The sequence below is a fragment of the Ipomoea triloba genome, chromosome 10 (assembly GCF_003576645.1).
Source record: "Ipomoea triloba cultivar NCNSP0323 chromosome 10, ASM357664v1".
In the NCBI taxonomy this organism is placed as follows: domain Eukaryota; kingdom Viridiplantae; phylum Streptophyta; class Magnoliopsida; order Solanales; family Convolvulaceae; genus Ipomoea; species Ipomoea triloba.
Window position 1 is genome coordinate 12409098 of NC_044925.1, and position 72089 is coordinate 12481186.

General features: G+C 37.9%; 1 protein-coding gene and 1 non-coding gene across 3 annotated transcripts; both read right to left on the reverse strand.

The window, feature by feature from the left end:
* Positions 1-17023: 17023 nt before the first annotated feature.
* On the reverse strand, positions 17024-17096 carry TRNAK-CUU. Its single transcript has one exon. It is a non-coding gene; the product is annotated as a tRNA-Lys (tRNA).
* An 11153-nt stretch (positions 17097-28249) lies between these two features.
* Positions 28250-33831, reverse strand: LOC116031719 (protein NLP9-like). 2 transcript variants are annotated; one of them, XM_031273999.1, is made up of 6 exons: positions 33276-33831; positions 31996-33137; positions 31502-31546; positions 30617-31384; positions 30230-30350; positions 28250-29879 (listed from the first exon to the last, which is right to left on the reverse strand). In XM_031273999.1, exons 2-6 carry the CDS (start codon positions 32881-32883, stop codon positions 28765-28767), a joined length of 2937 nt encoding a protein of 978 aa, XP_031129859.1. In that variant the 5' UTR covers positions 32884-33137; positions 33276-33831; the 3' UTR covers positions 28250-28764. The 2 variants fall into 2 exon arrangements, with proteins under 2 accessions (XP_031129859.1, XP_031129858.1); XM_031273998.1 differs by having other exon boundaries at positions 33271-33831.
* Positions 33832-72089: the final 38258 nt, after the last annotated feature.

Below are 72089 nucleotides of genomic sequence, written 5' to 3' on the forward strand. Positions count from 1 at the left end.
CAATTAACTAGAACAATTATATAAAATAAAACAATTGAAAGCATAGGAGAATATCAATTACTCAAATGAAAATGAATTCAACATTAAGAACAAATTCAATCTCACAGTACAGAATGATCCAGGGTTCATGTAATCTTTTGACCAAGTTTAGATAATTAGCCTCGCAGGGCCATGAACCAGAAAATTTTAACAAAAAAATAAAAATTTGTAAACTGGAGAAACTATCAAATTATGCACAGCTAGTCTGATTCCTCAACAACAAGAACTCACTACTATTTATACACTATTAATCCTAACAAAAACTCTTAAATTGAGGAAAATAACTGATCTGAAAATTAATTTGAACGTCTCAAAATTAGACCCAAATGGTGAAATTATTCCTTGGCGTCCATTCTCATGCTGACTGACGAAATCCTCTCCTGCTGTTGGTTGACCGGCTGCCGTTGATGAAGCTACGGAGTCTTCCTGTTTTTCGTACGTGAGCTGCGCAGGTAGAACAAATTAACCATTTTAAATTTCTTTTGTTTAGTTAGCAAGTCTAGGTTATATATTTTGGGCTTAAACAAATGAAGAATTGGGCTTATTAAACAACACTAGGATGACAACTAAAATGCAACACTTATTTGGGCCTAAAACTAAAACTAAAATCTAAACCTTAATCATGCCCAATAATTATTATAAAATATTTATTCTAACTAATCAACTCTTGAATTCTAAAATTATTAAAATGAAATAAAATGACAAATAATAAATATAAATATACTATAAAAACCTACTTAAATTAAAGCATAAAACTATGTTTATCACAAGGATACATTAGATCATGCGGGCATTATCACTTCAATACTTTGAACCTCCTCCATGCCTCACCCAAGCTCTCGAGCCCTCCTTGCTTGAACTCTTGAATTTGCCTTCTTATTTTCATCGTCTTGGTGAGGGGAAAGAATTCGTTCATGAACTCTTTATGAAGTTGTTGCCACGAGCAGAAGTGATGATCATCTTGGCTATCTAACCAACGAGAAGCTTCCCTAATGACGGAAAATGGGAAGAGCTTAAGCTTTATTACTTCGTCGCTCACTCCTTCTTGACGGAACATGCCGCAAGCTCTAATGAACCTTGTAATGTGCACATGCGGGTCCTCCGATGGTAGTCTGGCGAACGGACTATTTTGCATCAAAGTTAGAACGGAAGGATGCACGTGGAAGTTTACATTCTCAAGCGGTGAAACGTAGATTGAGTTGTGCATGTTGAATTCGGGGGTCATATAATCAACAATTGACCTCTTTGGATCATGGGGCATCTCGTAATACTCCTCAACTTGTACTGGCTCTGGATGTCCCGCATGATCAACATGTGGTTCTTCTAAAGTAGGCTCCAATGGAATTGGTCCTCCGGGTGGATTGCTTGGAATAGGTGGTGGTGGTGGTGTTTGTGTAGGGACTCCTCTCCCTTGTGAACCCCTAGTTGCACTTGTGTAAGCCATGTTCTCGGCTTGTTTATCTCCGGGATATATGGAAGTAAACCGTGGTTACCTTTTGCCCTTGTTTGCATTCACCTTCAAAGTAGCACAAGAAAGCAACAAACACTCCTCTTTTGACTAAAAGTAGTCAAGAGAGGGTAAGTAACAAGAAAATGAACCAACAAAAAAAAATGAAAACTCTCAATTCACAAAAGCATTCAATAGAATAAAAGTTAAGTAATGACAACCTATTGCCTACCTGGCAATGACAACTAAAAAAATGTAATCTGAAAAATGATCCAACTTCCTAAAATTTCTAACTAAACCTTTTAAATAGCCTTCCCAAAATTGCCCCTTCATTTAATCATTCTGAATTCCCCGTCCACGCGGGCTCCACGCGTGGAGGCCCGGCGTGGATCAGCACTGGAAACGATTCACGCCGGCTCCACGCGTGGAGTGGTCTTCTAGCCCGTCCCGGGACTCCTTCGCTCCGTGTGCTCATTACATCCTCATGTCTCGCCCTATGGTTCCCGGGATCTGTAAAAACACTTGAAAACACTAAAGAAATAGTTTTGCACTAGACGTACGCATCAGAGCATAAAATGCCATAAGTTATTCACAAAAGGATGCTAAACGCTATTAAATAACCCCAACTTAGACCCTAATTTCTAGTTATCTTGGGTGCTTATCAATTAGCTCATTATTAGCCAATCATTACTCATAATCATAAAACCTAGTCTCTATTAAATCCCAAATTCATTATTAATTTAATACTCACAAAATTAATATTCAAATCACCGTTAGGGGTGTCAAATTGGGCCAAAGCCCGCGGGTTGGTCCACACCCGCCCGGCGATGGGGCGGGTTAGGGCCGTAAGAAATTAGGCCCGCAAAATAGCGGGTCTGGCCCGCGTGGGTAAACCCGCACGGGTTGTGGGCCGGCACGCGGGCCAGGTCCTAATAATTAAAAAAATAGATATATATATATATATATATATATATATATAAAGATTAATGAGTTTTGAGTGTTTAGACCCAACAGCGCCATAGCGAACGGACAGCAACCCTAAGTCCCTAAGTCCGCACTTCGCAAGTTCGCATTCCACAATCCGCAGGACACCGCCACGCCGGGCACCGCAACTCTCGACTCTCACCCGCAGCCGCAGGCCGCAATTGCTGCAAGTCCCGCAACTCCTCACTCTGCCAGCCTGCCGCACCACGTCCGACAGTCCAACAACGGCCAGCACCGACGATCTTCTCTGATCCGGCGAACTCCTCTGCTCTGGCGGTCTCCTCTGCTCCGACCTGACACTGGCCACCACCACCCAGCGTGTGCCACCACCCACCGTCACACGCTCTACAGCTCTACTCCAGCAGTCAAGCGGTCCAAGTAATTTGAAATTTGTTCATAATTTTTTTATGGATTAATTCCAGACTTCTAGTAACAAGTGTAGTATTTTTTTGGCTTCAATCTACATGTATTGTTGGAAATTCAAAATTAAAATTTATTTGATAGATGAAATTATATTCCAGATTTCCAGTTTCTTCATGTACTATATACAAAAATATATATTAAGTTTAAAGTTTAAACTTAATATATTTTGTTATTTTAATGGTAGGGCGATCGGGAGGTGGATACGTTGACTGTGAAGTTGATATGCGGCCAAATGAAAGGGACAGAGCAGTTTCACCCGAACCTACAGAAGTAACATAACAAACTGAAAATTTAGAAACACAAGAAAGAGGTACGAAAAGACGCCTTACTTCAGATATGTGGAATCATTTTGATATAATTCAAATTGATGGTAAAGATAGAGCTAAATGCAAGTATTGTCATAAGGATTATGTTATGGGGTCACACAGATATGGAACATCAACTCTATCCCGTCATTTAGCTTCTTGCAAAGTAAAGCCTAAATATAATGATGTGAGTTCTATGTTAATTGATCATGAAGGAAAGTTGCGTGCTAAAAGAATTGATCATAATGTGGTCCGTGAGATAATAAGCATGAGCATCATTGAACATGATTTGCCATATTCTTTGGTTGAATATAAGAGAATTAGAGAGTTGCACAAGTAAAAAATTCATTCTCTCTCTAGTCTGTCTAGGGTTTCACTTCTCCTACTACGATTTTCCTAGGGTTTTTTGTCTTCTGTGCTTCTTCAATCCTTTGTGTTCGGTCTTTCTCGCTTATTATCAGTGTTTCTGTCTTTGTACGTCGACTTTCTGCGTGGCGTTTTCTCCGACCGATGGTGGTGTTGGGCGGCTCACCACACGATGGGCCGATTTGGCGTTGGACGATGAAGACGAGGGTTTCGAGCCTGTAGGGGAGGGTGTCGGTGTGATTCAAGTTGGCGGGGAGGAGACCTGGGTGGTGGTAGGCCAGTTCCTTACAGTCAAGTTGGTTAAGGTGGAGTTTATGCGGCAAGTCATGGCCTCTGTATGGCAGCCCGTCAAGGGCGTCCAGGTAACGGAGCTTCAACCAAACTTGTTTTTGTTCGTGTTCTACCACAAATCCGATATGGAACGTGTGCTGGAAGATGGGCCGTGGTCCTTTGAGAACAACACTCTCGTCTGTAGGCAGGTCTGCGATGGTGTGCTCCCAGGTGATGTGGTTCTCGATTCCGTTGACTTGTGGGTGCAGGTTCATGATCTCCCGTTGGGTTATACCTCCGACTTGGTGCTGGAACAGGTTGGGAAGTTTATTGGTTCCTTCGTTCGCTATGATGATAGATTTGCTGGTGTGCCATGGCGTACCTTCTATCGCATTCGGGTGACTATTCCGGTTGCCCGACCGCTGCGGCGTGGAATGAAACTAATTAAAAGAGAAAAAACGACCTCATGGGTTTCTTTCAAATATGAACGCCTCCATACATACTGTTTCTTTTGCGAACTCTTGGGGCATTCTTATAAGTTTTGTGTTAAGGCTAGAGATTCGCTATTATCGGTCGAGTAGTATGCCTTCGGGGCAGAGTTGAGGGCGGGAGGCAGTACGGGACCAAGGGCGGTCGGTGAGCACTAGTTAATCCCGCCGGAAGGGCCACAACGCGGTGCGGAGTCGGCTGTTGCTGCGGTGCCTGTGTCGGGCGAGTCGGGTGTGGCTCCGGTCACGGCTGACCGTGTGCGTGATGCCGGGATTGTGGCAGTATCCAAGAGACGCCGTGAGGGGTCAGGTGGTGGTGGAGGCCGACGTAATGGTGGCAGTGGCGATGATGTGCTGATGTCTGATGTTCCAAAAAACTTATCCGTGGCGGGTTCTGGTCCCTAGACCCGCCCGTCATCATGAGTACTATAAGTTGGAACTGTCGTGCCTTGGGCAATCCACGTACAGTTCGAGAGATTGTGGACCTTGTGTCCTGTAAGAAGCCTGAGTTCCTTTATGTGATGGAAACCAAGGTGGGCCAGGTACACGCAGAGCGTCTCCGGGTCAAGCTTGGTTTCGAGGGACTCTTTTATGTTGATTCTGTTGGTTTGAGCGGAGGTTTGGCTCTATTTTGGAGGAAGAATTATACTGCCAGACTGTTAAGTTATTCGTGAAATCATATCGATGTGGAGGTTAGTCAAGTGAGTTCTGCATGTTGGCGGATGACGTGTTTTTATGGGTTTCCGGAACGGGGGAGGAGAATACACTCATGGGGTCTCCTAAGGACTTTAGCTGAGAGGTCCACCTTCCCGTGGGTGGTATTAGGCGATTTCAATGATCTTCTGTACCAGTCCGAGAAGAGGGGTGGAAATCCATATCCGGAGGCTCTTCTCCAGGAGTTTGGGGAGGCAGTGGATAGTTGTGGTTTGGCCCAGCTACCTATGAGGGGCTACCAGTTCACTTGGGAGAGAAGCAAGGGGACTGGAGGTTGGATAGAGGAAAGATTGGACAAAGTTATGGCAACCACAGGCTGGTGCAATTTACTCGATAAAGCTTATGTGAAGAATGTCTTGACACGCACGTCAGATCATTCAGCTATTTTCTTGTGTGTCAAACCGCCTGTGCGTCCTATTAGTAGGGCTTCTAGGGGGTTCAAGGGTGCAGGGGGGTGGTGGAGGAGGCATGGAAGGATGGGAAACCAGAAGGGCTCTTAAACTGTTTACATCTTTGTGGGGAGAGGTTGAAGAGGTGGGGCGGAGATCATTTTCATAAATTCGGTGAACGCATCAAACTGCTGCGCAGAAAATAGTTGTCATTGCGTAGTCAAAGGGATCCAGCCTCCCTGGAAGAATTCCAGCTTTTGGAGGAGCAGTTGGTGCGGTTAGAGGCCTAAGAGGATGCTTTTTGGAAGCAGCGAGCCAAATAGCATTGGTTAAGGGGAGCGGATGCGAACACTCGGTTTTTCCACAGGTATGCCTCTGCCCGTAAAAAGAAGAACTCTTTGTCTACACTTACGAATGTTTCTAGGGGATGGGTGGAGGGCGAGGCTATGAGGCCTGTGGTATTGTCTTATTTTCATAATATCTTCCAGTCGGGTGGTTCCACCCCAATGGAATCATTTTTTTGTTCTTTCTCTCCACGGGTTTCCTAGAGCGATAATGAGCTATTACTTCGCCCCTTTACATATGATGAGATTAAAGCAGCCCTATTTTCTATGTTCCCTAATAAAGCCCCAGGGCCCGATGGGATGAATCCTGGGTTCTATCAGCATTATTGGGATGTGGTAGGTGAAGATTTGTCGGCCTTTGTGATAAATTGTCTAAGTAATTGTTCTTTCCCTGATGGTCTAAATGACACAAATGTGGTGTTGATTCCTAAGAAGAATATTCCTGAGTCTTTGTCAGACCTGATGCTTATTGCACTGTGTAATGTTGTTTATAAGGTTATGGCAAAGGTCTTGGCAAATAGGATGAAGCATTTCCTTGATGGATTAATCTCTGAGTCTCAGAGTGCTTTTATCCCAAATAGGCTCATTACTGATAATATTCTAGTAGCAGCAGAGGTGGGCCATTTTCTAAACAGGAAGCAGTGTGGTTTGGTAGGGTGGGGAGCTCTGAAACTAGACATGGCGAAAGCATATGATCGTATGGAGTGGCCTTATCTACGAAATATGATGCTGGCATTGGGTTTTGATGAGAGATGGGTTGAGCTAATTATGCTCTGTGTTACCACTGTATCCTATACTTTCTTGGTTAATGGTGTAAGCAGTGGGCAGGTTGTGCCGACCCGTGGTCTGCGCCAAGGGGATCCCCTCTCCCCCTATTTGTTCATTATATGTGCCGAGGGGCTATCTTTGCTGCTTCAGAAAGCTCAGGCTGAGGGTTCCATTCATGGTTGTAGGGTGGCTAGGGGTGCTCCACCCATTTCACACCTATTTTTTGTAGATGATAGCCTCCTGTTTTTTAAGGCGAATGTTCATGAAGCCGGGGCGATAAGCCGGGGCGACATGTATGAAGGTATGTCTGGTCAGGCTGTAAACTATCACAAGTCCAGTATTTGTTTCAGTAGGAACACTCCTGAAAGCGAAAGAGTTGAGGTGGCTGGGGTTCTGGGCGTTGATCAGGCTGCAAATTTTGGTAAGTATTTGGGCTTGCCAAGCTTTGATGGGGAGAAATAAGAGACTAGCCTTTACTTATATCAAAGACAAGATCAGGCAAAGAATTCTCTCATGGAATAAAAGATTACTGTCACAGGTTGGTAAGGAAATCCTGTTGAAGAGTGTTGCCCAAGCAATGCCAACCTTTTCTACGGGTGTTTTTTTGCTTACTGAGTCAGTTTGTATATCAATTGAGAGAACTATGAATAAATATTGGTGGGGTACAGGTAGTGAGAGGGGAATCCATTGGAAAGCTTGGGATCGTTTGTGTGTGCCTAAGAAGTTTGGGGGTTTGGGCTTCAAAGATCTCCGAGCTTTCAATCTAGCAATGTTGGGAAAGCAAAACAAGGTATTACCCGAAAACCTCCTTCATGGATCCTGCGTTAGGAAATTGCCTGAGTTACTGCTGGAGGAGTATTATGGCTGCACATGATCTAGTATGTGGTGGAGTTAGGCGGAGAATTGGTAATGGCAAGACATCTCTAATTTGGGGCCACCCCTGGCTCCCTGATGATTCTGACCCTATGATTCATTCGCATATGCCTACTCAATTGCATGGTTCCCTTGTTTCAGGTTTAATTGATGACGAAACAAAAACATGGGATCACTCTATTCTGTCAGATATCTTCTTGCCTTATGACGTGAATCGTATTTTGAGAGTTCCAATCACCCCGGACTATGAGGACTCATGGTTTTGGTATGGTGACCCGAGAAGCTGCTATTCTGTTAAGAGTGGCTATAGATCCATTGTTGGGGATTATGCCAATTCCTCAAATAACTTTGATAGATGGATTCCCTTATGGAAAATAAAGGTCCCCCCTAAGTGGAAAACTTTTATGTGAAAAGCCCTTTCTAATATTCTTCCAGTGACAACAAATTTGCTTTTGAAGAGGGTAGAGGTTGAACCCGCATGCCCAATGTGTGGGATAGTTTATGAGGATATAATGCATGCTCTCGTTTCGTGTGAATTTACTCAACTCGTTTGGCATGAACCACACTTAATTCTCACTAGTACTATGGGCAACTCTTTTCCTATGTGGTTCACAAATCTTATGACCTCCTTGACTGAAGACCACATTTCCTATGCAGTGGGGGTGCTCTATTTCGTATGGAGGACGAGAAACAATGCCGTTTGGGACGGCTATCTTCCGTCTCCGAAGAGAGTGGCAGCAGCGGCACTTGCGGCGTGGAAAGCAGTCACACAAGGCCACCAGTCGACGATTGGGCACTCTATGCTAGACGATGGTGCGGCGTTGCACGGTGTCACTGCCCAACCGCCCGAAGCTGCTCCACTGACGTGCTTCTTCGATGCAAGCTACGATCCGGTCACATTGCGGGCTGCGTTCGGGGCTGTGTTGTTGGAGTCGGATGGAGGTTACGTGGTTGCATGTGCTGGTCCGCTCATCGACTGCTTTTCACCACTAATGGCGGAGACCGTGGCGTGCAAGGAGGTCCTATCTTGGCTCGAGGGTAGGGGCGGGGTTTCGGTTCAGCTCAAAACGGATTGTTCACAACTTTGCAACGGTTTAGGCATAATGCAATCTTCTTTTTACTCGTTTGTTGGCTTATTTATTTATGCATGAAGGAGGGCTATTGCCACTTTTTTATATTGCCATATTAGTTTAGTCCCTAGATCGGCAAACGTTATTGCTCATACTCTTGCTACTGCGGCCGCTTATCAGGCTAGCATTCTGTATTGGGACTATGTCCCTCCAGACTCTATTTCTTCGTTTTTACAGTAATCTATATTGCATGGTTTGTTTAAAAAAAAAAAAAAGAGTTGCACAAGTATTTGAATTCTGATTACAAATTCATAAGTAGAATTACAGCAGCAGTAGATGTTTATAAGTTTTATGAGAAGGAAAAGGAGAAATTGAATAATATCTTGAAAAGAATTCCTAGTAGAATTTGCTTGACTTCTGATCTTTGGACAACACGCACAGTTGAAGGATATATTTGTTTAACTGCTCATTATATTGATAATAATTGGAAGTTAAACAGTAAGATATTATCCTTTTGTGCTATGCCTCCTCCACACACTGGTATTCAGTTAGCTAAGAAGCTTTTAGAATGTTTGAAAGATTGGGGAATAGAGAAAAAAACTGTTTTCTCTTACTTTGGATAATGTTTCTGTTAACGATAGTATGCAAAATATCTTAAAAGGACAACTTTGTTTGCAAAATGATTTGTTGTGTAATGGAGAATTTTTTTCATGTGAGATAATCTGCACATATATTGAATCTTATTGTTCAAGATGGGTTGAAAGTGATGGGTGATGCTTTGAATAAGATTCGGGAGAGTGTGAATATGTTAAAGGGTCGGAGGGGAGGATGAAAGTTTTTGAAGAATGTGTTGAAATAGTTGGTCTTCAACTTAAAGTTGGTTTGTCAACGAATGTGCCTACTAGATGGAATTCAACTTATAAGATGCTTGATAGTGCTATTAAGTACCGACGTGCTTTTAGTAGTCTTCACTTGCTTGACACAAATTATAAGCATTGTCCTTCAAATGAGGAGTGGGCTGGAGGTGAAAAGATATGTGAATTTTTTATGCCTTTTAATGAAATTACGAAATTGATTTCGGGTTCAACTTATCATACTTCCAACTTATACTTCATGCAAATTTGGAAAATTGAGCTTTTGTTGAAAAGAAATTTGAATAATGAAGATGTGATTATTAGAAACATGGCTAGTAACATGAGAGTGAAGTTTGAAAAATATTGGGAACAATATAGTGTTATTTTTGCTATGGGAGCGGTGTTTGATCCAAGAATGAAATGTTAGTATTTGGAATTTTGCTTCAAAAAATTAGATTCAAATACTTACAAGCAAAAGTTGGATTATGTGAAAAACAAGTTGCATGTGCTCTTTGAAGCATATAAAAGCAAGTCTATGATTGTGGCCTCTAGTTCTTCAACTTTGACCACTTCATGTGAAAATGCAAAACTAGAAGAAACAAATGATGAAATGATTGATGTAAGTTGTTATGTTTGTGTCATTTTTGTTATTCTTTTATTATATATTGTTATAACATTTTTTTAATATTTTTATACTTGTAAATGATATAGAAGTTTGTTGAATATTGTAACCAAGATGATGTGGATAATGGAAAATCAGCATTAGATGTGTATTTGGATAAACCACAGAAGGACATGAAGTTGTTTACTGATATGGATATCTTGAACTTTTGGAAGGAAAATAAGCACCATTTCGGTGAGTTATCTTACATGGCATGCGATATATTAAGTATTCCTATCACTACTATGGCATCGGAATCAACTTTTAGTATAGGAGGTCTCGTGCTGAATAAATACCAAAATTGTATGCTTCCTTCAAATGTTCAAGCATTACTTTGTGCTCGCAATTGGATACGCGGCTATGAACCTCCGGGTAAATCGGATTTTACTTCAAAATTTTTAATTTTCTTATGATTCAATTATGATGGTTATTATGTTTTGATTATTTTAATTGATGTAAGTTTATTATGTATAGATGATGGTGATGGTGTTGAAGAAATTGTCCCAGTTCCAACTGAGTTTTCAGGGGTCACTTTCATTACTTAAGGCTTAGGCACTAATTTGAAGACGTCAAGAGTGGATTGAATTGAAGACAATATTGTTAATTTATTAGTAGTTGTTATGTTTGGATTTTGAGAGTTGAGACACTATATTACTATGTGGTTATGTCTTATGTGCAATGTATTTATGATGTTTGATGTGTTTATCATTGTGAATTTTTAGGACTGTGAATTGATGGATTTGTGGATTGATGGATTTTTATCATTGTGATATTTAGGGTGAATTTTTAGAATATTAAATGCTCTTATTTTTATTATTATATATATGAATGAATTTGATTTTAAAAAAAAAATTTAAATTTAGTCATAGGCCCGCGGGGCCCGCTAGTCCGCATGGGGCGGGCTTGGGCTAGGTGTTTCCCAGCCCGCAGGCTTTGTGCGCTGGCTCGCAAAAGCCCGCCATAAAAAAAGCCCGCGGTGGGGTAGGCCTAATGGGGCGGGGCGGCCCGCTTTGACACCCCTAATCACCATCATAAAACATTGCGATAAGGGTCAAATAGGCCCTCAAACTATACCCAAAACAGCAATTAGACCCTCAATCTATAAAACCTCCAATTGGACCCTTCAACTTGTTAAATTAGTGCAATTGGCCCATTTTACCTGTAATCTTCAGGTTAATGCTAACATAAGCAGCCATGTGGACTAAAAATTTTTTTTAAAAAAAAAAACTTACATATGGTGACATGTACTACAATTAAAATATATTTATTGTATATTAGTATTATATCTAAAGCTATAAAATAAAATAAATAAATAAAACCCTAAACTAATCCCTCACCCAAATTTCACTCCACCCATTCTGATTATACCCAGATTCTATTGCAACTTCATTTGAGACTCCATTTGCGACTTCAACACTACACCATTAACCACTCCTAAAGCTTTGTTAGTAGACACCATTGAAGAATCTAAAAGCTCTATTGGTACGGATCCTACGACTCCACAAAGCTTTGTTCGTAGACTCCATTGACGACGACGGGAGAAGAGGGTGATAGAAGTGGTGTTCACAAATCGCATTGGTTTAGATAATAGAGGTACACTTTCTAGTAGAAAATGCTTTGTGTAGTTTATAGTATTTATATATTAGATAAAATTAATTTGAAAATGATTTTTTTAGATTTAATCTTTGTCTGGCAGTGGTTTCTTTTTTCATAGCTTTATCAGTTTTGGATGACTTTTTGATATGGGTCCCCACCTTGTAGTCAATAATGTAGACATTTTTGGTTGTTGTGGTCCTCGAATGCATATAGTTGCTAGTATAATTTAACCAAACTTATTGTAAGTTGTTAGTAGCTTTGTCTTTTATGTTGGTAGTATAGCTTGTTTATTGTAGGGTATAGATTGTGTAAAAGGTGTATAGCTTTGCCTTTGCTTTAAACTTTACTGACTTCAGTGTGGGTTTCATTGTATTCTTAAATGTTTCTTTGTTGTTGTTTTTGTTGTAGAATGTATTTGGAAGCAAAATTAAGAATACATCAAGGGGAGCATTTTGTCTACTACCCGGTAATCAAATACATGAATGGAGAGGTGGAACAAATTACAATTGACCTTGATTTAATATCATATTTCCACCTGATGAAATATTTTACAGTTGAGAGGTATGGTAAATAGAACCTTTGTATTTTAAATTACCTCATGAGAGTATGAAGAAGTTACAATTGTTTAATAATGATGCTACTACACTTGTGTTGATTAACTTGGCTCGTAAATGGGGTAAAGTTGACATCTTTGTTGATTATGGGATTGATGATGCAGATTTATTAGTTTCAAATTTAGCTTTAGCAATAGCTGAAACAAGTGTTGAGCAGGCCCAATCAGAATATGAATTTGATGGGGGTGTGGCTACACAGCCAGAATGTAGTTCATATCCTACTCAGGTTGAACAAAATGATGATGATTTAGTATATGATCTTCAGTGTCATTCGGAGTGGCAACGTACAGAAACTGAGCTTGAGGAGCGCAAGCTTCGCATTGAGGATGCAAAGAGTGGAACTTTTGGCATTGTTCCTGGTGGTGGTGCTGCATTAGTTCATCTATCAACTCATGTTCTTGCAATTAAGGACAAGCTTGAAGATGCAGATGAGAAATTAGGTGCTGACATTATGTAGAAGGTAAAAATTGCTTGATTTTCATATTCTTTGTGCATTTATCTCTTTGTACTGTAATGTATATGATAAGAACATGGAATCTTCCCCCGTAAAAAGAAAGTCCTAATCTTTAATTTGTATATACATACTTTGCAGGCATTATTAGCACCTACCTACATTAGTTACTATTGTGGAGAAGCCAAAACCTAAGGCACATGCACCTGCAGAACGCGTCATCTTCATCAACAACTCAGCAAGAATATCATTTTCAATTTCCAACCGACATCAACATCTCACCATCATCAACTTCGCCAGTCACCAACAACCACACTGCCGGAGAAAAACCAGTCGCAGAGGAGTCCAAGGTCGTCGGTCACTGCCGCTGCTGCTTCACCGGAGGAAGCTTCATCGCTGCACTGGTACGCCGGAGGAGAAGGAAAGTTGTCAAGTTCACTGCCGACTTCTAGAACTTGCTATCAAGGCCGGCGAGAAAAGAGGTAGGTGTGAAGATAGATCACAGAGCTCTGTAGGGCACGCAGGCTCGCTGAGAGAGTGAGGCGGCGAGGTCTCTCAGGTTTTGAGATAGGATAGTGTCCTGGGTAGATGCAGCAAGAAATGAATGAATTGCATTGTTGGCTAAGATAACCAGGCCGCCGTCCGCCGCCATCCTAAGGGATTTAGTTTTTATATTTAAATTTGGGGGATTGAATTAAAAAGAAGGTCCAAATCAGCATATTACCCGTGCCACATCATCTTATAACTGGAAACCTGTAAAAAAATGGTGGATAAAAAAAAATTATTGGTAGGTGGCTTGAAATATATGTTATGAAAGACCATGGTGCGGCATGAAGAATCCGAGGTAGTTCAGGGTGCGGGATGACACTTTAGCCTTTTTTTTCATTTTTTTACTCCCTCCGTCCCATTTTATGTGTCTGTTTCAGTTAATGAGACTTGACTGAAGTTTTTTTTCAATTCAATTTTTCATAATATGAGTTTAATATTAATATACAAAATTTATATATTTAGAAACTACACTAAAAGTACTATTAAACACAAAATCAAATTTAAAAATAAGTAAAAAATACTAAAGAAAATAAATAAAGAAGAACGAGTTGATTTGATCTATGAATAGTAAGTAGAACAGATAAAATGGGACAGAGGGAGTAAATTTTTTTCTATAATGCTTAGGGTGCATCCAAGAGCGCCACGTTTAACGTCTTTAGTCTGACTCAAATGCAAAAGGAAACAACAATTGAAAAGCTAAAGAACATCAAACATAGTCTAATCTAAAACATGAACTAAAAAACTTAAAACTAGAAATTATCCAAATAATAAAATTGCAAGGAATGTAAATTGTCTAGGAATGTAAACATACGGAATTAAAACCAACGAAGCCAAAGAAAATAAATTAAAGGCGGAACCCCACGCATAGGGAACCTAGTGTTCAAATTTTCGGGACCCATAGAATCAACAATTTCAAACAAACAAAATTTTCTTCATTTTTCTTCTCTTCTTCTTCATTCCTTCTTGCCTTGGTGTTGTTGGGAGTCTTCAATGGTCACCACCTTGAGATGGAGGATGGAAGTGGTACATGATTTGGGCTTGTAGTTCATCAATCACCCGGCCTTGCCTATCAATGGCCTCGCCGTGCCTACCAAGCTCTTCCCCGTTCCTAGCAACTGTGTCTCCATGAGCTCTAAGTAGTACCATTTGTTCTTCATGAAATTGATATTGGAGAGCTCTCATACTCTCCCAATCATATTAGAAAAAATGCAGCTAGTTCTATAATACATTTGAGATACAACAAAAAATACAGAAAGAACAAGGGAACAAAACCGGATCATAGGCTATCTTCAGGCGTGTAATCACTTTCCTATAAGCTTTAAATCTCCCTCAGAAAAAGCAACAAGGTTCTAGATTTAATCTTATGGGATACAAGAAGATGACTGAAATTCTTATGTTGCTTTGTTTAAGAATTTCCTGTAGAACTGTAAGACTGTGAAATATCTTGGCGTACTGCAAGTTGATTGCTTGTCAATAGCCTTTTGCTTTCAGATGTCTCTCCAAAATATTTATATGAAATATTTTGACTGTTAGGAGATGTTTCATGGAAGTTACCGATAGTTCAAAACTCCAACTTCCACAAAGCATATCTTAACAGATATTTTAGTCCTGGAAAATATTACATGAACCATGTATAACATGTACATTTTTCATAAGTTATGTACCTTCGTAGGTCCATACTGCATGTGAAATTATTATAATATAATATATTATAATATATTTATATATAATATTTATTACTTCCATGCATGCCAAGTTCCCATGCAAAAAGAATAAAATAATATATAAATACTATATGCATGCATGAATTCCAAATTGTGAAGCAATGAATTTTAAGGACTCGGCCAACAAATTACACTTCAAATGCCGAATTCTTTAATTCAAAGCTTGGTCGAAGAGTTCATTGTGACCGAAGACATGCAACTTTAAAATTTGTAAAGCAACGAATTGTAAAGACTTGCAACAAATTGTAAAGCAATTAAACACAATGGCTGAAGACTTCAAAATCCATTTTAAGAACTCGGCCAACGAAACACTGAATTCGGCCACTCATGTACTCGGTTCCAACCTTTCACAAATTCATATTTTCCAATTAACTTTCTACCAAACTAAAATAATATTTATAATTCCACAACTCCAAATATTAATATTTATAACTCCACAACTCCAAATATTATTTAAGCTTTCATGGTAGTCCATCTGAAACATTAATCTCCATTATTACTATATAAATATCCAACAAATCATGGACATGTGGCACATGCGGTAGCACGGTGTATTGTGGCTCGGGTTGTGCTCCTTCCTCCTCATCATCTCCCTCATCATCTTCTTCTTGTCCTCCTTCACCTACCCTTTTGAGTTTGGTTTGCAAAAGACCGGCTATAGTGATGGGTGTCATAGAGGCAATCACTTTCTCCTTTCCCAATTTTCCTCCCAAACCAAGTTCATGACAAAGAGTGGTCACCAACGGGCCAATGAAAACATAAGGGACATTATCCTTGCTTTGAGTGGAGAGCCACTTCCTACATTGCACTCCCATGTTGATTGATTCCTCCTTCTCCATGCTCCAAAGGTGGAACAAGCCAATGTTGTAGGCTTTGTTCAAGTTGGACATCCTTCCCGTGAAGTTCACCGCAAGAGCATACCTCACCGCCTTGAGTGCATTGCTTTTTAAGGCCGTCGCATGAATGTTACTTAGGTTGTACTCGGCTAAACCACCGGTGAGCTTCTTCCAATAATCCGTCGCCTCCCGGTCCGAATAGAAATTGGACCAGTAGTTGTGGAATGCACGACTCTCCATCCCATCTTGTGTGTAAATCCTCCAGTGCCGCCCCAAGTCATTCACCGAGATGTCAAATTTCTTGTTGAATAAGGTGAAGAAAATGAAAGGCTTGTTGTCATGCTTCTCCTTCTTGATTTGCAAGGCAGCAAGGAACTCAAATGTCACCGGGAAATAGGTATCCCCTCTCCATGTAAAGGTCGTATGCTCCATTGTGGATGCATGACCATGTGCTCCACTTCAACCCTACAATTGAAGGAATCTAACAACGGGTAATCAAAGTATTTCCCTCCAAGCACTTGCAAGGACTTGAGCCTCTCAACTTTTGCCAATTGGGTGACATTCAACTTCAATGATCTCGTCCCAAAGAATGGTGTCTTCCGGCTCCTCCACATTTTGCATTTCCTCCTCGGCCAGGTCACGGCTAGAGCTTGCATGATCAAACTTTCTCTACTTTGCTATCTCCTTTGTTCTCACCATGATTCCTACAAAGTCTCAACAAAAGAATTGTTTCTATGATTACAAGGTTAGCAACAAACACACCACATTCTTCTTTTTCCTCTCTTCCTTTTCACTCTTTTTCATTCGAATTTTCCTCTTCTATTTTTTTTTTCTTTTCTAACATTGACAATGGGACAATTCATAAAAGATGGTGATTTATTTAATCATTATAAATAAATTAAAAGAGAGGCCAATGTTGAAATTACATAATTGTCCATCTATTTAACACCAATCTGACAGAATAACAAACGGATGACTACATTGAGCAAAAACGTAAACGTAAAAGTTTGGGACCACATTAGGTCAGCAAAGTCGGGCGAAATTGAGAAAAATCATTATAGTTGATGATCATTTTGGGTATTAACTCAATTTGTAATCATTGATTTATGATGATATATTGATATGAAATGGGCGATTACTTAAAATTAGCTTGCTGAACATCCAATATTCCCTTACTGTAGTTACGTTAAAGAAACAAATTTCTATTTTTATTAAGTCAAACCATCTTAACCAACAAATTAAACTTGCACAGCATATGCGCCCACCCTGGGGCTCTAACCCAAGACCACAAGGTTAAGAGCCTTGCGCTCTACCAACTGAGCTAGACGGGCAATTGACAATGGTAATCCATATTGTTTTTTAATTATTTCTGCTCAAACTCTCTCTACACCGTCCCCTTGTTTTCCGTGTTCGTACGAAGTATATACAATGGGTATTATCCTCAACCCACTTGTTTGGAGTGTGGTATGTATTATTTTCTCTCAGTCAAGTTTTAGACACATTCTATAATTGATATAATAACAATTGAAAATTATCTTTTAAATGATTTTGAACAATGATTTACATCGTTTAATACGAAATTAGTTAAAATTTAATAAGAATATTAAATTCTAAATGGTCATGAAAAAGTATTGAAGAAATAAAAGCATACATAATTTATTAACTATAGATACATAATATAATACGTTAACTACAGATACATAATATTTTAATTATTGTAATTGTAATAGGTACACAATTTATTAAGTGTAGGTACATAATAGGTTAATTACAGATACAGAATATGTTAATTATAGTAGATATATACTCGTAATATATTAATTGCAGGTACATTATCCAAATAGTGTAGTTCACAGTATAAGGTAGACCGTGGCCCGTAGACCATGGTATAACAATTCCAAGACTATGTATCTCAAACTGCCTAAGTTTTAAACATCAACATTATAGTTCTATTGGGTCAAATAGCTCTAATATATTTCAAAAAAAAAAAAAATAGCTCTAATAAAGGGGGTTTGGTAGGATGAAATTGAAATTTCATTCCTACCAAATTCTATTACATGGTTGGAGGGAATTGCAATTGCCTCGAACCATGGATTTGCAAGTTCTAGTCCCTCCCCCTGGGCGGTGGAATTGGAATTTAGAATTCCACAACAAATGACAATTTTGCTCTCCTCCTCATCATCATACAAGGACATTTTAGTTTTTATTCACTTTCTTCTTTTCAATTCTCAGTAATTTTATTTTACCAAATAATGAAATTTGAATTCATACTTTATTCTCACATTACTCTTTTCCCACAAAATTACAATTTAGTTCCCCTCTAATTCTATCATTCTAACCAAACGTACCATTAGACTATTCTCAACCCATCCCAGGAGCATATTGTTTTTGTGTCAATTATCACTTTCCCTATTCTTAATAATTTTAACACCAAATATCATTACCTTTACATTCACTCATCAACTCACTCATTTCATTACACACTACAAGTTTACTATATATATATATATACCGTTAGCCCTTAAGAGCATGACCACTCGTGATTTTTTTAGAGTTCTTTTTGTGAGGTCAACATTGATGTGGAAGAAAGAGAGGAGATGAGAGGAGAGGAAAAAATTAGGAGCTCCTGCAAGATGAAGCTTTGTGTGAGGTTTACTAGGAAAACACAAAATATAAACAAGGCTTTCTGGTTTGTGTTGTGCACGCCAGATGTGCCCAACCGGGCGCGTGCACTCCACACGTCCCTGGGCACGTAAACTTAGTGTTTTTTTTTTCTAATACTAATTTTTTTCCTTCTTTTTTTATTCTCCATTTTTTCATTCTTACTTGGTCTGAAAAACCTGCAAAATAACACCCACTATTGACCTTGCTCTAAGGTTGTAAACACCAGCAATCAGACTAATAATGAATCTACGGGCGATGTGTTGCATTATGCAATTTGTCAATATGAACGCAAGTTGGAATTATGTAAGAGACGCATGGATTTGTCCTGCTTTCAGGGAAATAATGGTTGTGATGATGTGACCCGGTTGAGAATTCTGACTTTGATTACTTCAATGCTAAAATAAAATTTTCAAGCATATATATACCAGTTGTTCAAACTCAATTTGTTTAGTAAATGAATCTAGCTTTAAAATATTTTTCCCACTTCTTTATTATAAATGTGGTATTAATGGATGGTGACCAACTTTTATCATAAACCAAGTTATACTCAATAAGTGATTTAGCTTAATTTGACAGGGTTATATATAGTTACAAATCTTAGCTTACATTTCATTACTAAGTTCAAAAATTCAAAAATGAAAACAAATCTAAACATATTTGAAGAAGCAGTCTTAGGGTGGTGGATGATTCGTCAAAAGATATTTGTATGTTAAAACGGAAAGTCAGTGACTCCCCGAGTGTCGGTCTCGAAGGAGGGACGTGGAGGTGTGTCAAGTGTTCGGGAGTTTACTTGATTGGGTCATGCATAGGACTCGAGTGTGGTGAAGGGTGGATTGTGAGTGAGAGTAGTTCATTTGGTTTGGTTTGAGTGCAAAAGAGTAGTAAAGTAAAAAGTGTGTTGTAAATAAGTAAAAAGGGATAGGGATTGGATAGTGTTCATGGATGTTGCATTGTGGAGGTACTAAGGTCATGGATCGGGATTGCTAGGATATTGTCTATTCAAAAGTGTGTTGTCTTAGTCATTTTCCACCTTTGTGTACTAAGGCTTCTTTGACTTAGGAGTGCCTTCAAGCATCCAAAGTTCTAAGAGGAATTTTATCAAACACTTGAGCTACACACTATCTTACTATTCTTAAGAAGTCCATAGGAACTATGATTGTGTCAAGCTTCAAATCCTAACTCTAATCAAAGACATGAAAGAGTCAAGAGCTCAATCTCTCATCTAGATTGGCCAAATCCAAACAAGATCTCATCAAAACAACAATCAAAAGACAAGAATAGATAATCCATCAACACAAACACATAGATCCAAGATATAGAGATAAGATCAACACACTAGCAACATTCAATCACACAATCCAAATCCATAGACTAAACTAGCTACTCATGATATGAAATTCAAGCAAAAGCTAATTTAATCCAAGAACAAGATAACTAAAATTATAGAAATGAAATAGAAATCACCTAGAGAGAAGAAGATCTTCAATCCAAGCTTGTTGTCTTGCTACAATAGATATTGATCTAATCTAAAAAAAAACTAAGAAAAATGGAGAAAGCTCTCCAAAGGAAAAACTAAGAAAGGGAAAACTAATTTTCTGGGAACCTCCTTGAAAAATCCATTAAAGGGGTTTAAATAGTCTCCGAAAAAGCAACCCTAGTCGAAATTCGCGCAGTGCAGTCTCCACGCCTCTCACACGCGTGTGAGTGTGCGTGGGAGGCTACTGGATTAATTCCACGCACGCTCACACGCGTGTGGCCATCCTAATGGGTCCTCCGGGGCTCTGATCTTGCCTGGTTCGCTCTTTAAGCTCAACTTTTGGTCCTTTTTGCTCCCGGGACTCCTGTTTCACCTCCTTTAGGCTAAAAGTAGCTTTTGTGCATCAGTTAGTGATTTTCAAGTATTTATGAGCATAAATCACCATGTAAGGATGCTATAGACGTGATAAAACACCCTAAAATGTACTTGATTTAAGGGTATCTCGGAGGCTTATCAATATTCTAGATAGAGAAGTGGAAATTAGAGAGAATTTTTTTTCTTCTTTTTTTGTCTCAATGCTCATTGTTATTTTTTTTTAGATGATCAACTTATTTAAGGTCACTAAAAATAATTTATTTTGTCGTTTTGTGCCGCCTTTTATGACCAAAGAGAGAAAGTATTTTAAGGTTTGAATAAAATTGACTACTCTAGAAGGAGTTTTTATGGCTTTTCCCCAACTTGAGAACACTACTACCTCACGTCACAAAACCCCATCTTCGATATGATGCAAATTTTGAACACTTTAATATTAGAATATAACATTGGTTTCTTTTGAAAAATTATATAGCGTCATGTCATAGGTACATTTTCAATACATCTTTAATCACATCAGTTGGATCACTATAGATAAAGTTGTCAAAATACAACTGGGACAAAATTGTGAAAATAAATATTTTTATTCATTTTAAATAAAATATTAAACTAATAAAATCTATGAGTTACACTTGTAGAGAAGATGGTCTGGCACATATGGTTGTTTGATGAGAGATGAAGGCACGGGGACAGAGCCTTGAGCGAGAAGAGCGAGGCCAGTCTCAACAATGTGACGATAGCGACGCTCAACTCTACCTTTCTGCTCATGCGTGTACACACAGGACTAACGATGCACAATCCCAAGAGCGGGAAAAGTGGCATGCAATTTTTGATATATATTCACCTCCCACTACAAGAAATTTCACATTTAGTGACAATAGAACTTGTCGCCAAAAGTATCGATTTTGGTCATTATTGAAATTAGTGACCAATTTTTTAAGTCGTCACCCGTCGTCACTATATCCCCCGTCACTATTGTAGTAGTGACGACTTTTGAGAAGTTGTCACAATTACTTAAGCCTTTTGTGACAATGCTTACGTACACTAAAAGTAGTATTTGAGTGATAACAATAGTGGTCACAATAAACGTACATTTTGTGACCAAATATGTTATTACAAAACATTGATCTAGTGACAACTAAAATCGTTCCAATTAATTATTTTATTGTGACAACACTTTAGTCACAATAGTTGTAGTTATTTGTGAGAAATGTTCTTGACGCAAAAAATGATTATCAGTGACCTAAAAAGTAGTAACAATTAATTACTTTGTTGTGACAACAATCATGGTAACAAATGTTGTATTTATTAGTGACAAAAGAAGTTAACCCTAAAACAATCATTAGTGTTAACTAAAGTCGTACAATAATTCAATTTCCTGTAATCATCATCTTCGTCACTGATATGTTTAAAAATAGTGGCAACATATTTGTCACTAAAATATTGAAAAGTAGTGGCGAAATTTGTGTCACTAAAATAAGTTGAAATAGTGTCACAATTGTCAATCTTAATGTTTTTACCATTTAGTTTCCTAATTTACTAAACAATTACTAAAGAAATAATACATAATAATAAGGAATATTTGACTATAGTTAATATTTGAAATTATTAGTTTTAATAGTGACAACTTATTCGTAACAAATACTTGTCACAATACCATACTATCTGTGACAACAAAAACGTTATCACAATTATCTAACACAATAGTGTCAAATTATTGTTTTGGTCACAAAAAAAGATATTATTTGTGCCTAAATTATGATGTGTCACAAAAAATTTGTCACAAAATGAACAAAATTTTGTGTCCATATTATATTTTGTCACAATTACATTCGTTCCCGCCATAATTATAATGCCGCCAAAATGCACATACATTTAGTGACAACGTATGTTACGACATTATTATTGTAGTAATAGTGACAATTTATTCGTAACAAATACTTACTTGTCACAATTACCATATTATCCATGACCAAAAAAATATTATCACAATTATCCCACACAATAGTGTCAAATTATTTTTTTGGTCAAAAAAAAGTATTATTTGTGACTAAATTATGAAGTGTCACAAACGTTTTGTCACTAAATGTCTCCATTCTTGTAGTGTCCTAGATTAGATTGAATAGGTTTAATAGAATAAGAAAATTGTCGCTCAGCGTAACCATTACCCGAAACTGATCAAAGACAGACTAAATATCAGACTTCAAATGCAAGGGATACAATCAATAATATCAAGTATGGTCATCAACAAATAAAACAAAATAACGAAAGCCACTATCAAAAATAACAGGCGCATGGCCCCAAATGTCTTTATAAACCAAGTCAAGTACATTTTTACTAGAAGTAGAAACCCTATTTAATGCAAAATGAGATGACTTACCCAACTGGCAAGCAGAACATAACGTGGAAGGGCCCACTTTTATTGAATTAACTAAACAACCATGTAAAACACTACGCAAGACATTATAATTTGGATGCCCAAAACGACGATGCCACACAGCAGAAGACGTATGAGCCGAAAGATAGGCAGCAGAACGACGAGACACAAGTAACGAATACAAGCCACCCAAGCTTGGACACCTAAGCAGAACCGCCTTAGAGACGCGATCCTTCGCAACAAAATAAGTAGGGTGGAATTCAAAATAAACATCATTATCCGTAGCAAATTTTTGAACAGATGAAAGGGAAGATGACAAACTAGGAACGTGCAATATATTAGACAATTTTAACATCCGAACAGATGAAGGAATCGAAGCAAGACCAATATGTGATATAGCCAAACCTATATCGTCGCTGACGCGCAACACATCACTGCCATGATAATCCTCGACTGCCGTCAGCAAGGAAAGCACTGGTGTCCGGAACCAGAAACCACGCCTACGAGACACTGTCTACAGCTGTAATGCCACCACCATTCACTGCCATGTTGGCCTATGGCGCGGGGGTGTCCGAATAACGCCAAAATCAAGAAACAGTCGTGTGCCCATGACTCTTGCAAATTTGGCACTTGGTGTACCTAGCGGTCTTCGGTTCGATTTTTTCGATTTCGGTTTCGATTTCAATTTTTCGGTTTAAAAAAAAAATTAAACTATTCGGTTTAACATTAGAGTTCAGTTTGGTTCCGGTTCGGATTTAATTTGGTTTGATTTACAACTCCCGAATTTCAGCATTTCCTATGCGATAAGGCGGCCGGAAGGCGTCGCAACTTAACGAGGTGCCGAAATAACTATGCATGAAACATCACATAACCCAAATCCAAAGTCTAATATCTAAATATTAAATACCAACATAACAAATTGACAATTGAAACATCCATTGGAATTTTCATTCCAGTTTACTAGAATAAACTAGACTGAATTTGGAAATTCATTTCAGTTTATTGGAATGAATTTCCAGTGGATATATATATATTTATATTTAATTAAAAAGTCGTTCAATTTTTTTGTTCGATTCGGATTATCCGAACCATTTTACCCAGCCCCAGGTGTACCACCACAACCACGCCACTGCCGGTCACCTCGCTGACCATGACTACGAGACTGCAGCCCATCACCGGAATAGCCGCGACCACCTCAACGAGCAACAAAAGCAGACTGCCTCACCAAAACAGTCACACCACCAGGAGGAAGAAGATCGTCGGCGTAGATGAACTGTTGGGCCGGTAGGTAATCCGCCAACTGCGTGATAGTGATCGGAGTGCCAGCGACCGCTAAGGAAGCCGCCATAGCCCTAAAATACGTAGAGGTTCTGTTTGTCTAGAGAGATAGATCGGCCGGCGAGTACGAGATCTTCCACAAGCAATTGAGCACGACCAAGGTACTTTGTTGGAGTGCTATCGCCCTGTCGGAGTGCTTGGAACTGTCCAAGGAGATTCAGGGTCCATGCCCTCGTCGATGATCCGGAGGCGGCTTCCATGTGAATTGTATTTTAGTAGAATATTATGCCAAACTATACAGAAGTATATAAGATACAAATAATAGAAGAATACTAATACTAGACGAGTTATATAACAAATGGAACTCCTAGAGTCCTAATAAGCTTATTTTGCAAAGCTAATTTAAGTAGTTTTTAAAAAATAAGCTAGTAGTTTCTTAACTTTTTTCTATCTTTATCCTTATTATTTTAAATAAATGACATCTTTTACCCCTCCCAATAAAAAACTTCTTTTGCCTTTTCTCTTCAATATGTTTGGTTGTAATTTCAATTTGACATTTGTGTGTTTGGACATTAATTTTTGTATGAACTAATTTAATTTTATGAACTATAAATATTTTGTTTTACTTTATATATTTTCAAATATATGTTCTTACCTTATATTTTATTAAAATATATTGATTTATTATTTTATATTTTAATATGTAAACAAACCTATTTAAATTTCAAACTATTTAAATTTTATGAAGATGCTCTTTTTATTCTTTTTACATTGATCAGCTTATCAAAAAACTAATTTTACCAAACACTTTTAAGCATAACAGTTAGCTTAACAGCTATTCATATTTCAATAACTAGCTTAGAGCTTTTCAGCTAGGTTTGCCAAACATAGCCTATTAATGTCAATAAAAGTTTATTAAACTCTCTCATTTTAAAAGTTTTTAAAAGTCTACAAAAGTCAGGATTGAATACACCACCTTAAGAATGGTACAAATTTTGCAATTCTTGAAATTTATAAACAAAAAAAAAATGACACTTTTTCCCCCTGAGTTATGTGCATATAACAGTTTTTCCCCCTGAGTTATTAAAGCGGCGGTTTTCCCCGTCAGTTATTTTAAAGGTGGCAGTTTTCTCCCCTGTAATGTCAAACTGACATTTTTGCCCTTAAACATAACTATTTCATTTATTTTTCTTCTCCAACAAATTATTACTTATATGTATTGAAGACCATGGTTCGGTTCGAACCTAATCGAGCACTGTAGCAATTGAACTTAAATAGTATGGACGGTTATGGTTACAATTCATAACTGGAAAAAATAAAATAAAATAATTATTGAATTTAGATTATTTAAAAATAAGAAATATAATTTACAAAAATAAATAAATAAATAAATTTTGAATTGGCGGTTAAAAATTGAGCAGAACCGATTTATCAAAATAAGTGTTTGATCATTTTCACTTATATGACAAGGGTTCAATTCGGTTTATGGTTCAAGAATTATTTTATTTTTTATGTTTTGAATCATAACCATAACCGTCCATACTATTTCAGTATTATTGCTACAGTGTCCGGTTAGGGTCGAACTGAATCTTGGTCATTCATACATATAAGCAATAATTTGTTGAAGAAGAAAAATAAATAAAATAGTTATTTTTAAGGGCAAAAATGTCAATTTAACATTACAGGGAAAAAACCGTCACTTTAATAACTCAGGAGAAAAAAAAAATACTACGTAGTATATACATGTAACTCAGGAGGAAAAACCTTCATTTTTCCAAAACAAAAAAAAAAAAAGAAGAGTCAAATATAGACTACCACATCATTTTGCAATTCGTTCATTGGGCATTGCATTTGTGCAGTATACATGTTGAAATGGTTGCATTGTTGGTGCACGTTCAATGGGCATTGCATTTGTGCAGTATTTAATCAAGAAAGGATTTCTTTAAAGTAGAAACTCCATTTATTATTTAATTTGAGTTGGATTGGACCTTACTTATTACAGTGACTTCGTTTAATAACTTATTACAATTGACCAATTGTTATATCACGAAGCAGAATTCATATTGCATTATAAATCTTGATCAAAAAATTATGTCTATAGTTAATATATTCTGTCTCAAAGTTTACTGTGAAACGCGGTCCACAATCGATTGTGATCTATGCATCAAAACGACGTCGTTTTGATTAACGAAAACAAATGGCTGAAACGGCTTCGTTCCGCCCCGTTAACTTTCAGTTTATATATACTGCAATCCCCTTTCAACACAACTGATGGAATAATTACAAATGGACCCAGAGCGGGATAATACATAGCGAACTAAGTTTGGAGCATCAAGACCAGACCCGGCCGACCCGGATGGCCAAGCTCCACGCTTGGCCACGGGGTTGGCCAAGGCGGACCTCCGCGCGGGATCGGCCAAGGCGGACCTCCCTAGCCGAGGTCGACCATCCCAGCTAGGGTCGACCACCTTGGCCAAATGAATAGTCCTCGTGTTGGTCCGAGTCTTGTGGCATTTGTTGCGGTCCAAGGTGGTTGTAAGTTGTAAGTTGTAACTCCCCACTATCTTCTACGGGGTAGCGCATTTAGAGTATAAAACCACTTCATTGTGTCTTGTTGAGGGGGGAGGCCTTCACATCTGGTCCTTAAAACACTTTTGTCTTGTTATTACACAAGTCATATCATTTTAATAGCATTATTCATCATTAATACAAACTTAATCTTCATGATTATCCACTTTTGTCCTATTACTACCATGTTCCTCATTAATTCCTGTCTTTGTCATACCCCCCTATATATAATTCAGACCACCCGTGTTATTAAAATCCATCAACAACTGTAGTTCCCTTTAACACAACTACAGTTCTTTTTCGATATAACTACAATTTCATTCGATATTATAAACTCAAATACGTTAAACTGTTATTCAATTTTCTTTCAACACAACTACAGTTTCTTTTACGATACACTGCAGTTTCATTTAACACAACTACAATATCATTTTGATATAACTACAGTTTCATTAGACGATATAGACTCAAATATGTTAAACTGATATTCAATTTCATTTCATATACACTGTAGTTTCCTTTCAACACAACTACATTTCATTTTGATATAACTACATTTTCATTTGATAATATAAAAGTAAATGTGAGACAGTATCTTTTGAGATGTACTGTAATCCCCTTTATGGAGCTCCGTTTCTTTACTTAATGAAATGACGACGTTTTGTGACCATGATCCACAATGCATTGTGAACCTGACTGATATTCTGTACTACCTACAGTTAATAAATTGTGTATACGTAAACAAATTGAAGACACATAGTATTGTAATTACAGACACATAATATGATAATTATTAACACATAAATTGTTAGGTGCAAGCACATAATAGGTTAACAACACGCACATAAGATATTAGTTAACATGTACTGTGTCTGCAGTTAACATATTATGCATCTACAGTTAACAATTTATGCCTATAGTTATCATGTTATAGAAGCGATTAACTACAAATCCAGAATGTATCAACTGCAATTACAGAATTTAAAAATTATTTTTGAATTAAAGTCTACAATTCAAAATAAATCCTAATCTAGGGTGTAATTTGCCACAATTGACCTGACAATACAGGCTCTTCAAATGTACTTCTCACTTGCATTGGATTTTTTTTATTACTTTTATTTATTTATTTTTTATGTTGCATATCACATTTTTATCACTCTGAACTTACACGTGTACCATGACACATACAAATAAATTAATAAAAATTTGTTTTTGAAAAAATAAAGATTTACTTCAGTATTTTAAAGAGTGTGAATGTGTATCTCGATTTCGCAACCTAGCTTTACACACAAGAATCATCAAAGACCAAAGCATTGTACAAAAGTTTGAGTCTTAAAATAATATCCCATTGATGATTTGATAATGGTTATTTGGTAAATAGTTATAGTTATTAGCTGATTGACTTAGAAGGTTTGATTAATTGATAACATTAGTTGATTATAGAAAAATGTTTGATCAATTAACTTGATAACTTATTACATGCAAAATAATTCTCTCAAAAAACTTATAAAAACTTTTTTAAATAGTTTTTAAAATTTTAACATTTTGAAACAATAAGCTGTTACAAAAAGCTAATTAATTAAATATTCATATTAATTGTTGAAACAATAAGCTGTTACAAAAAACTAATTAATTAAATATTCATATTAATTATTTAACCAAATCAAACAAAAACAACTAATAATTATCAAATAAGTCAAAATTGACTGACAAACTATGTTACTAAACAAACTAATAACATAGAAAAATGAGATGAAGAAGCATATTAATTATTAAATGAATGAACACCAGAAAAGAAGGTAGTTTATATGTTGATAGAAGACATTTTACATGCTAATTAATACTTCCATACTTCCACTATCCTGCTTGAACTGAACTACATATTTACAACCACCACACACTTAAAAACTCTTATAGAGCTACCTAAAGAACTTGTATAGTTCTACAGCACTCGACTCATTAAACTACTATGAGATCTACCATCTTTTTTCCATAGAAAATAGACTAAACCACTTTTTTTTTTTTTTTTCTAAAATTTTATTCAGATGCTTTCTATACATCATATCCACCCATCTTTCTTCCCCTTTGACTCTTAGGTGAAACAAATGGTTTCCACAAACAAAACCAGATGAATTTTCAGTCCAAGGTCTACAGCTGCAAAATGCATCAACAGAAGAATACCTGATGATCTTGGAGATCGAATCCCCGTTTTCCGAGCATCCAAAGGAGAATCTTCCCTCCCAGATACTATCTGCTATAGAATTTAAGCAGTTGTCAAAAAGCAATTGCTGCTTCCAGAGCTACCCATGGCACAGGATGCATCGCGGACAAGAAATTTTACGGTCCGAGTGCCTAGGAAATCCAAGATCTCGATACACTCCTGCAAATCAGCATCACTTACCAACATCACCCATTCCTCTTCATCGTCAAGATACTTGAGCTGGAATGTCCCGTTCTGCAGCTGAAACCTCCTCGCAACCTCTTCGTAGAGTCGGGAACACCCTGCAGAGCTATCGAATTTAAAACGGACTGTGTCTTCTTTGTATGTAGCTTTTACAGTGATTTTGGAACCACTGTCCCCGCAGTTCACTTCAGTTTTCAAGTGCTTCGGTTCACCAAAGCTCGGGGAACTTGAGGAGCTGCCATTCATCATTGACCCGGATCCATTTGATGAGTCTGTCATGCTCGATGATGTGGGTTGGTTATGCTCTCCAATCCCATCATCTCCCGCAACTTGATTGCCACTTTTCATCTTTGTCTCTGTTTCATCGCCAACAACCATGGAGCTTGACCATTGAGAAACAAAAGGGGAATCAGAATTCTCCGACTTGAGGTTACTATTATTTAACCCCCATCTACTACTGCTTCCTTTAATGAGTGAAGAATCTAAGGCGGCATTTCCAGAACCAGTCCATGGTATGGTGTTCAAACTAGCAGGCCACGATGGACCTGCATCTAGTGCAGCCAATTTGGAGTCATAGCAGCATTCGGACAATGGACTAGTAGATTTATGTTCTCCCTTATAAGAGCTTGGCCTAAGAAGATTTGATGGGGGTAGCTGGTTTCCCGCCACAGAGCAATCCTCTTCCATTTTTATTATAGGACTCCCGCCATCAAAGCAGGAAGCGGGTTGTGCCGCATCCTGGATAAATGAATCCTTATCTTTGGAAACCTCTTTGCAGGGGACTTGAATGATAGCGCCAGCAGCCAAAAGCCCTCCAGTGGTGGGATCGAATTTTAATCCTCCTTCCACCCCTTGGACAGATTCAAGTACAGTTTGTATTTTCTTCAAAGAGCGACTCACTTTGTTTATCTTGCGGGATGGCCATCTTGAAATACCATGTTGTCTACATATCCGTTTCAATGTTGTTGGACACACTAGAAATGCAAACAAAATTGAATAAATAAATATGGCATCCTAATAAAGGATATCGAATTGATATTTCCATCTCCAGATAACATAGTATGTCTAAATTGTGAGCATAAATATAATATAAACATAAATGTGCAGTCCAACTATCAGCTTAGGCTTTTAGTTGGATGGAGCACATGCTTCAATTTAAATTAAAGCTCATGTTTTCAATTTTAACTTAGACACCACTACTTGTTCTCCCTTCCACTACAAGCTTAAAATCATACTTTAACTATGCCATTGATACTTGATAGGGAACCTCAATTCATCCATGCCAGGAAAAGGTACAAACACTTCAATTATGAAAGACTCTTACCACCAATGGCTTTAGCAGCATCCTTGAGACTCCCGGAGAAGTACTGTTGAAGAACACTTAAGCTAACATGCTTCTCTGCCGTACTTCGCTTTTTCTCCATCTGCCTTCTCGGTCCAGTTTTCTATGAATAAATCCATTATAGGTAGAGTATGTGAGAAATAACCAGAACGAATTGAGATAAAATCTATGAATAAATCCATTATAGGTGCAAGCTTTGTTAGATAAGAAATCATTTTAAAAAGGAGGGGCACATGCATGGGAGAGGGGATGGATACTGCTTTTTTGTTGTACTGCAGGTCAACAAAAAACAAGAACCAAAACCCATATCATCCATCTCTCCACCAAAGTAATCTACTGAAGTTTAAGAAAAATTATTCAATAGCATACCTCTTGATGAGTACCATCAGCACCCGTTCCAGAACTCTCTGAACCAGATACATTTAAATGCACCTCATCAGTAGGATCCAAGGTACTATCTAGCAATGGATGCTGAGAGTTCCTTCTTGACAACGTAAATGGTGGTAGGTTTGGAACAGATGCATTTGATGCATTCTGTAGTCCAAACTTAGAACCGTCACCCCCCTTTAATTCTGCATCAGACACTGTCCTCAAGGTCTTACAAATCCTTTGCATGGTACCAGAGAGGTTATTTAAAAGAAGCTGTTGTTCAGTGCTTCCCTTCATATTGACAGGAAGAAAGAACTCCAAAATATAGTCGGCATTCCCAGTAAAAGTGCTCCGTAACCTAATCGCCACAGCAGCATTTAGGCCAAATTTCCGTGCATGATGAGCAAGTGGATACTCGCTAATGTGGTATTCCTTCACATCAGGGTAAAAAAAGGGGTGATTGGACTGAAGAGCTTTCCCAACAATTCCTTGTCCTTCCTCTAGGTAATGTTCTGTGCATGCATGCACAAATCCTACCATCTCCTTGTCACTGATATAACAAGCAGTACTCTCAATGCAAAGTACGCATTTTTCAGTTGAATTTCCAATCCATCCTTTGCAAAGCACTCTTCTAGTGTCATCACTGTCTCCTCTCACATAACTACAAGGAATCCATGTGAGAGCAAGCGGCATTCGATGTGCATGGCATACAGCACGCAAAACATCAGTTATTTCTGCTAAAGCAGCTTTTTGATTTGTTGAGAGACACTGCAGACGAACAGAATCAAATTAAGAAGTCTAGACAAGAAAAATTCAGTGAATATCAAATGAAGCCTGTTGGATTTTCATAAATGAATGGTAAGCATACGTATATTTAGAAAAAACCTTAGGAGAGAGGCTTGGAGGTGCAATGCTCCTCAAATTCACTGCCTGTCAATAGCCAGAAAAAGAAATTAGAACATTTTCTTCTAAATATGAGGACAATGTTTACTCGAATGTTGTAACCAACCCATCACTCAACACACACAAACCCCATTGAAAGCACTACCTCCCCCAGCCAAAAATTCCCCTTCCCCAGTCTCTCATTATAGTGCATCATGTTTTACAATCCACAACTATTCCTCTCTTTGCAATCCATGTGATTTGCAACTAACTCAACCCATTGGCCCTACACCACTGTTGTAGTTGGATTATTCAACATTTTCCATAGTTTAAAATCATTCCTTTAGCCTTCAAGTAACTCATATTGGAGAAAAATTAATACTTCAAGTATGCCTTTACCCAAAGTCAAAAGACAAACAGGTTTATTTAACAAACTTAGCTCATGCACAGAAATAAATTTGAGCAGCATATTGGCAATCTTGAAAAGAAAAACTAACCTGAAGTGCTTGGCACACTTTTTCTATCTCAGAATCAAAATCAGGTTTCTCCTTCACAGTGACAACTTCAAGTACAGCACAACATGGTGTTTCAACTTGATCATCTTCAAAAACTGGCAACGCAATAGACCCACGGACTTCATGGTTAACAGCATGATGTATGCGCAAATATTCAGCCTCTCTATAGTATGCAATATTTGATGTCCATTCTGGAATCCTTGAAGAGAATACACGGCCAGGAAGTCCTGGGACAGAACCTGGTTTGTTCTCGGCATCGAAAGTGAACTTTCTTGACACTTCACGATATCCAGCAAGCACATGGTCAAGAAGATACGGCTGTTCATACGTGCTTAAGAAGAACTTATCACCCTCTTTCATTGGAAACCAAACTTGGGCCAAGATGCCCCCTCCAGATGACCCTTTAAATAATCCCAATGCTGTAAGCATTTTTTCAGCAAGTGGTTCAGAAGGTGATTTTAGGATCATAGGACTTCCAAAATCCACAACACAGTTCTGGCCTTGATTCTTCTTTGCCTTAGCAACCGAATCATTCACATCCGTAGAACTAACTAATGAGTTTAACTGGTCATTCTGTTGAAAATTTATTTTCTCCCCTCCACCCTCTGAACTTCGTATGGTATCAGCAACATCCATCATGGGAAAAGTTCCATTGTTGTGTTCTGTATAATTTAATCCATCAAATTGTGTATATCCAACTGGAGTAAGGGGTGAAAATGCAAAGGAGGCAAGCATTTGATCCATGGTAGCAGGACTATTGCACCATCCAGCATATGCATCAAAATTCATGATGTCCATAGCAGTGACATTAAATGAATCATCAGCAGTTGAACACTTTGTACCATCCAATGAGAATTCATCCCCTTCCATCTCAAAGTATCCTATACCCTTCTCCTCTTCCAGCTCCACTTATAAAATTTTCAAAGGAAACCAAATAGTGAAATGCTAGAGAACCCTCAGCTGTGTCAAATTGAACTTTCTCTCCCTAAAGTCCCCCCACAGTAGCAGTCCAAGAAAACAATATCTTAACATCAAGTTCATCTACACCCCAGCAACTCACCGTCGTCTCGATTATCTTCCAAATTTGCCAAACTATTGAATCCTAGATCTGAAATATTCCACGCCTGCAATACCATGGATCAAACGTTAACATCTATACAAAATAAAACCCCCAAAAAAATGAAAAAAAAAAAAAAAAAAAAAAAAGAAGAAGAAGGAAGTTTTTGAAGAAAAGGAGATTAAAGAAGTTTTCAGTACCTCACCGTTAACATGGAAGGAAATTCAAAGAAAGCCAAAACGCAGTCAAATTCTGAACTGCGAAGAAAGGTCCAGAGCTGTCAGTCAAACCAAACTTCCAAGAACTAATCAAAACCAACAAATCAAGCCAAGACCCACTTCACAAACCTAACCAGAGAACAGAAAGGACGCCCAGATTCGAACACGGAACTCAGGCATATGGGTCAATTAGCAGAAAATGAATAGGGAACTTATAGAAGACCCTAACCCTAGTCATTGAACTTGCTGGGTATTATTTCCAAGAGAACTAACATATACCTATTCTGCTTATAAAGGGAGCAGCAATAGATAAGCTAATTGATGCAACAACAACAAAAAAAGAAAGTGTGGGAATTGTTAACAGGAAATTCAGGGATTCTCTGTTTCAGGAAATTTAGGAGTTTGCTTTGCTAAAAATAGAAAGGATGGTGTGTGAATCAGAGAGAGAGAGAGAGAGAGAGAGGCTGTGGAGCTCTTTAATCTACAGAAGAAGATATGTTGGAAAAGGTTGAAGCCAATGGGTGATATTGTAGATTCAGACTACAAAGGGTTGCGTTTTTCCTAATTTTTGTTTAATTTTGATTAGGGATTAATCCAGTTTAAATGAAGGCGGCTACCCAAATCGTAGAAGTTTGGATCCTGAGCTGAGCTTCTGACATTACATTTTACGGGGCGTTTCGTCGGGAATTGTAATTTTTTTTTTCAACTTAAATTTTTAATACGGAAATTACAATTTTGCAAATTTCACTTCCCTGATTTTGTAAAAGGTAATAAATTATATCATGGAATCATATTTTGACGTTGTAATATATATTATATATTATTAATAAACATTTCTTTTTTAGTATATTATAAAAATAAAATTTTAATTTTTTTAGTATTACTTATTGTATTATAATATACTCCGCAGTATTTATTAATATATATACTTTCTAAATTTATTAAAGCACAAAAAGATTAAAGTCTGCTTTGAGCAGCATTTTAGATTAATCTTTTAAAAGAATCTTCTTTTACCAAAATACCCCTTCATTAATAAAAAAAAATAATAATAACTATTGCGGAGTATAAATGTATAATATTAGGAGCCTTAGGCTCCCTTTATAAAGGAACCCAAGGATCCATTTTTATTGCCCAACTTTCAAAGTAGGAGGGGCGTTGAGCACCCCTCCTCCACAAATCTTTCGATGTACATCACAATTCACAAAGTATTTATTATTTATTAATTTTTGTTTTTATTGTTAGGTAAAAATTTGTGTGAGACCGTCTCACCGTGAGACGGGTCGGATAAGGTGAATGTAAAAAAGTGATACTTATACGCACAAATGTCATACTTATATGCTTAAATGTAATACTAATTAGAAATGAATTTTTTTTACTTATAATAGTAAATGTAATACTTTTAAGGAAAAATGTAATACTTTTACATTCCGATTTAAAAGTATTACATTTTTCCTCAAAAGTATTATATTTTTCCTTACAAGTAAGGGAAACATTACTTATTATAGAAAATGTAATACTTTTGATGAAAAATATAATACTTTTACATCAAATTGCAAAATTATTACTATACATTTTTCTTTAAAAGTATTACGTTTTTCCTTATAAATGACAAAATTTTTATTCCTGATTAGTATTACATTTGATAGGGAATATACCCAGGTGGCCGGGTATACGACCCTAAGTATTTCGTATGTAGACGTATATGAGTACGGGTATTAAACCCTATAAAAGGGACTTTAGCCCTAATTGGAAAGGACTTTTGGCCTTCCCTTGCTCTCTCTAGAATATCCAAAGAACCATGCTCTCTCCTTTCTCTAGCTTAGCTTGTTCAAGATATATCAATAAAGAGATGAATTGAGGGCCAAATTTCAAATCTACATTATGCTTTACATAGATTGCTATACACTTCAATACAGAGGGGAATTTATCCATATCAAATGGCGCCGTCTATGGGGATCTTGCGATAAGCCGTGTTCCTCAACCATCAAAATGGAGAAGCTGAATCTGCAGAAGAAAGAAACAGAGAGTAGTTCCGGGAAGCTAGGTTTTATAAGCCAGGAGACCTCGGCTCGATTTATGCATGGAGTCATCGGCATAGCTACAGCAGTTGTGATGCTCGGTGGGCTCCGTCATCGCCATCTTTGCATGCATCATCGCCACTCAAGAAGGAATTGTACGCCAGCTCCGCTGACTCGTCAAGGAGTTCAAAGCCAGATTTTTTGGCTGAATCCCTGTTTGTCGCGATGGTGTTGCTGGAGAGTGGATAGACCACATGCAAGTCTTGCATTAAGTCTAGTAATATTTTGCTGGACGAATTCATCAAGCCCAAAATTGCTAACTGATTCTCTCTTGCAACATTAATCAGTGGAAGAGTTCCGGCAACTTTATTTTGCTCAAAGAGTCTCTGTAACATTAATTAGTGGGAAAATAAAATAGAAGTAGAGGAATCTGCTGGTTTGGCTTTGGGCTTGTTTGGTTATCAGCGGTTAACAGTTAGCGGTAGCGGATTGTGTTAGCAGTTATCAAACAACGGATTGTATTAGCAGGTTTGACCAGCAGATTGTATTAGCGGTTTGTAAAAAGATGTTTGGTAAAATTAGCTGTTTAGATTAGCGGTTAATATGTAAAATGACCTAAAAGGGCATTCATATTATTATTATTATTAGTATATTATTATTATTATTATTATTATTATTATTATTATCATTATTATTACGTAATTATAAAATAAAATTTACAATAACAATTACAACAATAATTACAACAACTACAATAACACTACTACTACTACTACTACTACTACTAATAATAATAATAATAATAATAATAATAATAATAATAATAATAATAATAATAATAATACAAAAAAAAATTAAAAAAAAAACGTAAATGATGTGGGATCATTCTGATCCCACATCGAAAAAAAATGGAAGAGGAGCACTTGAGCTCCTCTATATAAGAGGAGCAATGCTCCTCTTCCAATTTTAATATGTTCCTCTTGAGATGAGAAGCCGTAAGGTTCATTTATGAAACCTTATTAAAGGCTTCTCAGAAGCCTTAAAGGCTAGAAGCCTTTCGGCTTCTCAATTAGTTCTAGTTTTTTTTTTTTTTGATAATAATTCAGAGTAAGGGCGTTTTGGGAAAAAAATATTTTCCCAAAACGCCAAACTCAAATGCTGCTAATAGCAGCGTTTGAGTTTTCAGCGGTTTGGAGCAAACCGCTGCTAACCAAACGCCAAAGTTGGCGGATCCGCCATTAACCAAACATGCCCTTTGTAAACCGAGAGAAGAAAAGCCTATGGCTCTCCGGCTAGATCTCTGACAACCTGGCAAGTTCAAGCCATCCCGACCATCATTATTGCCATCATCTATCTTTTCATGCTTCATCACCTTCTTCTTCGCCACTCCAGGAGCCCAAGCCTAGGCGATTATTCGACAAGTTCATTTGGTCTCCTTAATTATGCTTGCATTTTTATCTCCGGCACTCCCTCTGTGCGTCGCCAACGACCACCTGCTCCGTTCATCTCCCCCGTCCAGCAACAAACAGAACTCATCGATCAACTCCCCACCTGCTTTGTTCATCTTCGCCCAGCAACAGACGAAGCTCCGATCGCTCCGCTAAAGGCTTCAAATTCGAACACAGGAACCTCAATCAACTCCACCGCTAGCTGGGTTCCCTAGTAATTCGTCTTCCAGGAGCATTCTCCGTGAAATTGCCAGTAGAGCTGATGAAATTCCTAGCAAAATCCTCTGCATTCTAAGGCGATCAAACAAAATAGGGACTCGCCCGGATCTCTGTGTTGCTGCCTTCGTTTGTTGCTGACCAGGCTCGTCGAAGCGGCTCACTTGCCGTCGCCAACTACTTCGCCGCTGCTGCTTGCTGATTGGAAATCGGAAAGGGTGCGAAAGGGCTAGAATGGTGGGTGTGGGCGGCTTTCTTGTGAATGGAGGATGTGGGTGGTGGAAATGAATAAAAGCAAAATGGCAAAGCTCTCTTGCTATTGGTTGTTGAGGGAGGTGGCGTGGCAAAGATCAGACAGTAGGAGATTGGCTTTGGAAAAGCAAAAAGAAGGAATAACAAGGTTGAGAATGGGTGGCTGCATGCAAGCCTGACTTCCAAGCACTAATCTAAAAATATTTTGTTTAAATTAAATCCTGTAAAGTTTTACAGTAGTTGTAAATTGTAAATCCTATAGGTTAAAAGCCTTGTAATTGGATTTGGAAAATTGTAATAGCAAAGATTAAATATACTAAGCTCGGTTAGGTTGGTTTTTCCACCACCGGCACTCTAAGTCCGGTCAGGTCAGCCCGTCCACCACTGGCATTGTAAAGTCCGAGTCATATCTCGGCATAATTATGACGACGGTCGGAAAAAACGCTACGACGGCGGTCGGAAAAAACGCAACGGGAGTAAGGTGCCCGTTTATAGTCCTCGGACCGATCTTTGTGGGAGCAAGGTGCCCACTACGGGAGCAAGGTGCCCGTTTGTGGTCCTCGGACCGATCTTTGTGGTAGTAAGGTGCCCGTTTATGGTCCTCGGACCTATCTTTATGGGAGCAAGGTGCCCACTGCGGGAGCAAGGTGCCCGTTTATGGTCCTCGGACCGATCTTTGTGGGAGCAAGGTGCCCACTACGGGAGCAAGGTGCCCATTTATGGTCCTTAGACCAATCTTTGTGGGAACAAGGTGCCCACTACGGTAGCAAGGTGCCCATTACGGTCCTCGAACCGATTCGTGTGAGCAAGGTGCCCACTACGGGAGCAAGATGCCCGTTACAGTCCTCGAACCGATTTGTGGGAGCAAGGTGCCCACCACGGGAGTAAGGTGCCCGTTATGGTTCTCAAACCGATCTTTGGGTGTATAGTGCCCACTACAGGAGCAAGGTGCCCGTTATGATCCTCGGACCGATCCTTGGGTTTAGTGCCCACTACGGGAGCAAGGTACCCGTTTACAATCATCAAGATCTACAAAACTCATCAAATGCTCGAGCCCGCCTGTTCGAAGTTGCGACAGAGCGAAGTTGAAGTTTTGAAAGCTTGTAAATTTTTCAATTCGCTTTGTAAATTGTACACGATCATGTATATAGATTAGTGGTGTGCAAAGCCCGGTTAGGTTGGCATTACCACCACCGGCACACTAAGCCCGATTAGGTCGGCATTGCCACCATTGGCCCTGTAAGCCCGATACCATATCTTGGCATAAGCCCTACGTAGTAGGCAATTAAGTCTGGTTAGGTCGGCATTACCACCACTAGCACCTTAAGCCCGATTAGGTCGGCACTACCACCACCGGCACTATAAGCCCGATTAGCTCGGCATCGCCATCACCGGCATAGTTAGCTTGGGACCAATTCCCGGCGTTAAGTCCTACGATGTAGGTAATTTAGCCCACCAGGTCGGCATTCCGCCCTAGGCAAATCCGATCTCTTGATTGGCAAAACTTGATCGCTAGATCTCATTTATAAGAATCCAGTCTCCTGATTGGTAAAACCCAATCCCTAGATCGGTAAAATGCGACCTATCAATCGTATCGCAAATTCGATCCCTAAGATCGGTAGAGTTCGGACGACTCTTATAGTCCAAAAGACTGCCTAAGGTTGTGCTCTTTTTTCCTTGGTTAGGATTTTTTTCCATTGGGTTTTTTCTTAATCCAAGGTTTTTAACGAGGCAACCTGCATAAGTCACAGACTATACGATCGTTGTTCCAGCTCGAACTCTTCCTCATTGGCGTTTAAGGTTGTGCTCTTTTTTCCTTAACTAAGATTTTTTCCCACTGAGTTTTTTCTTAGTCTAAGGTTTTTAACGAGGCAACCGACGTAAATCGCGGGCTATGCGGACCTTTTTTCCAGTCCGAACCCTTCCTCGTTAGCTCGACGTCAGGGCACGAACTGAGGGGCTACTTGATAAGGAATATACCCCGGGTATACGACCCTAAGTATTTCATGCGTAGACGTATACGAGTACGGGTACTAACCCCTATAAAAGGGACCTTAGCCCTAATTGGAAAGGACTTTTGGCCTTCCCTTGCTCTCTCTAGAATATCCAAGGAACCATGCTCTCTCCTCTCTCTAGCTTAGCTTGTTCAAGATATATCAATAAAGAGATGAATTGAGGGCCAAATTTCAAATCTACATTATGCTTTACATAGATTGCTATACACTTCAGTACAGAGGAGAATTTATCCATATCAATATTTGAGCATATAAGTATGACATTTGCACATATAAGTATGGCATTTGCATGTTGATTCTGAAATTATGTAATGCAGATATGTACCAAAATATTAAGCAATAAAGAAAGCGCCAAAATAAGTACACAACTGAATTTGATAACGCAGTTGGAGAGCACCTCCTAATCTGTGTGGCCACGCCCAAAACTTTTTCACTAAAGCTCAACCAGCTGGTTTTTACAATTACAAGGTTCAATGAATTACAAAACTAGGTCTACCACCTATTTAAACATTAACCTTATAAAACAACTCTATGAAAAAGTTACACGTACAGTTTGAACTAATTCTACCAATTAAACAAACTGTAACCAACCTGGATTTTAACACAACTTGTACTGATATAACTTGGAGTTGATTTCTCCGGATAGTATACCAATCTTTCCCTGTATTGAAGTTTCTTCGCAGCACCTCACTGACTATATATATGTATTTGAAACACTGAAACTTCGTTTTTCTTCATTGTGAATGTGGCTATTTATAATATTGCGTTATTCCCTATTCTCCTTGATTCACGTACGAATTATGCCACGACCATTGCATTTCTTTTTCCTTTGCGCCACGATCACACACACATTCCATTTCCACAATTTGCTTAATCCTATTTCAAGAGTTTTTGGCATGCATTTCACTACCTCTTTTTGCACCACATTCCACACACGTACACATGATGCATGCATCCATTATTTCGTTTTCTCACTTTACTCCACAAGTGCATGCATTTCATTTCCCTTTCACTTTGCATAATTCATATTTACATGCATATGCATTCATACACTATTTCCCACGTACCATTCAGTAATTTTGTTTGATTTCATAGGCCTATTTTCACTAATCAATTTCATTTGATTTCATATGCCAATTTTTCATACTAACAATCTCCCTCTTTGGCGTATGTTGATCAAATCAAATAAACACATGGCATTTTCTCCCCCTCAATTCATACTAGGTCTCCCCCTCAATTCATACACAAATGTACATCAAGTTCTCTCCCCCTTAATTGATACACAATCTCCCCTTTAATCACAGTATGTCTCCCCCTTTTGATAAACATTAGCCAAAGGTAACATAGCCACAACAGTATGTATTGAATAATGCAAGAAAATTCAACTAAGAGCATGCAATTGATAAGATGTGGATAGATACTGAAATTTGAGAATTTCACAAAGGGAGGATATATAAGAGGTATATCAACATGAGAGCCCCATAAGTATAATGATAAAGCACGAAAATAACAACACTGGAAAGCTTTCACACCAGACTCTTCTCAGAAATAACAACACTGGAAAGCTTTCACACCAGACTCTTCTCAGGTCCTTTTGGAACCATATTAAGTACCGGGTAGCCCTCTTCAGGTCCTTTTGGAACCATATTAAGTACCGGGTAGCCCTCTTCCAGGTAACCAGTTTAAGGAATACTTTTCACTAGATAGCTTTCACTCCGGGCTGTTCTAGGCTCCTTTTGAACCGTAGCAGACACCGGGTAGCCCTCTTCTAGGTAAGTATGTTAGAAATATTAATGGAGCACTTTACACTAGACAGCTTTCACTCCGGGTTGTTCTAGGGTCCTTTTGAACCGTAGCAGACACCGGGTAGCCCTCTTCTATGTAATCAAGAAAAGTTTCCACTGGTAAGAATGTGTTTGAGAGGATGGAGCAATCATATAATTCATACAAACTTCAAGTGTAATATGTGTAGCAGGAGTAGAAAATCAAGAACTTAGGGCTATTATGATGAGCAGGAAGTTGAGTGGGAAACGAGCAACAAGCTTTTTGAATCAGTTCAAGAGAACTATCCACAAGTTATCAATAAAATGCTCTAGATGAACTACTTCCAAAAAACAACACTACTATTGAAAACTAAATATTACCAGTGAACTAACCATCAATAGAACATGGACTGATCTGTAGAATCAACTGACTGTGCAAGACATGAGGAAGTGGCAGTTTGACTGTTCGGATTTGGTCCATTGGGAATAACTTTAACAACTCCTCGCAGCTTGAGAGTCTTAGTAGTTTGTAATCTTATTTGATTGGCTCAATTTCTTCCTCAATGAAATTCATCATCAATCTTCTAAGAACCCTGTGTCACTAGCAAACCATAAATATGACAAAAAAATCTCATTTCTTTCTCATACACCTTTAATCTTTTCTGTCAATGAACTTCTCTTCATCTGGCGTACAAGGTCTGATTTTTTTCTTCTTTTTGTTTTGTTTTTGATTTTTTTTAAAACAAGTGAATAATTGAATCTGGAAAACAAACTAACATGATGAAAGTTAAATAATTAAAAAAACGAAACAAAAAATAAGTTAAGCATTTTTTTTAATTTTTTTTATAGACACAAAAAATCATTTTGTTGTTAAGCAAGTTTGCTTGGGTCGCCACACTTGCCGATGTTTGTTTTGTCTGCAACGCCTCCATCCATGTCCTTTCATATTACACCTAAGACATGTTTTGTTAGAAAAATATTTCGCATACCTTTTGCCTTCAGTGTTTCTCCTTTGTCTCTTTTCTAGCACCTATGAGTTTTTTTGATTTCCCTGCTCGCTTGTGAATACTAGACCTGCTTTGTTATGGTTATTCCCTCTTGACTGAAGGATTTCATTTAGACTATTGGTGCCTGTGTTCAACATTCTCACACGTTTTTTAAAACTTTCCAATTCTTTTTGCAGGTATAGTTCATTTGAAACATTCGTATCTAAATCAGTCTTAAGTTTTTCTACTAATATTTTTAGGGCTGAATTTTCCAACTCTAGAGACTCAACATTCTTAATTAACATAAGGTTAAGCTTACTTACCTTACACCAGTTCTTGTACAGATCTTCATAAGCTTCTACGAGGTCAACATCCTCATCGTTAGTCTGTATCTCTTCATTTGCCTCATGTGTAGGATCAACATCATCGTCATCAATTTGTATCTCTTTAGTTACCTCATGTGCTCCTGTTGTGATAGGTTGCATCTGATTTGAGTTTCTCATTACCTCACTATCTTCCACAACATCGTCTACAATTTTGAAGAACCTCTCGTAGTTTGCACGTTCTTCTGCATCATCAGGGTGGTACATGTTGCCATGGAATGCAACAAAATTTCCTGTCTGTTGTTCTGCTTGTTCACCATTGTCAGAATCTTCAGAATCACTCCAGGTAAGTGTGTACGATTTCTTATCTTTGTTGTTTCCACAGTCCGCTACAATGTGTCCATAACCTCTACATTCATAGCATTGAATGCCTTTGAACTTGAACTCTTGATTTTGACCTTTTGGTTTTTGAGTATTTCCAGTTCCACCTCCTCTGTTATTTGTTTTTAGCCTTCCTTGTCCCTTAGCTTTTTTTAGCATTTTGCCAAATTTTTTAGACAACATGGCCATGACGTCGTTCATTTTTGTATCGGAGTCAGTTCTTACAGGTGCTGTAGCGCCGAATGCAACTCCTTTGTTGTCCTTGTTCAGGTACCTATCTTCTTCCTCCATTTCCAACTAAAAAGTCTGCAAATTTCCCATTAAAGCATCTAAAGTTAGAGTTTTTAGATCTGTTGATTGCTTTATAGCAACAGCTTGCATCTTGAACCTCGGGGGTAAGGACCTCAGAACTTTCCGAACCACTTTTTCTTCCTCAAATGGTTCACCCATGTTTTATGCGTTGTTCACCAGGTTTTTAACCCTTGCACTGAACTCAAATACTGACTTGGTTTCTTCCATTCTTAGACTTTCATACTTGGTCATGAGCAATTGTAGTTTTGAGACTTTGACTGGTCTTGTACCTTCGTAATGATTCATAAGTGCGTCCCAAGCAGTTTTTGCAATATCTGTGGCTGAGATTAATACAAATTGATCTGGTCCAAGTGCACTATGAATAGCATTCATAGCTCTATTGTTGGCTGATGATCGTTTCTTTTCGTCAATTGTCCACTGGCTAAGGGGTTTTTTTCTTTCTTCGTTCTCGACCGTCATCATAGGTGGAGTCCAAGCATTTTCAACGGCATCCCAACATTCTTCATCCAATGATTTTATAAATGCTTTCATCCTAGCCTTCCAATAAGCATAGTTGCTTACTCCTTTCAATAATGGTGTCATGAAATTGAGGCACTTTCTTCCATTCTGCAAAACACACTCGAGTATCCCTAGGATCTCGCTAGCAAATTAAGCGACACTGCTTTGATACCAATTAAAATTATGTAATGCAGATATTTACCAAAATATTAAGCAATAAAGAAAGCGCCAAAATAAGTACACAGCTGAATTTGATAACGCAGTTGGAGAACACCTCCTAATCTGCGGGGCCACGCCCAAAACTTTTTCACTAAAGCTCAACCCGCTGGTTTTTACAATTACAAGGTTCAATGAATTACAAAACTAGGTCTACCACCTATTTAAATATTAACCTTATAAAAAAACTTTATGAAAAAGTTACACGTACAATTTGAACTAATTCTACCAATTAAACAAACTGTAACCAACCTGGATTTTAACACAGCTTGTACTGATATAACTTGGAGCTGATTTCTCCGGATAGTATACCAATCTTTCCCTGTATTGAAGTTTCTTCACAGCACCTCGCTGACTATATATATATATGTATTTGAAACACTGAAACTTCGTTTTTCTTCATTGTGAATGAGGTTATTTATAATATTGCGTTATTCCCTATTCTCCTTGATTCACGTAGGAATTATGCCACGATCATTGCATTTCTTTTTCCTTTGCGCCACGATCACACACACATTCCATTTCCACAATTTGCTTAATCCTATTTCAAGAGTTTTTGGCATGCGTTTCACTACCTCTTTTTGCACCAGATTCCACACACGTACACCTGATGCATGCATCCATTATTTCGTTTTCTCACTTTTTCTCCACAAGTGCATGCATTTCATTTCCCTTTCAGTTTGCATAATTCATATTTACATGCATATGCATTCATACACTATTTCCCACGTACCATTCAGTAATTTTGTTTGATTTCATAGGCCTATTTTCACTAATCAATTTCATTTGATTTCATATGCCAAATTTTCATACTAACAGATTCAACCCGACCCGACTCACAAATAAGGATCCGTGAGACGGTCTCACACAAGTATGACCGGTATTGTTATTATTATAGTTAAATATAACAGAGATCTTTCGTCTTCTGTGGCAAATTCATATTTACTCTCATATTATTGTTTTTAATATTAAACATTTCAAATTATTAAAAACGAAAAAGGGTTTTCAAACATGAGGTTATAAACTCAACAAAAGCAATGAAAGATCTAAGTCGTGTGTAACACACACTTTTCTTAAAACCGATTTGCTACCTCCCGAGGGTGCTAGGAGCGTTGTAGCGTCAGTCTCCCAAGATAAAATTGATCACAACCATAAGTTTGAGCACTCAAACAAAATGTCCGGCGAACTAGAACAATAGGTGAGCACTTCAATCTTTTATGGAAGTGTTGGCAGAATTTTTGTAGTAAAATGATTTTTTGACAGAGTAAGAGAGGAAAACCAAGAAAACCAAAGTATTGAGAATTCAAAATCAACAGCAAACAATTGTGCCCAACACCAAGTATTTATAGGAGAATGATGAGTTAATAACATTAATAATGACATTAACATTTGAAATTATTTCAAATATGTAACCCCCCATAACAGCAACTTTAATCTCGAGTTTAGCATAGTCGTTACGACCGTTAATTCTTAAAAAATTGAAATTAATTCATAATTAATTCCTACAAATTAGAATTAACACTTCCAGAACGGTACTCCGAAGAGTAGTTTGAGCAGTACCCACGAATAGTTATCTGAAGGTTACGTATAGTCAATTATTCGGTCAAACCGAATAGTCACTATTCGTTCAACATTCCGAATGATAAAACAAAGTTTACACTCAGATAGTGGCTCTGAGTTGGAAAAATTATACGAAAATTTTGTATAACATAACCCGTAAGTCTATGATTTGATTTGCACCCCTGCGCGTGAGAGAGAGCCTCTATGCTATATAATTCAACATGCCTCTTAAAGGCTCTTGTATATATAGTAGTGCAAACCCACTTCCCAAACCAATGTGGGATAAGTGCTTTTACAAAGCATTTCCACCTTCATTTTCCAACTCAAATGGGTTACTTTGAGAATCAATTTCTCATTCACCCATTATCCGTTTTGAGCGTACAATATATCAATATCTTCGTCTCATTATGAAGGACCATAATATATTTTGACCAGACCCAAAACAGAATTGGACTCACATACATTTGTACCACAAAATAACCACTTTCAATGCCATTTTATTTTAAACTTCCAACATTCCACCACATGAATGAAAATTTATTTTCGGGACGTGGAAAACGACAAAAATGTGCTCTTTGGTCAATCCCTACATAGCATAGGTAGGTGTTACTCTTTGAACCTTGCCTTGCGAAGATATGTTTACTCTACTGGTTGTTCGGTAAAACGCAATGTCTTTGAACCGACTATCGTTTGTGCAGACGACAACATATCTCACACAGGAACCTTCTAACCTTTGTTCTGTTCTCATTAGTGTGCCAGTTTTAGTCATGGGTCATCGTTCCTGGTTCTGCGAGAGTTTCTAAAGAATTGAGCCAAATCAATTCTCCTTTGAAGCAACCTCACTTCTCTCTCACATAGGTGATTCTTTTCTGAGTATCCCGTATACTCACACATGTCAACCGACATTCGAATCTTTAAAGCATCAACGTGCTAGCCTCGTGCGAGAATCACTATTCTAACGAGGACTGGTAGGGAGTCCAAGACCCCCATAGTGACACACTTCATTCCATAATTTAGTTTTCCCATTGAACCTAGGTGCTAGCTATGTTGGGTGTCAACTATAGAACTTTTATTCCAAGGGTTTTAAACACATTACTCTTGCCAACTTCTCAACAACATCTTTGCTCAACCCTTTAGGTAGCAGATTTGCTATATTATCCTTTGACCTTACATAGTCAACAGAGATAACACCCATTGTGAGAAACTGTTTAATGGTATTATGACTATGACGTATATGTCTAGACTTACCCTTATACATATTACTTTTTACGCTTCCAATTGCGGCAGGACTATCGCAATGCACAAAAATTGGAGGTACAGGTTTATCCCAACAAGGGATATCATCAACAAAATGGCGTAGCCACACGGCTTCTTCACAACATTTGTCTAAGGCTATCAGCTCAAATTTCATCGTAGATCTGGCTATCACGGTTTGTTTCGAGAATTTCCATGAAACGGCTGCACCAGCTAACGTAAACACGTAGCCACTCGTGAACTTAGAGTCCTTTATATCAGATATCCAGTTAGCGTCACTATGCCCCTTCAAGTACAACAAGATATCTCGAATAGTGCAGTCCCCAGTCACGAGTATACCTCAAGTATCTCATAACTCTCACTATTGCCTTCTAGTGTGCATCATTGGGGTTACTCATATATCTACTGAGTTTGCTAACCGCAAAGGCAATATCTAGCCTGGTACAACTCATTAGATGCATCAAACTTCCAATAATCCTAGCATATTCTACTTGAGAGATACACTTTCCACGATTTTTGGACAGATGTACGTTAGTATCTAACTGTGTCCTAGCCACTTGATAATCATCCTTGTTAAACTTTGCAAGGATTTTATCAATATATTGAGATTGACTTAACATGAGGCCATCTAGTCTTCTCACAATTTTAATCACGAGGATTAAATCCGCCAAATCCATATCCTTCATGTCAAATCTTGAATTTAACATGTCTTTCATAGATTTGATCATTTGATCGTTACTACCCACGATGAATATATCATCTACATATAAACAAAGAATGACATAATCGTCTATTGTTTCCTTAATGTAGACACACTTGTCACTTCTGTTTATATTAAACCCATTGGTTAACACCGCATGGTCAAACTTCTCATGCCACTACTTAAGCGCTTATTTTAAACCATATAACATTTTAACCAATTTATAGACATTCTTCTCTTGGCCCGAAACCACAACACCCTCAGGTTTTTCCATATAGATTTCTTCATCTAACTTGCTATTCAAGAAAGCTGTTTTCACATCCATTTGATGAACTTTCGAATTCCGTAGTGCAACTATGGCAAGTATCATATTTATGTAATTTATTCTCGTCACAGGAGAATACGTATTGAAGTAATCAAGGCCCTCGCGTTGCTTGTAACATTTAATTACAAGCATAGCCTTATACTTCTCTATGGAACCGTTAGGTTTCATCTTCCGTCTAAAGACCCATTTGGATCCCAAGGGCTTACTACTCGGAGGAAGATCAACCAGTTCCCAAGTGTGATTCTGTAAGATAGAATTTACTTCACTTTTAATAGTCTCTTTCCACATTGGTCCTTCCATAGAAGTTAAAACTTCTACATACGTTCGAGGCTCATTTTCTAACAAGCATGTTAGAAAATATGATTCATATTCTAGTAAACAAGTTAAAATATGCGCATCACACTCTAACATGTACGTCAAAAAATCTAAACCAAAGGATTTTTCAATCTAAGCTCGCTTGCTACGTCTAGCTTTGAGCTCGGGTTCTACTTCATATCATTATCCACAGCCTTGTCGAATGTTCGTTTCGACGTACTAGGTCCCTCATAAGACCTACACAGAAATACATCTTCAAAGAACGATGCATTCTTTGATTCAATTACCATTTTCTTATGTACGTCCAGATTATGAGACTCGTGTACTAAGAACATATATGCACTAATGTTATGTGCATAGCCAATAAAAATATAGTCCACCATTTTAGAACCTATCTTTATTTTCTTAGGTGTTGGCACCAAAACTTTGGCAAGACAACCCCACACTTTAAGGTATTGGTAGTAAGACTTCCTACCTTTCCACAGCTCATAAGGAGTCTTATTAAGCTTCTTGCAGGTAGTGCTGGCCCTGGCCATGTCTGGCTAGGGCCTGCGCATAGGGCCCCCAAATTTTGGGGGCCCCAAATATTACGGGAGTATATATGTTACTATGTACACACATAAACACTGTGGTAGCTATGCCTCCAAATTTTGGGGGCACTTTTATTTTAAAAAATATTATTGTATATTTATGTATTAGTGTTGGTGTAATTTATGTATAAAAAAGTCAAGACGGTCTAAAATTCTAAAAAGCTTACATTCCTAATTCCTAAGGACTTGATTTACGTATAGAGTTATAGTTCTATAACTTATAGGAATTGAGACGGACCTATTTGACTATTATAAAATTATTATATTTAAAAAGTCACAAATTACTCTTATTCCTATTATAATGCATACACGCATGATTTGAATTCACAACACAGGAATTCGGTCTCAGTAATCATTAATTTGAAGTGCGTTGTTTGTGCATTTGGCATCCTCAATTTTTTATACTTCATGATAAAAGGATGAAAGTATGTAGGTTAAATATTTTAATTCTTTAATTTTATTCAAAATTTTAAAATTATTAATTCAATAACTAGCCCTAGCTAGAAATTTTGTTGATAGGTGAATAACAATATAATTTCTTGTATTTTGATGTTGCAATTGTAATATCAAATAGTCTTGATTATTTCCATTACTATTATTTATGCATAAAGAAGTTTTTTAAAATTGAAATTGTTGCAATCTTACTTATGATCAAGTATATTGTAAGAAAGACTCAATGGATTGGTGAATGATTTTACATCTAAATATGCCCGAAGAAGAAGAAGAATGTCACTTTTCAAGTGAGAATTTGAATGATAAATTTTTTATAGACTATTATACAAAAAGGGGCTCATGCTGAATTTTCGCACAAGACCCCAATTTTCTTAGGAACCACCCTGCTTCTAGGGTACCTTATTTAAAAGGTAATTACTCGTCAAAAGCGCTCCACCCCACATGTTTTGAGGTAGGCTCAAACTTATAAGCATCACATTCATCATATCTTTCAATGTGCGATTCTTGCGTTCGACAACACGATTCGATTGAGGTGCATAAGGTGTCATGCGCTCGTGTACGATACCAACACTAGCACAAAAGTCACTAATAGGGGTTTTGTACTCACCACCTCTATCGCTTCTAACCTTCTTAATCTTACAATTAAGTTGGTTTTCAACTTCTTTCTTATATAGAATGAATTTTTCTAAGGCTTCATCTTTGCTTTTCAACAAATACACATAGCAATAACATGTGTGTTAAGAGTCCCACATTGATAAAATAAGAGAGAATATATGGGTTTATAAGGCTATGGGTTAGACTAGCTAATTGGTTGCGTTCAATATTTTCGTGTGGTTTGGCCCATGTGCATTATAGCCCAATTGAGTTACCCTAACTCAATCTTAGATTTTAACATGGTATCAGAGCTTGTTTGGTCCACTAAGGGTTCGCACGATTATGGGTATTGGTGGGGTCCAAGCTTTCGTAAGCCCGCTTGTTCGGTCCACTTTAGTGACATCTAGAGCTTTCTTTTTAGGGGGAGGGTCCGGTCCAATTTCAAGTGGTCAACCGGTTATATTCAAAATTGCTTGGTTGTCCACTTGAGGGGAGTGTTAAGAGTTCACATTGATAAATTAAGAGAGAATATATGGATTTATAAGGCCATGGGTTAAGAATGTCTAATTGGTTGGATTCAATCTTTTAGTATGGTTTGACCCATGTGCATTATAGTCCAATTGAGTGATCCTAGCCCAACTTTAGATTTTAAAAGTGTGCTATCATCAATAAACATAATAAAATATTTATTACCACTTCTTGTTTGTATCGATTTAAAATCGCACAAATCACTATAGATTAATTCAAGTGGTTCAGTTTGCCTTTCAATCGATTTGAAAGGTGCCTTAGTTCGTTTTGCCTCAACACAAATTTCACATTTGTTGTTTGTGTTAATTTGAAATGTTGGAATATGGTTCGTGCTAATTAATCTACGTATAGAATTGAAATTAACATGACCTAGTCTACTATGCCATAAAATGAAAACTTAAGCAAGTAAGCGGAAGTAACTTTATTGTTATTCATTATAATCGACATTGCATTGAGCTTAAAGAGCCCATCAGTTACATATCCCTAGCAAACAAACATTCAACAGCGAGCCAGACACAAGATTTTTTCTTGTCCCTCCACAACGTATTAAGAAGAGTTAACATCTCATGGTTGCAACAGAGATGCCTTGTTGCACCGATGTTAATAAACCACTCATGCTAGTTAGAGCCTATGAGGTTCACCTAGTCACCCCAACAACGTTGGCTTCATAACTCTTGTTTCGGAGACAGAGCACACGAGGTTAACCTCAATCACCCTAACAACGTTGGCTTCATAACTCTTGTTCTGGAGATAGAGTACACGAGGTTCATCTTAGTTACCACAAAAACGTTAACTACTCTAGGTTCATTTATGGCAAGTGTTAGTGTACACGAGTAAAGCATTTTCAGGATCATTTTGGGATTTGATTTGCACCCTTGCATGCGAGAAAGTGCCTCTATGTTATACAATTCAACATCCTTCTAAAAGACTCTTGTATATATAGTTGTGCAAATCTCCTTGTATTTCCAATGTGAGACAGAGGCTACTTATAAGCCTTTCCACCTCAAATGGTCCACTTTGAGTATCAATTTTTCATTCACCCATTACCCATTTTGAGCATATAATATATCGATTTATTCGTCTCTCTACGAAGAACCCGAATCAACTTTGACCCAACTCAAATCAAAAGTGGACCCTACATATATTTGTACCACAATATAACCACATAAATGTCATTTTAAGCTAAAAATTCCAATAGAATGTACATTTAGTACACAAATAATGTACTTTTAATATATCAAAAATGTACCTTGTATTAATGAAAAACAGACATCTAAACTCACTAAAAAACACACATCTAAACTCACAAATTGCTGCAATCTGGTAGACATGATGCTGCAATGGTGCTGGGAATGGTGCAGGCACCTCAAAATAATGCAGGTGGTGCTGGAATCTGATGATGACATTTGCATAGGGAGGATCTGGCCCTAGGATGTGGTGCATAAGGTGCAGAAGTGTAACACAAGGGTTAACAATGTGGATGGAATACTGGCAGATAAATGTGCAGGACAAAATGTAACATTCTGGAAGATCAATGGGTTGCCAAGGGCATTTTTGCAGCTGTTGGAGTTGGAAGGAAGGCCTTATTTTGTAGCAAGGCCTAACAGGGATTTTGTTTGGGACCCTGGTGGCCTTAAGGGCTAACCTAGGTTCTCCTAACTAATTTTTCTTGCACGTTGGTCTGGGGAGCAGCTGCTTGATTATTGGATAGGAGCAATGGCAAGGGGTCTGTTGGCCGGAAAGTTAGCAATGAAGGGAGCTACTTGGGTTGCTTGGCTTGTATTGCAACTGGAAAATGTACATTTATGCAGGTGGCTTGAGCTAAGCACTATTGTGGCTAGGTGGAGGTCTTGTGCTTCAGGTCTCTCACTCAGCATGTGATCTATGTGTTTATGTTTGGTTTGAGGTGTGCGTGTGTGTGTGGGATTGAATTGTCTCTATGGTCTTTGCATGCGCACACAATGAGACGGGAGTGTTCATGATTTAGAATTAAAAGGGAGAAGGGTGGTGTGAGAGAGTGCAGGAAAAGAGTGAAATGCTTGATGAATTGCAATATTGGTGTTTGAATGTGGGTGGAAAATGATTGAGAATGAATGCATGGCAGGTGATGATGTGAGTTCCATTGCTTAGAGTGTGTGCTATAAAGGCCCCTCTGATGAAACTACATAATTCTGTACTGTTGGGGCCAGTGCATGCTCTAAGGGTGGGCGGGAGAGGGAGCCATTGCTCAAGGCTAGGGTTGATAAGGCGCTTGTTGTGAGAAAATGCAGGGCTCTGTACGCAGGTTGCTGACCTTTGGCTTTGAGGGTGGGAGGTGGTCAGTGTCATTGCTTAGCTTTTGGGTCACACTAAATGCTCTTTCTAGTAAAAATACAGAAATCTGTACAGGAAGGGTTGACTTGGGGGCTAAGGGTGAGGGTTAGGTGGTTTATGAGCATCGGTCCCACCCTTTAGTGTGGGGCTAAGACTATACGAGTACAGTTTAAAGTGGGTGTGTGGGATGACTTGGGCCTAGTAGAATATATTTACCACATGCTGTATCAGAGTCTTTGAAGCATGAGAAGCCATTGGCTAATTGTGTAAGGCTTTTTTGCCTCTTGCTTTGTCAATCGGACCACTTTTGGGTCTATGTACATAAACTCCAAATTTTGAAAGTAATACAAGTTACATTTGTTAAAAAAAAACTCACAAATTAAAAGTAAACAATAAAAGGAAAAAAATTATCAACTTATCACAAAAGTCTTCTTCCTCAAAATTCAGAACATACAACAAATACACAAACTATATTTTTTAATTCACAAATTAAAAGTAAAAAAAAAACAATGAAAAAACTAACTCAAATCAATCATCTTCATCCTTCCTGCCATTGATTCTTGCCATTCTTCTTCCCCATTGCTTCTTGCCTCTGATTCTTGCTCATTTTTTCTCCACTACTTCTAGTTGTTTCTTCACATCTGATTTGGGGCTGCAGAGGGTTTAGGGATTTGATTTGATTTGGGCTATGGGTTTGGCATTTAATAAGAATATAATACGGGTGGGTGGGGTTGTCTTAATAATTAATAATAATAATAATAATAATAATAATTAATAATAATAATAATAATAATAATAATAATAATAATAATAATAATAATAATAATAATACAGGTTGGGTTTTTCATTTAATAATAATAATTTTTTAATAAAATCATTTTAGAATTTAAAAATTTAAAATTATAAATAATTTAATAATATTAAAAAAATAAAATAATACACATATGTCTTTAGAAAAATTGTAATTTGTGACCAAAATTGTATAATCATTTATCCATAAGAGTTTAGACCTTATTATAGTTAAAGCTTAAAATAACATAATATACTCATACCCTTAAAAGTCATTTTACATGTAATCAGCTAATAGTAAACAACTCATTTACCAAACACTTTTTTATAATCAGCTAATACAATCAGTTGGTCAAACCATCTATCATAATCAGCTATCAAATACCAACTAAATCAATCAGCTATCAGCTAACAACCATTTACCAAACACTACATTGCTTTTAGCGCTATGCGATTTTTGAACCTATGCACAATGTCATAGGTGCTAACATTAATGGATCAGATTATTCATCCAGCTGGTTGTCAACTTCCTATTTAATTTATCGTCTATATTGAAGCGTTACTAGTGCTAGATAAAGCTATCATAATAATGCAATATCTTTGCCCCCTCTTAATTTTCTTGTCTTATTATTATTATTTTTTCCTTTTTTTTTGGTTTTTTTTTGGTCATATAAACATAATCCATATATATTATTATTGCTTGGCCTGGAGAATAAATATTACAACACTAATAAAATGCAAACATAAATGCCATGCATGCATAATCTGTTGAATTCAATTCAATAAGCTGCTAGTTGAATGAGTGCATGCATGCACGCGCGCACATATCATCAATGGAGTTGAGAGAATATTAATCTGCAGATCAAATTTTTAAACGACGGCCAATGGAACACTGCGATCAAAGCTACTACGTCGAACTCTTGGCGTTCTGCTCACTTTCTTCTTCATCATTGGATCAACTTCAGTCTCATCTTTCCACACTTTTATTTGTAGATAATTTAATTCAATGGTTGTTTTTTTTTTTTCAAATTTATTAAAATGTTAAAATTTAGCATCTTATTTGATGGTATAACTTTATTTGCTAATATTAAAATGATTGAAATAAAGACATGTTTCTTAATTGACGGATCTTTCAAAATTTTAACAAATTCATCACTTTCAAGTGAAAATGTTGAAATAGTCATTTGGTAAACAACAATTCAGCGAATTTGCTACAAATCGCCGAATTCCAAAACACTACTGTTGCGTTTAGAATGTCATTTTGAAAAAAGATTTTTCTTTTCTCAAAACACCATTTACAAAAATCTTTTAAAAAATTATTGTTAAAGAGAAGCTCATTTTATAAAGCAGCCCAAAGCCCTTTTCTCTTTGCCCATCGGATGCAGTTCTTATATGGTGGACCACGGTCCACAAAGCATTGTGGACCGTGGTCCCAAAACGCCGCCGTTTACTCCGTCCCACGACGTCAACCCGTCGTGGGACATTTGATATTATTATTATTATTTTTTTAATAAAATACGCAAAGAACGGGAAAAGGCATCATTTGTCTTCTCCACTCTCCCACTTTCTTTTCAAACAAGCAAAAGACTTACCATCTTCTCCAAAAAGCAACAGTGCTCTTCACTTCTTCTGCCATTGTCGACCATTTTCATCGCCATTATCGACACATTTTCAACCATTGTTGCAGTCTAAAAGCTTCAATACAGGTAAACATCTTGTTATGTATCAAGCAAACACATTGTTATGTATCATGCATGAGCTAAGAGCTTATTTTCAGTTATTTTACATCCATTACAACGCATGCACTGAAATGAAGTGAAAAAGAAATCGCGTGTATTATTCAAAAAACTGTATATTACTTGAAATGATACTAATCTTTCAAAACGATGAAATCACATGGTTTATAAAATCGAACTAGCTGTATGAAAACACATGAATCGTCAAAATATTCTGTTGTATTTTCAAAATGAAACTAAAGGTTTGTCTAAAAAAAACTAGTGGTTTGTCTAAATGAAACTATAGGTTTGTCAAAAAGAAACTATATGTTTGTATAATATAACAGTTTAGATGGTGTCCTGTTATGTCCTAAAAATTATTAAATGAAAATATAGAGTAATTCAAAAGATNACCTACATTGTTCATAAAATGAATCTAACAAAGTGGAACTATAGTGTTTGCAATAAGAAACTGTAATGTAATTTAAAAGAAACTACAGTGTTTGGTAAGGGAAAGTGCTGTATTTTCAAAAAGAAACTATATTCTTTTTAAGTATATTGTTTCTCCATAATTCCTAAAAATCTTAAATGAAACTATAGAGTAACTGAAATGATAATGTAGTGTTCATGAACTGAAATTGAAGGGTTTATTAACTAGAACTGACAATGTGGTGTCAAATATTCCACTGCAATTCCATTTGAAACTACAGCCAAATGAAAAAGAAACTGTAGTGTTTTTCAAAAGAAACTGCAGTGTTTGTTAAAAGAAAGTGCTGTATTTTCAAAAAGAAACTATATTCTTTTTAAGTATATTGTTTCTCCATAAGTCCTAAAAATCTTAAATGAAACTATAGAGTAACTGAAATAATAATGTAGTGTTCATGAACTGAAACTGAAGGGTTTATTAACTAGAACTAACAATGTGGTGTCAAATATTCCATTGCAATTCCATTTGAAACTCCAGCTAGATGAAAAAGAAACTGCTGTGTTTTTCAAAAGTAACTGTAGTGTTTTGTAAAAGAAACTGTATGGTGTATTAGAACAGGGGGCTGTGTGACCAGAAAACTATGAAATCTATGAAAAGAAATTTATGAACTGTATGAACACAAAACATTATGAACAGAAAACAATGAAATCTACCTGGTTATAATAATCATTGTTAATTTGTGACCTTGTTTGCAGAGCAGAAATGAAGAAGACAACAGCAACACAGAAAAAAACCAAAGAAGTCGATACAACAACAGAAATGCCAGAGCAGCAAAAAACAAGGGGTAGTAAAGCTGGTGCTAAGCGCAAGGCTAAAAAACAAGACCTCCCAAAGCACCCAAAAACAAAAAAATCAAAAACAACTCCAGAAAAGTCATTGATTACTGACCTTGAATACCTGCAAACAAGGATGTCACCAAAGCACTTTAGGGAACTCTTATCTTCACTAAACCCTGCACAGCAAAAAGCAGTTCAGGACATCGGTTTTGGATCAATGCTAACAATGACCATTTTTGATTGGGACAGTAGGTTAACAAGATACCTAGTCCAGAAGTTTGATCCCTATAAATGCTCATTAGATTTAAAGGGTGATCAAATGAGGATTTCTGCTGATGATGTCTATAGCACAATGGAGCTCCCAAATGGACAAGACCCTGTCATTGAAGCTACTTCAGAAACTGAACCAGTAGAGTATGTTAATCTTCTGACTGAATGGAGGCACAGATGGGAAATAACAAAAGGTTCACCACTCACAGGACGCATGCCAATGAAGATGATTGAAAGAGGAGACAGTGGAGATTGGTTCAAGCGGGATTTTGTTATCCTGTTGGTGTCCAGCATACTCAAAGGGAACCAGAGCAGGAATGTAGCGTACAAGGTCCTGTACTCGCTGGCTGATGTTTCAAAAATTAAAGACTTGAACTGGTGTGAGTACACTTTCAAGTCTTTGATTGACTCTGTTGAATCTTGGAAAAAGAAGCCGAATGCATTCTTCTGTGGCCCTGCACTATTTCTAATGGTAATAATTTAAACCATATATTTATAATATTTCTCTTATTGTCCTACATACTAGAACAATTAAATTTAACTTGTACTAACTAATATTCTTATTGTTTCAAACACAGTTGACATACCTTGACCGTTTGGAATTCAAAGGGAAAAGATACAACGGATAGCTCCTGCAATAATATCGTGGACTGAAGAGAAAGTAAAGGAAAGGATAAAGTCAGAGGTAAAGGAAAGGTAATCCCACGATTTGAACGGAAAGAAGAACATGTACATGAGAGGATTGATGAGAATGTCCAAGATGAATTGTCTGATGAGTCTTTAAAGAAGGTCACTTCTGTCTTGAGGAAGATGGCTGACACAGTGGTTGAATTTGCTGAGGTAATGGCTGAGATTGGCAACACCAGGACTGGAGGTGGAATAATCAAGAGAACATTTGAAAATATTGCTGAAATGATCAACGGTGTGTCCTGTTCTCAACCTCCCCAACAACAAGGTCTGCTAGATGATGATGACATCTTCAATCAACCGAGCTTTCTTGATGCAGTCAGTGCTCTTGAGCAAGCATTCTTACAGACAAGGAAAAATTACCTAGCTCAGCCAACACAGCCTACAACTTCACAATCACAACAACAAGCTCAGCCAACACAGCCTACAACTTCACAATCACAACAACAAATTCAAACACCATAGCCTACAACTTCACAATCACAACAACAAATTCAAACACCATCTTTTGACCTTTCACAATCACAACAACAAATTCAAACACCATCTTTTGACCTTGGAGTGCCCTCTCCTCAACCTGCTGCAATGGAACAACCCCAAGATAAGTTTGATTATAATGAACTACGAAATATTGCAAGAGATCTTGAAGAAGATAGTGAGAATACCATTTCTGATGAACAACAGTTGGACACAACCCCAGTAGACAACACAATGAAAGAACTCTTTGATAGGTATGCTCAATCCTTTTATATATACACTAATTTTAACACATACTATTTGCATGATATCAAAATGAAATTATAGTCTAACTTAAAGGATACTGTAGTGTTCATGAAAAGACAGTGAAGTGTCTATAAAATGTAACTAAACAGCATGTCTAACATATTTATTCTATGTTGACAATTGAACATATAATTGAATAGAAATGATAGTGAGGTCATTATGAAAAGTAACTGCAGTGCATGTTAACTGAAATTGACCAGCATGCCTACTCTATGTTGTATGAGATCTGATAGGAACTATAGTTGTAATAAACAGATAGTGAAGTGCTTGTGAAAAGAAACCGCAGTGTATATAAACTGAAACTGACTAGCATGCCTACTCTATGTTGTATGAGACCTAATATGAACTATATTTTTAATAAACTGATACTGAAGTGTTTGTGAAAAGAAACTGCAGTGTGTATCAACTGAAACTGAACAACATGCCTACTCTATGTTGTATGAGATCTGATAGGAACTATAGTTGTAATAAACAGATAGTGAAGTGTTTGTCAAAAGAAACTGCAGTGTATATAAACTGAAACTGAACAGCATGCCTACTCTATGTTGTATGAGATCTGATAGGAAATATAGTTGTAATAAACAGATACTGAAGTGTTTGTGAAAAGAAACTATAGTGTATATAAACTGAAACTGACCAGCATGACTCACAGATTATATATTTGAACAATTAAACTGCAGTTTGATTGCTGAACCTGATGATGATGACCACTCTGAGCAAGTAGTGGCTGAAAGGACCCGAAGATTTAAAAATCTACCAATGAATCTGAGATCACCTTTTTGGACAAAGAACGATGAAATTTTGAAGAAAGTCGGACCAAAAGAAAAGCTGATATCTGATTATGCCTTCCTTGACCCAACAAAAGAACGGCCTTTGACGTATGAAAGACACTTATCTTATATTATTATCTCCATATTTTTGCCTAACTAACTTAAATATCTATACATGCTCTTTTTGCAGTGAACAACTGTTTGAGTATGCTGGATATTACTTGAATAGAGAAACATTCCAGTCTATAAGAGCCGGAGAGCTAGAAAGTGTTATTGTAGATGTTTGGTGTCTACGACTAAATCAGCTAGATCTCAACAAACGGGTTGATAAGCCCAAGCGAATATTCTTCTCAACCCAGGCTTTTGTAAGCAACAACACTTTTTTACGTTATGCTTGATTTTTTTAATTAATATCCTATAACATAAAATAAATTTTTACAGCTCCAACTAGACAGCCCCACAAATTGGGAAATGGGTGAAAATACAGAACAAAGCTCCTACCAGACAGACTTTGAGCAGTGCTTAGACACTGAAATAAACAACGTCGGGAAGTTGGACATAAGTGATGCTCAGCTGGTAAATAATGCCCTATGCAAAAAAAAATATTGTACTTAGAAATAAACAAACTACTAACATTTTATTAATTGTTAACAGATATTCTTTGGCATATTCTGGCATCATTACTTCTACATAATGTGTTACAATTTCACAACGTCAATGCTTGAAATCATTGACAACAGGCCCCTTCCAAAAGGAATGAGAATTCAACAAAAGTATGCTGATAGTCCAAAAGTACTGGTAAGTATTCTAATTACCTATTCCATTCAAAAAATACTTTAGTTTAATTTGATAAAGTGTCATATAGTCTTATATGTGGTTCATTATGAAACTGTGTAAAAAAGAAATATATTATACATCAACTGATACTATAGTATATGCAAAAAGAAACTATAATGTATTCGAAAAGAAACTGTAGTGTATGGTAAAGGAAACTGATATATATTCAAAATAATTCAATCTGACACTCTAATTATGAATATATGATGCATATCTAACTACTTTTAATTTGCAGAGCACTGCATTTTCGGAGTATTTGATGAAAAGAGGACATACCAGTCTAGCTGAGAGGATAACGAAACTGCCCGCGGAGCTGGTAAAAATGAATTGGAGAACAGCTGATAACAGGACGGAGCTGGTAAAAATGAATTGGAGAACAGCTGATAACAGGACTGAGCTGGTAAAAATGAATTGGAGAACAGCTGATAACAGGACTGATTGTGGAAAAATGAATTGGAGAACAGCTGATAACAGGACTGATTGTGGATTGTATTGCATGCGCCACATGGAGACCTACATGGGCAATCCACAATGGAAATGTGATTTTACTCCGAAAAACCCAAATGTAAGTTTACATAAAACTTTAATCATTTATACTGATCATTCAATTATAAAAATTTAAATAACAAACAATTAACACTAATGCAGGACCCATATTTGGCATCACTACGAGCATTGTACACATCAAGGATCATCATGATGCCCGTGAATGTTCACAAAGCAAATGTCATAAGGAATGCCAAAGAACACTTTATTGGAAAAAGGCTCTTACAGTGACTTTGAATTTGAATGTAAGGATAAATGCACCACCCGACAATGTTTTATTCTGTTTGATTGCGAAGCCAAGGTAGCTTTAGACTACGTTTATTATGCAGGTTTTAATCATCATAGTTTTTGCTAAAAATACTTTTATGTTTTTGACTTATCATGTTAATATATAATCAATGGAATATTATTCCTGAAATGCTACATTTCCATTCACAAAATACTTTAGTTTAATTTCATAAAGTGTCATATATTCTTATATGTGATTCATCAACTGAAACTATATTATATGCACTAAGAAACTGGAATGTATTCGAAAAGAAACTGTAGTGTTTGATAAAGGAAACTGATATATATTCAAAACAAAAAACTGTAGTATTCATGAAAAGGAACTACAGTGTCCGTGAAAGGAAAGTGTAGTGTTTACCAACGGATACTATCAAATGTGAAAAAGAAATCACGTGTATCATTCAAAAAACTGTAGTACTTGAAATGATACTAATCTTTCAAAACGATGAAATCACATGGTTTATAAAATCGAACTAGCTGTATGAAAACACATGAATCGTCAAAATATATTGTTGTATTTTCAAAATGAAACTAAAGGTCTGTCTAAAAGAAACTAGTGGTTTGTCTAAATGAAATTGTAGGTTTGTCAAAGAGAAACTGTATGTTTGTAAAAATATAACAGTTTAGATGCTGTCCTGTTATGCCCTAAAAATTATTAAATGAAAATATAGAGTAATTCAAAAGATACTGTATTGTTTTGGGAAAGAACCTACATTGTTCATAAAATGAATCTGACAAAGTGGAACTATAGTGTTTGCAATAAGAAACTGTAATGTAATTTAAAAGAAACTACAGTGTTTGCTAAAGGAAAGTGCTGTATTTTCAAAAAGAAACTATATTCTTTTTAAGTATATTGTTTCTCTATAATTCCTAAAAATCTTAAATGAAACTATAGAGTAACTGAAATGATAATGTAGTGTTCATGAACTGAAATTGAAGGGTTTATTAACTAGAACTGACAATGTGGTGTCAAATATTCCACTGAAATTCCATTTGAAATTACAGCTAAATGAAAACGAAACTGTAGTGTTTTTCAAAAGAAACTGCAGTGTTTGGTAAAAGAAAGTGTTGTATGTTCAAAAAGAAACTATATTCTTTTTAAGTATATTGTTTCTCCATAAGGCCTAAAAATCTTAAATGAAACTATAGAGTAACTGAAATGATAATGTAGTGTTCATGAACTGAAACTGAAGGGTTTATTAACTAGAACTGACAATGTGGTGTCAAATATTCCACTACAATTCCATTTGAAACTCCAGCTAAATGACAAAGAAACTGTAGTGTTTTGTAAAGGAAAGTGTTGTATTTTCAAAAAGAAACTATATTCTTTTTAAGTACTTTCATTTGGATTAAAATGAACCAACTTTGAGCTACTACCACCAGACGGATGGACCAAATATCCACTGCCCACCATACTAGAAACAGACTCTCGCACAGATGATTGCACAACCGCCTTTGTATTCAACTCGACATACTTTGAATAATTCTTTCATCCTCTTGCATATTTATACTTCTTTTCTATTGTGCTAATCAACCGTTTGTTGCGTTCACCTTTTGGCCTACAACGTGATGGATTTTGTATAACACCATCTGTGGTTTGTTCACCATCTTCAAAGAAAATAGGACCAATTTCAGCTTCAATCTTCATCTTGGCATTTTGAAAGGCATCTTCACATGCTTCCCGAGCTTTAGAATTGTCTTGACTAGATAAAACCAACCGCTGAAACTTTCTACCAATTTGTATAACCCAACCACCTGAAGCAACACCACAAACATTCTCTACTGTCCTGTCTTCAACAACCCTTTTAGTCCATCTTTTAAGAATATACTTATCAGGGATTATTGCAACACAATGAATATTTAAAATGCGAAGAGAATGAGAGCACAAAATACCCATCTCTGAAAACAACCTGCAACTACATGATATATCCAAGTCCTTAACACTAAAACAAACCTCATGACGAATCAAATCAACATCAGGATGCCAAACATGATATTTCATTACCTCACCACTGACCCCCACCAAATCTTGATGGCATGAAGAACCTTTCAAGAACTGTTCCTCAAATAAAAAGTATATCTCAATAGTGTAAACTTCTCTAGCATGTGAAAGTAACTTCACGTAATTCATAGCCATTGATGACAAACCTTGAGAATAGCGAACATCTTCACCACTCTCCCTGCTCCTCCACTCAGAAATCATACTAACAAATGAATTACAAAAATCACACAATCCAGCTGTTTTTGAAAGTCTTCTAGAAATTGAATGATTAGTAGACTCACTCCTTTGCGAGGATAAAATACCACCAGAGAAATACTGTTTGCTAAAAGCAGGACATCACTTCTCCCTAATATTATATAATCTATCTAACCAAACATTCTTATGAATATTATATTCAGTCACCATCCTGAAAAAATATAACATAAGAGATAAATTGTAAGAGCAAAAAAGACAAAACAAAAATTTCATATGCACAACTGATTTGGATACCATATTTGTAAGTAGAGAGGGTGTGGGGTATGCCAAATAAATCCAGTTGAGCTCTACAAACAAATAGGATCTACAACTAATAAACAAAAACAAACTGAAAATTCGATACTACATAAGTAAATAAATAAATAAACATTGACATGCTATCATTTTGTCAAACCCCAAATATCATTCTCTCTTAACAGTACTATCATTTCATAAACAAAGCCAACTCATACAATGTACGGGGGAAAACATAAAAACACAAACACTGACACAATATCCTTTCATCAAAACAGCAGTTTCATTCACTCAAGCCTGCACTGTCCTTCTATAAATAAAACAAAATCATTCCAATTACAGTAGAAAATAAATATAGTCAAAACTGCATACTATCATTTGATAAAAACCATAGTATCATTTAATCAAAACAGCATTATCATTATATAAACAAAGCAAAATCTGAGGATGAAAGTTGCAAAAAATACCTGTTCCAGTAAAATTCAAATTCAGCTTCTGTATCACTATACTTTAACAGAAAATTAAATAACTCTATGAAACCCTTTTGCATTCTCAATCCTTTGATGTGCTTTTTTGAATTCTCCCCAATGTGCTAAATACATAGCCTATGTTTTGAATTTGGAAATACTTGCATGATTGCAGCAGCCATGGCAGAACACTGATCAGTCATTATTGTTTGTGGCTGCCTACCATCCATTGACTGTAGAAACGTTTTGAACAGCCAAACAAAAGATTCTGTCCTCTCATTCAATAAAAAGCCACAACCAAACATCACATTCATACAATGGTGGTTCATACCTACAAATGGACCACAAATCATATCATACCTATTGGTACGGTATGTTGTATCATGTACCACCAAATCACCAAATAACAAATAATCCGACTTCATTTGCACATCCCTCCAAAAAAAACTACACAACCTAGCATCATCATCAACTTCGAAATCAAAAAAGAAACCAGACTCATTCAATTGTCTCTTCCGAAAAATCTCAATCAAAGTGTTAGAGTCAGTCCAATCTAAATGCTTCGCCGAATCTAACAACATTGTGTTATAAGCATCCCTGGCAGTAAATCCAACAAATGGTGAACCTCCAGACTGATGTTTTAAAAACCGAATACCATCAGATAATGGGACTCCACTCCTCTTCATATCTTTAAGGTATGTCAACTGATCAACAGAAACATTCCTATGCGACCTAAGCATATAGCTTGCAGATGCCGGACACAACTCATGGTTGTGCTCCTTTACATGTTTTGTAACTACCCACTTCCCACTTGAATCTAAGTCAAATTGACACATTGCATCACATCCAGTCCGAGTATCTATCTTTGTATAACACTTATTAGCACTCGCTTGTTTTGCTTTCAACCCAGCCTTATAACAATGGAACTTTTTCGACTTCACATTCCGAGTTCCAGGGAAGTAGTACTGTTTTCCCTTCCTAACACTAAATCCCATCCGAGATGCAAGATCATTATACATATCAAATGCTTCTTCAAGTGAATAAACAGAATGTCCCACCAATTCTTGATTAGCTGTGAGTTATTAAAATGAACTTTCGATAAGTATACGCTAACAGTTCATACTAATTGGGGAAATCAATTGACACTATAGACATATTGACCTGATACTACAATGTTCTTCAAAAGATAATACAGTGTTCTTAAAAAGGATACTAATGTAGTCTGTAAATGTACCTAAGTATGATGCTCCTAAACAAAAAATATAACTACTCTGTTCAAACTCAATGAACAAACAGCTAAACATAAGAACCTGGAATAGATGAATCGTCGTCATTGGCATCTGTAGAAGTACCACCACCTCCAGCAGATGGATTACAGCCATCTGACCAAACAAAAACCAATCAAGGCAAAAGAAATTAGTGTTTGCAATAAGAAACTGTAATGTAATTTAAAAGAAACTGCATTGTTTTGTAAAGGAAAGTGTTGTATTTTCAAAAAGAAACTATATTCTTTTTAAATATATTGTTTCTCCATAATTCCTAAAAATCTTAAATGAAACTATAGAGTAATTGAAATGATAATGTAGTGTTCATGAACTGAAACTGAAGGGTTTATTAACTAGAACTGACAATGTGGTGTCAAATATTCCACTGCAATTCCATTTGAAAACTACAGAGAAATGAAAAAGAAACTGTAGTGTATTTCAAAAGAAACTGTAGTGTATTTCAAAAGAAACTGTAGTGTTTTTCAAAAGTAACTGAAGTGTTTCCAATAACAAAAACTACTTCAAAAACAAATTCATACTAACTATGATGATTCTAACACAAATGCATAATTCAACACCAGTAGGGATTAAAACCTGGAATGTCATCGTGATCACCATCAAAACATGAAGAACTAGCATTACATACAACTAGTGAATCCGATTCAACACCATTAGGGAGATTACATTCAACTGCAATGCATAAAAATTTGAAAATATATAGCATCAAATATAACCTAGAAATATTACACAATCAAACGAGTAAACAAACGAAAGCTAATTATACAATCAAACGAAGATACATACCAGGAGTTGATGAACTGTAATCTTCAACAATCAACGCATTCAAATCAATATCATCAATAAGATTACTTCTACCTAACATCTCTCCCATAATTTGCGAAATAATGAACTCAAATCGCGATGAACAAATGTAATCTCCTCTGCTCCCTTTGCGAACAAAAAAAATTAGATCGAACTGAAAAGGAAACAAACGAAAGCTGAAAGAAGAAAAATTGCCGCCGGTGATAGTTAACAGCGCCGTCTAAATCTAACGATTAGGAAATAACAAAACGACGTCGTTTCAGCCCTTGGTCCACAAAGCATTATGGACCACGGTTCATGATATAATTTGCGCATCGGATGTGTGATCATTGAATGGACAAAGGAAAGAGGAGTGTTGAGCTATGTCTCTCTTCACTTTTTTTTTTTTAATGTACGTGGGATCTTCTTAGATCCCACATCTCTTTGTTTTGTTTTTGTTGTTGTTGTTGTTATTATTATTATGAGAACTGTATATTTTGTATTGACTGAATTAATTACAGAGTTACATAATACATGTATATATACAATGTTGGAATCTAGGGAGACTATGATAGAGAATCATAACCTAACTCAAATACATAGAGTCCTAATATTCGCCTTAAGCACAGGGTAAACTAGTAACATGTAGCTTGTCTCTAAGAAAAAAAATCTAGGACCAGGCAAAACTTAAGTAAAAATATCAGCAAGTTGATCTTTAGTTGAAATAAAATTAACTTGAATATCTCCAGAAGTAACTCTATCTCTAACAAAATGATAATCAATCTCCACATGTTTGGTGCGAGCATGAAAGATTGGATTTGCACACATATATGTAGCACCAAGAAAATCCACTATAGCTTAGGAACAAGAATATTTGGAATATTAATCTCACGCAGCAATGATAAAATCCATATTACTTCAGCACAGACATCAACTAGAACTTTGTATTCAGCCTCAGTAGAAGATCTAGCCACAGTTCTTTGTTTCTTACAAACCCAAGAGGCTAAGACACAAGCTTGGACCCAAGAAACACAAGATACCCAACTGGTTGACTTACGGTCTTCAGGACATCCAGCCCAATCAGAATAAAAATAAATATGTAGATCATTTGACATTGATTTTCTTATACGTAGACTATAAGTTGTAGTTCCCTTTACATACCTCAGTACTTGCTTAATTGAGCCCAATGTGAAATTGTAGGGGCATGCATGTGTTGACATAGCTGATTCACTGCAAAGGACAAATCGGGCCGCTTGACTTTGAGGTATTGCAGTGCCCCGACCAAACTCCTATACTGCGTAAGATCATCATACGAATCTGCACTGGGAGGAATATATTTTGAAACAGGAATCAAAGTGGCTAGAGGTTTACAATCTGTCATACCAGCACATTTTAAAATATCTGTCATGTACCTTTGCTGAGAAAGCAATATACTATCATCACATTTAACTGTTTCAATCCCAAGGAAAAAACCAAGTTCACCTAGATCCCTAATCTTGAATGCAGTAGACATTTTAGACAATTAAACATCCACTAGATTCTGATCACTGCCCATTACAAGTATATCATCAACATAAACCAACAGATATGTAACACCCCCATCTCAAATGTAATAATTGAGGTAATTAAAAGCTTAGAATTTGATCAAATATAATATATTAAACTCTAATCACAAGGGAAGCATAAAACTCAAATCTCTGGGGTGTTATGCCACATCCAACTATACTAAGTCAGATGCTAAGGCCATGTCTACAACTAGAATCCACCAAAGGTATAAGTCTTAGATCTAAAGATTATTACATCTAGAAGTCTCAAAGCAACTACATAAACGAACTGTAAGAGAGGGCGGTAGAACTACAACATGCTAACACACTCTCGGCTCTACTCCATACCTTAAAACATAATTTAAAATAATTAGAGAATAGAGTTAAGTGAAACCCCGCTCCAACATGTAAAGCTACAATATATACATTTCTTATCCACCATAGGTTTTGAGACTGACATATAGAATATATACACACTCATTAGCCAACACTAAGGAATGTTTTCAAAAGACTTCCACACCACTACAATAGAGATAACAAGAATGACTCAAATAAGATTACAAGACCACAATGAAGCACACACTCAATACCTCACACAGACGAACATCAAGATAAGTCATAACCATAATAGGTAACCAAGTGATGGGTAAATACGCATAAAAGACTGATCCGTGTAGCCGGTCCGTCACGAAGTCGCCCGACCGGTTAGTCATAGTCATCAACCCGACTGGAATAAATCACTTGTGATCAACCGATCTGCTTGTACCGATAGGCCTCGTGACAAAATGCTCTCGGATCACCCTTGGAGTCGCCCCGACAGAAACACACCCTACCGGTCTACCGAAGGATGACCGATCGGTCAACAAAGTGACGCAACCTGCAAGCTGAAATCTTATCCTACACGACAAGTAAAGCAGTCCAACTTGCGCCTGAAGGCCGGCGATTGACAACTTGCGGCTCTGCAACCTCGACCAGTCAACCTACGCGTAGCCTGCAGGGTGACCGCCTGACCAAGCCAACAAGAAGACGCCACGTCAAGCCACTTGCAACTGGTGCATTAAATGCGGAGACCGACTTCATTAGTATAAATAGGAGGGTCTCCCCCTCACTTCTCATCTCCATCTGATTGTAACTACTACTACTCACTACTTGTAATCTCCCCCTACAACATCAATCTATATCACGGTCTACACCCCGTGTAACCGTTCACTTGTAATTCCCGCTCTGTAATTGTAACCTGACCACCCTACAATAGCAGCCTGCGCTATTCTAAGCGACCCGCTCGTAACTACTTACCATCCAGGATACCACTCAACCTCGGACTGCCCGGTCACCCTACTGTAGACCTACCGGCTGACCTACGAGCGCTCTCCCACTTATTCACAAACATACGTATTCGTAGTGTAATCGTAACCCCCGGTTCCATTTACGCTATCATTGGCGCCGTCCGTGGGGACCCGAGCGGGACACTCTGTGTGTCCCGTTAACTTTTTCACCTTGCTTGTTTAAGATGGCAACCAGCAGGAGCAGTCGGAGTCAGGGCTACGTGTAGAGGGAAGGCTCAAACCGTCAGGTTGGACACCACCCCGACAATGTGGCCGAAACACTCCCCGAGGATGATCTACGTCGACAGTTGGACCGTTCGAGGGGCTTGATGAACGAGCTCACCTCCAACCACGCAAGACATGATACACAAACCACCCAACCAGTCGGTCAGAATCCGGACCAGCAAGTTGGAAACACAAATTTCCACCCCGCCATCTCACTACCAACGAATGGCACAACCAACCCAAATCTTCATATGCCGATCGCGTACGCTATGCTACCCCCAACTGGTCAGATGCCGCAACCAACACCAGGAGCGCTTGGAGGGAACCCCGCTCAGGGAACACCACTGCAAGGATTTCCTCAACTGTATCAACCGTGGCCTGGGATTCTCGGGTACTATGTCATGACGCCAACTCCTCAAGTGATGGTGACCCCTCAAATTCCTGTTGTAGAACAGCAGCAACCGGTAGCTCAACCTTCCCAAGGGCAGTCGCATCTGCTACCCCGAGATCGTGACCCAGAAGAGATCCAGTCAGCGGATCGATCGCGAAGACCCGACCAAGAAGAACATCAAGATCATAGTCAACCTGATGCTGCTCAACGTAGGAGTGCCTTCGATCGCATTCGGAAGAGTGCTAGGTCTCGATTAGGGGCTCAAGATGACCATGACCAACCAAGGCAAAGACCACGAAGGACTACAGAAATGGGGAAAAGCAGTACTAGGAGCGCGTCGCGATCTAGAGGGGAAGACAGGACAGGCCGACTGGCTGGTCGGGTTGGTGACCGACCGGACATGAGAGAGCGACGTCCAAGAAGGGAGGATAGTCCTCATCGTCAGTTGGCTAGGATGCAAGAGAGAATCGGCCGCTTACAACGTGAGCTTCGTGAAAAGAACGGTGCAGATAAAGAGCCGCCCAGTCCACTGATCGCCACACCCTTCACTGACGATGTCATGAGCGCGCATTACCCACAAGATCTCAGGATCCCGATGATGCGAACCTACATTGGTCGGTCGGACCCTCAAGAACACATCGACATGTACTATGGCAACATGTTGATGTTGGGAGTGACTGATGCAATCATATGCAGAGCTTTCTTTGCCACTTTGGCAGGCAAAGCGGCCGAGTGGTTCAGGAAGTTGGAACCTCGGTCGATTGGAAACTTCAACTAGCTAGCTAACAAGTTCGTGAGGAGGTTCGCAGTCAGCAGATCGAAAAAGAAGCCCTACACCTATCTGAATGGAGTGAAGCATGACCCGGGGGAGACCCTGTCTGCTTTCTTGCTCAAATGGGATCGTGGGATCGACCAAGTAGAACCAATGGAAGACCAGGCAGCAATCCAAGCTCTCCTCGCGTCGCTCCGTTCTAGGCCGCTCTACTACGACCTCGTCGTCCATCCCCCCAAAACTTACGAAGAGGCAATTACCCGGGCCAGGCACCATGCGGACGCTATAGAGGCTAACATAGCTAAGAGACGAGAAGAACAACCTGTCGGTCGGGATAGAGGTCACGACCCGAGGAGCGATCGACAGTGTTTTAAGTAGTGTGGCCGACCGAAGGATGGACCGCGATTCACTCCGTTAACCAAACCCCTGGTGGAAGTCTTGCAATATGCCGAGCAATGCAACCTGGTCCATCCACCCGACCCGGTACCTGAAGGACCAGACAAGAACAAATACTGTGCTTTTCACAAAACGAAGGGTCATGAGACAGCGGAGTGCATCGCCCTACGTCTGGTTATTGAGCAACTCATTCAAAATGGAGAATTGGAGTAGTTTGTAAAGAGAGACGAACGGGACAAAGGAAAGTTCAAAAAGAACATCTGGAAGAGGAACCCTAAGGAACAATCGAAGGCACCCGGTCCGCACGGACCAAGCAACGACAAGGCGGCCGGAAAGATGCCAGTTATTCATGTTATCTATGGAGGACCAGAAGGAGGAGACTCTTCTCGCCAAAGAAAGCAATGGGCGAGAAATTTGTACGTCGGGTCGGTCCACTCAGAACCCCGGGAGAAAAAGAAACGTGTAGAACCGATATTCTTCACTGACGAGGATCTTCCCATCCACGGGGAAGCCCACAGCGACTCGCTCGTCATTACAATGGACATCAATGGGATGGACGTCCAGAGAATACTAGTTGACACGGGATGTTCAGTAAACATTTTTTACTTTGACGTCTTCACCCGATTGGGTCTGTTGATCGACCAGTTGACCCCCATACGGACCCCGTTGTCTGGTTTCACAGGCGACTCCATAGAGGCAGAAGGAGTGATCAGTCTGAATGTGGAGTTAGGCACCCAGCCGAACGTCTTGATGACTACCATGGAGTTCATGGTGGTCAAGTTGAAGTGTATTCACAATGCAATACTTGGTCGACTCGGCATCTCCCAAGTAGCCGCTGTCATATCAATGAATCACTTGTGCATGAAATTCCACACACCCAATGGGATCGGAGTGGTTCGAGGAAACCAGTGAGCGGCCCGCCAGTGCTACGTGCAGGCAGTGAAGCAGTCAGATCGTGAGGATGCAAGGATTCACACCATCTCTCAACAAGTCGACCAAGGAGAAGTCAAAGAGAAGCCGCGACCAGCTTCAGAAGTGGAAGAGATTATGCTCGACCCTAGCCGGCCAGAGCGGATGGTCAAGATCGGTCGGAACCTCCCAGTCGGTCTACGAGAAAACATTATCAAAGTCTTACAGAAGTTCAAAAATGTCTTTGCTTGGGGACCGGAGGACATGCCCGGTGTCGACCGGTCTGTCATTTATCATCGATTATCCATCCAACCGGGTTTCAAACCGGTCAAGCAGAAGAAGAGGCATCTGTCCAGTGAAAGAAGAGAGTTCGTGAAGAAGGAGACCGCCACCCTCTTGGCGGTTGGGCACATCCGAGAGGTTCTCTACCCGGAGTGGTTGGTCAATGTAGTCCTTGCACCTAAACCACCTACATGGAGAATGTGCGTAGACTACACTGATTTGAACAAAGCCTGTCCGAAGGATCCATATCCCCTGCCAAATCCTGACTAGATAGTTGATGAAACGGTCGGGTGTGAGCTGTTAAGTTTCATGGACGCCTTCAAAGGCTGCCATCAAATTTTCATGAGCAAAGAAGACGAAGAGAAGACTACTTTCATAACCTCAGAAGGAGTATTTTGTTACGTGGTGATGGCGTTCGGTCTACGAAACTCCGGAGCCACCTACCAAAGGATGGTGAACAAGTTGTTCAAAGGATTGCTCGGGTCGACCATGGAGGCGTATGTGGACGACATGCTCGTCAAGAGCCGATCGAAAGAAACTCATCCTACCAACCTAGCCCGTGCATTCAAGGTGATGGAAACTTTGAACCTGCGTTTGAACCCAAGTAAGTGTGCTTTTGCTGTCCAGACGGGAAAATTCTTAGGGTTCATGATGACGGGACGAGGGATCGAGCCAAACCCCGAGAAGGTCAGAGCGATCATGGAGATGCAACCACCCCGATTGGTCAAAGACGTCCAACGACTGACCGGTCGACTAGCAACACTCAGTCGTTTCTTGTCTAAAGCAGCTGAGAAATCTCTGCCTTTCTTTCAAATACTGAAGAAGTTTAATGGGTTCGAATGGACACCAGCATGTCAATCGGCGTTCGACGACCTGAAGGCTTACTTGAGCTCATCACCAGTTTTGTCCAAGCCGGAGAGAGATG

Excerpts from the sequence above, each read along its gene's own strand:
- LOC116031719 (XM_031273999.1), bottom strand. The coding sequence starts at position 32,883 with ATGGAAGGGGATGAATTCTCATTGGATGGTACAAAGTGTTCAACTGCT. Across the intron at positions 31,547-31,995 it reads AAGTGTGCCAAGCACTTCAG|GCAGTGAATTTGAGGAGCAT; the intron begins GTTAGTTTTTCT and ends GGCTATTGACAG. Across the intron at positions 31,385-31,501 it reads CTCCAAGCCTCTCTCCTAAG|TGTCTCTCAACAAATCAAAA; the intron begins GTTTTTTCTAAA and ends GTTCGTCTGCAG.